Source organism: Rana temporaria, chromosome 9 (assembly GCF_905171775.1).
Source record: "Rana temporaria chromosome 9, aRanTem1.1, whole genome shotgun sequence".
Taxonomy (NCBI): Eukaryota; Metazoa; Chordata; class Amphibia; order Anura; family Ranidae; genus Rana; species Rana temporaria.
The window spans coordinates 135,013,534-135,085,622 of NC_053497.1; the positions used below are offsets into that span (position 1 = coordinate 135,013,534).

The window sequence follows — 72,089 nt, forward strand, 5'->3', positions numbered from 1 at the left end:
GAAATTATGAGCTATTGGTCATCGGGCGTCATTGGGCAAGAAGGTGGCTATAGTTTGTCCCTGAGCTGGTGGGATCGCGGATAGGGGCCAGGATGCCGAGGTGGTGGTGGTACAGCCGATGCGATAGAATACCTTCCTTCATGAACCTCAGACATAGCTGTCAGTATGTATATTAAAAAGTTGTTTTTATATATATATATATATATATATATATATATATATATATATACTGGGCTAGATTCACGTACCTGCGCTTGTTCTTACGGCGGCGCAGCGTATCGTATTTACGCTACGCCGCCGTAACTTACAGGAGCAAGTGCAGTGCGCGTAATTCAAATGTGGAAGGGGGGCGTGTTTTATGTAAATCTATGATGACCTGACGTGATTGACGTTTTGTACGGACGGCACATGCGCCGTCCGTGTACATATCCCAGTGTGCATTACTCCCAAGTATGCCACAACGTCGTATTGGTTTCGACGTCAACGTAAATTACGTCCAGCCCTATTCGTGAACGACTTACGCAAACAACGTAAAAAATTCAAATTTCGGAGTGGGAACAACGTCCATACTTAACATTGGCTGCGCCTCCTAATAGCAGGAACAACCTTACGCCGAAAAAGCCTAACGTAAACACTGTAAATAAATTGCGCCGGCTGTACGTACGTTTATGAATCGGCGTATCTAGGTAATTTGCATATTCTCCACCGAAAACAACGGAAGCGCCCCTAGCGGCCAACGTAATATTGCACACAATTATACGCCGCCGCATTCAAGTTACGTCGGCGGAGGAAGCCTATTTTTTGAGCGTATCTGCCTTTGAGAATCGGCGTAACGATTTGAAATTACGGCGGCGTATCTGGAGATACACCGCCTTAATAGCTACCTGAATCTTGCCCACTGTATATATATATATTAGGGCTGTTACTGATTAAAATGTACGTGTTCGATTAATCGTTCTTTTTTTACTATCGATTAATTGACTAATTTCGATTAATTATAACGCACATACAGATCCGAATACTTTTAGCAGATCTCCTTGCATTGCAACTCTGCATTAGTCAGTGGTAAATGTGGTATACACTATATACAATCACTCGATTGTGTATATATATATATATATATATATATATATATATATATATATATATATACAAACATCTGACCTATACTGTAATATACACATCTGCCCCCATACTGTAATATACACATCTGCCCCCATACTGTAATATACACATCTGCCCCCATACTGCAAGAATATACACATCTGCCCCCATACTGTTACTGTAACCACATACAGGACGGTTGTCCTCTCTTACCGGAATATACATCAGGCAGGCAGACCCGTCCGTAGAGTACACAAGCAGGCGGGCGGGTGATGATGATGTCAGCGCGTTGCTACTCGGCTGCGGGTGGACCAAGATGGCCGCGGCCTTTCCTATGGGTGAGACCGATTAACTCACTCCGCGGATCGTCCTCGATCAAAATTATTTTAATCGATCAAAGAAATTAACGATTAATCGAGCAATTAATCTTAATTTCCTGCAGCCCTAATATATATATATATATATATATATATATATATATATATATATATATATATATATATATATACACTGTATTTATTGGCATATAACACTCACTTTTTTATCCTAAAAATTTAGGGTAAACTGTGCCTGCGTGTTATACGGAGGGGGTTGTGGAAATTTTTTCTCCTGAAGCTTCCCTCTTAGGCCTCGTACACACGACCGAACATGTCTGCTGAAACTGGTCCGCAGACCAGTTTCAGTGGACAGATCCGACCGTGTGTACAGCCTAGCAGACAGGTTTCCAGCAGACAAAAGTTTTAAAGCAGGCTTTAAAACTTTTCGGCTGGAAACCCGTCCGTCCGACATGTCCGCTGGTTAGTACACCTAACCAGCGGACAGAAATCTCCCGCCTGCGTCGAATGGATTCGACGCATGCGTGGAAGTATTTTACTTCCTGGTTTGCGGACGTGGCGGCGTCAACGTCACCGCCACGTCACCGCGCTATCTGTCCGCGGGGATTTCGGTTTGATGGTGTATACAACCATCAGACCGAAATCTCTGAGCGGACATGTCCGATGAAAACGGTCCGTTTTCATCGGACATGTCCCCTCGTCTGTACGGGGTCTCAAAGTTAGGGTGCGTGTGATACGCCGATAAATACGGTATATATATATAAAATGGAAGTTATTTTTATTATGGTTGTTAATAAAGGGGCCATACGGCCATTTAATCCAGAAGGTGTGCAAGAATTTTGGGGGTTGGGGGTTGCAGTGGGGCAGACGGCACATCAGCCATACACCAGTCAAGTAAACAGACTAATATATACTTGCCTAGAGCTAGTGTCACAAATAAAAAATGAGAATGGCAGCACACACCGGAGGCCTGATGATGGACTATTTTTAAACTGATCTATACAGGTGACAAAATAACTGAAATATTGCATTTAAAAAAAAATCTTAAAAATGGTGCAAGGTGCTCAGGCAGCTGTGATGATGTACATAGGGCAATAGCTTCACCTATCTTCAGTACGGGGAGAAATATGTGGACCTGGTCTACCACCCTCACCTGAAGCAAATAGTTTCTGTGCAAGAGTTCCTGTTTCTATTCAGTTGATATACACTCTCACCAGCCACTTTAGTAGGTACACCTGTTTAATTGACACAATTAACACAAATTGCTAATCAGCCATTCACATGGCAGCAACTCAATGCATTTAGGCATCTAGATGTGGTGAAAACGACTCACTGAAGTTCAAACTGAGCATCAGAATGGGAAAGAAAACAACATTAGCAATGTGGGGGGTGTATAATAATAAGGGGGCGGTAATAGTAGGTGATAAATAAATTCGAAATTCTAGCTTGAAACAATATATTAACTATAAGGTCAACTATACAATAGTGATTTAAAGTGCAAGTGCTTATATATATATATATATATATATATATATATATATATATATATATATATATATATATATACACATATATATATATATATACACATATATATATTGATGTCGTCAGGAAGCTAGCAAGCTTCCCGACGACATCAATAGATGAAACGTACATCGAGGCGTTCCTGGTCACGTTCAGCTACTTCCGGATTTGGCACAGAGAGACGGTGGAACGCACGCTACATCTACCCACGAGAGTGAGACACAGTGCAGCTGGTGCTCCACGTCACATCTAATTGTAACACGCTTGATTCCTTAGTGCCAAGGTCTCGGCACTTGCACAAGTAAGCGGCCAATTGGCTTTTGTTTTTAATCTGTTTTACAATAAATAGCAGAACTTCACTATGGCTCGTTTTTATTAATTTTATTCATGGTAATTTCTTCTGTTGGAGTCCATTCCTGGCCAGTCCCATCCAGGTACCAGTACAGACCTTAGGCCACCAACTGTACTAAAGCTCCACCTGATCCTTTTTTCAAACGAAGGGTCGTGGTGGTCTGGTAAGTAGGCACTTACCTCTACCTCTCACTGGGTGTCGCCCGTTTGATATCTGTTCCGTGGTGATGGTTTCTACTTTCAAGTCAACCATTTGATGCATTGCAGTCGACAAATCTGCAGCAACTGCATGATGCTACCATGTCAACATGGACCAAAATCTTTAAGGAATTCCAACACCTTCTTGAATCTATGCCACAAAGAATTAGCGACGTTCTATAAGCAAAAAAGGGTCCAACCTGGTACTAGCAAGTTCTACCTAATAAAGTGGCTGGTGAATGTATATAGTAAGCTGAACTCCAGCAAAATTACCTTCAGTCAGACTCCTCTCCTGGACTTGCTTATTCTAATTTTGCTGCACACTGTAAACTTTTTTAAAATGTGCATTACAAGCTTGGCTTGTTTCCTGGCTGAAGCATGCCCATTTAGCCCAGGGCTATTGAATTAAAATTCATGGAGGTCAACTTCGTAAATTTTTTCCAGTGAATGTTCAAATCTTTGTGCAATAGACTTAAATTAAATCCTTCATATCACTGTACCGATCACTGACTCTTTATTACAGGGATATGCAATTAGCGGACCTCCAGCTGTTGCCAAACTATAAGTCCCATGAGGCATAGCGAAACTCTGACAGCATCAAGCATGACACCCAGAGGCAGAGGCATGATGGGACTTGTAGTTTGGCAACAGCTGGAGGTCCGCTAATTGCATATCCCTGCTTTATTAAAACAAGGAAGGGGCCAGTAAATGACACATTTACTGGCTCCTTCCCCACTCTCCATCCTAACAGATCCCCACAGCAGCCAGCCAGAGGTGGGAGGGGGAATTGCGACAGCACCGCAGAGGGGGCCAGGGAAGGACACAGGAGTCCTGTATCAGAAGAACAGGCATAGGGAGGCTATGAGAGCGACGTGTGGAGGAGCCAATGCCATCCATTTCTCTCCTTCAGCCGCTGAATGACTGCTGGAGGGATAGAAGGGTTCAGCTGCACGGGGGGGGGGGTCGGTTTGTCTACATGCCACCGCACCCACCACCCTCCTATCCAAGATAGGTTCCTTTACATGCCACCGCACCCACCACCCTCCTATCCAAGTTAACGGGGGGGGCACAGAAATGGCAACCCCTGCATGTGCACCCCTGTTGATGCGTGCTGAGCAGTATTGTCCTGCCTACATCTTCTGGCTATAAAGGAATGCTCCTGCAACCTCAGCACTAGGGAATATATACTGAATATATAAGCCCAGACCAAACAGTTTGAACATTTGTCCAAATGTGGATGCTCAAAGGGAGCGGAACATCATATATAGTAGTGGTATTCCTACAGTACAGTTTCTATATATGACAGCTTACTTCCTGTCAGTGGTAGTTAAGGAAGTGGCTGGCTATGGCACACGCCACATCTTTAGCAACCAATTAGGTCACCCGGCCTCATTAATTTACTGGCTAGGAATGCCTGGTCATTTAAACAAAGGAGTGGGTACATTGCTGACAACACTGACCAAATAGGATCACATGACATCACCTGGGAAGCTGTGCCCCTTTGCTTATATCTATTGGCTGGATGCCAATCCATAGTGAGAAACAGGAGTGGATTGTGTTAGTAGTCAGTGGAATTTCTTGCTTGTGGTGAGCTATTGGGTGCCGTTCTTCATGAATGATGTAAATCAGTATTGCTGTTGGCTATCGAGCCACTGGCCATTAGTATCAGAGCCAACCCTCGCATCGCCGGTTTCTGCTATGGAGATGAGCAGAAAAAGGTGATGTTATACGCGGACGATACCCTCCTTTTGTTGGGGGATACGGACGCCTCCCTTAGGGAGGCTATGGTAGCGATCACAGAGTTTGGACGATTTTCTGGTTTACTTATTAACTGGTCAAAGTCGGCCTTGCTTTTACTGGACGGTGATGACACGCAGGTAATTAATCCCCTGTGCCCTATTCCCATTACTTCCTCCTTTAAGTACCTAGGGGTACAGATCACAGCTAGGCCACGGGACTTCATTCATCTCAATATATCCCCCTTGTTAATACGGTTCAGGGACAAAATTAAAACTTGGAAGGCCCTGCTATTGTCGGTTGCAGGCCGGGTGAATTTAATGAAGATGATACTTATGCCACAATTGTTGTACTTCCTCCATAACACCCCCATGGTCATCCCCTTGAAAGTTTTTCACACGGTTAATAGTATCTTTCGTAGCCTCATCTGGAAAGACGGGGCTCCTAGGATCAAATTAGAGCACTTACAGAGACCTAAGGATAGCGGGGGATTGGCATTGCCAAACCCCTGGCTATACTATTTGGCGGCCCAGATGCAGCAGCTGGTCGCCATGTTTCGGCCGGCGGTGCGATCCTCTGCTCAAAAGCTCCTGGAGCACACCGTGGGCAGAAATACGATCCCTGAGGCGCTGGAGGCACAAGCCTTTGCCAAACCACATAAGAAGTACCCCACTTTTAGTCTAACTCAGAAGGTATGGAACAAGGTCAAATATGTCCAGAATGCGGAAGGCTACACGAAATACAGTCCAATATGGCAAAATGACACCTACACTGAACGGGCCAAGTTGCAATCGGGGACCAGATGGAAGCAATACGGGGTTACACACCTCACACACATATTCCGTAATGGAGTGCTACGTACGTTCCCTGCGCTGCGAGAGGAGTTTAGCTTGCCGCAGTCAATGTACTTCTCCTATCTACAGTTGAGACATGCAGTGGTGGCGCAGGGTCGCTCTTCTGAGTGGTCCCTGTCGCCTACCCCTGCTTTTGATCTTTTGGGGGATGCTGGGACGTCAAAAGGCTTTATCTCCCAGTGCTATGCCATTCTGTTGCAATATGTGATGAAGCAGCATCCCCTGAGGATAAGAGAGAGGTGGGAAGCAGATGCGGGAGAGTTGGATGGTGAACAGTGGGAGGAAATTTTTCAGGCGGTGGGCAGGTGCTCCTTGAATGTATCACAAAGGCTCACCCAGTTGTATATCCTGTTGCGTACCTATTACACCCCACACAGGCTTAATAAGATGAATCCGCAACTTTACCCTACCTGTACACGTTGTAAGAGAGACCATGGAGATTTGATTCATATGCTATGGAGATGTCCCAAACTCCACACTTATTGGGCAGGAGTTGTGAGTACCGTTAACTCAGCATTTGGTGTGGCTCTTCCACAGGACCTGAGGGCATGTCTCTTGGGGGCTCTGGAGGAGTACGAATGGGAAGAGGCGGACAGGGAAGCGATACACAGGGTGTTGTTCCAGGCGAGGAAGCTCATCATGGTTCATTGGAGAGCAGATGCTCCCCCGACCCATGCTGAATAGATTGCCAATATTGGGACAACGATGAGGATGGAGAAACGGTATATCAACACAGGGGTAATGCCCACAAGTTTGAGAAGTTATGGGCAAAGTGGCTGGATGTACCGGGTCTAGCCCCGGTGGACTTGGTGATGGATAGGTTGCTGGGTATTAATGTTGGGTGAGATATGGAATGGGAGTGGATGTCCCGAGAGCGCTGTCCAGAGTGATGGTGGGGGGGGGGGATTTACCTCCAGAATGGGGTTGCTATGTCTGTACATGTTATTTTATCTCTGATCTTTATTTCTATTTTGTTTATGTCCCCGACATGTCGAGGGGATTTTGGATGCCTTGTACCTCTGCAAAAAAACAGTATTGCTGGATGATATGATTGATCTTAGATGTATATTGTGGGATATTTTATTCTTTTTAAAAGACTTGTCAAAAAATGTGGTTACATTTTTTGTGAATCATTAGGGGTACCCCTTGTTAATTCGCACACATTTTTGTTAAAGGGAGCTTCCAGAAGCCAGGAGCCCACCCACCTGCAAACCCCTACAACCATTGGGCCAGGGTTCTGGGGAAGAAAGAGGCCCTTTTCCTCATTGACATGGGAACAAGAGGCTTGTCCCAAGTGCACACTTACATTTAAGTGCATAAAAACATTTGCCAGCATAAAATGGTAATGATTGCCAGCGATTTTCTACAGCCATGACAGCACTCCGCTCTTCCGGGACGTTGGCGGAAACAACGTCACAAGTGTGGACTGACTGGGCAGATGAACATTGCCTCTCTTCACTCAACACTAACGTTTGCATCTTTAGCTTCAGGCCATGCTCTTTCAGGGATTATGAGAAATGAGAGGAACCACAATAAATCACAGCGCAAAAAAATAAGAAACCCTGAAAAGAACTCTGAAGTGGTCCATGCAGAGTACCTGTGTCCTCCATCTTCCCCTCGTATATCACAATCCACCTGTACCCTTCTCATCTCCTATGATTTCCCTATATATGACATTTGCGTTTATGGTGTTCGTAGCTCCCCAGATACGTTTACAGGCATGATAGCTAGGATAACCAAAGCACTGGATCCATATAGCAATAAAAGTGAGTCACATACTTGTAAGCAGGGATGGGGTGCGGCGATTCACAGAGGGAGACACACGTAAAGTTCTCTGAACAAAAGCAACGTTTATTACCGTGAGGTGGAAATCGTAGCAGTCATCACAATAGAACGGCAAACAGTTCCTCTCCAGGCCTGGAGACACAAATATGCAGTACAGAGTCTGTAGTTCACAGCTACGTGGATTTCTGAGCTCCGCAGGCCCTTCCCGCGTAATGGCATACTTTCCGCACTCACAGCGGGACACCGGTTTGCCTGGTAGCAGCTGGCGTCTTCCACCTGAACAGGGTTAACACTCAGGCCTACGTAGGAACCCTGCACTATTCTTCACAGCAGGGTCTCTGCCTCAATCTGCCTACAACCACGTTCTGCCCAAAAAATGTGTCAGAGCTTCCTATATAAAGAAACCACCCCAAAATGGCCGCCCAAATCTCTCGAGATCTAGTGCGGCCTATCAGGACACCGGGCTCCTCCAAAATGGTGTTGGAGACATTCCAGAGGTCAATAGTGTTAAACATAAGTACATACATAAACATAACAACTCAACTGCAGTGTGAACACATACGATTACTTTACCACTTGCTCTTGCAGCTAGCTAGGCTGCACTACCACTGACAGCTGCTTACATACTTGTGCCCTTTCTTTCCTGGCCAGCCCCCATGCCATTTCGCTGACAATCTTTTTTTTTTTTACTTTTAGCTCCTACGGTCATCAACAAAGTTAACATTAGGCACCTGAACCTCAGCCAAATTCGTCCAACCCACCATAAACCAAACCCAGGGACGCTCGGCACGCTTGCATACATCTGAAGATCATAAGTCATTTGGCTGATGCTTACATTCGGATTAGTCTTTAAGCCTCCTGTTTACACCGGTATGTCATGCGATTTGACTCATGTTGCAGAGATTATGAAAAAAGGTTTGTGCACTACTTTTTCCAACTGCACAATGAAAGTGGCGCGATTTCAAAGCCGCACTGGTGTGAACAGAGGGCTAAAGAACTTTTACTTATGTTGAGCCAGTCTTGTGAAGCAGCAAAGGGCACCACTCGATTACAATGTACAGCTGAATACCTATATTACAAGGCCTGCTGCTGACCACAGATTGTGGGCTGCCAATGTGTTACCATACTCACATATTTAACTGTTATTTTAATAAACGTGTCTTTTTATAATGAACAAGAAGATCTGTGCGTGCTCTTTACTTGCTTGTTACTAACATGGTAAAGCATATCTGACTTGCACTACTGGCTCGGCCTGTTCTAGTGTGGGCACTTCTATGCAGAGAATTGCAGGAAGCGGTTGTATAAAATTAGATTTAGCTAGTTGTAGCTACGTTTAAAACGTCTATTTATAGTGAGCATCAGGCGGGAAAAAAAAATGAAAATCCACACATATATGCATACAGTATGTTTTACACAAAATTTAGTTGTTTTTTCAATTGCAAAGCATGTGTGTTATGGGACCTGTTCAGATACACACAGATGAAGTTAATTTACTATTGCTGGAGAGTGCAAAATCTGGTGTAGCTGTGCATGGCAGCCAATCAGCTTCTAACGTCACCTTTTTCAAGTAAGCTTTGACAAAAAAAAAAAAAACTGGAAGCCGATTGGTTTCTATGCAGAGCTGCACCAGATTTCGCACTCTCCAGTTTTAGTAAATGAACCCCATAGCATACCTCTCAAACTATTAAGACAGGAACAAGGGCCACCAATTAGCAAAAATATGTAAGGTAAGCATATGACACACCCCCTGCCATGCCCCCTTAAAAAGGAGAATTCCATAAAAAAAAAAAAAAAAAAGGTTTAATAATAATAAAAATATATATATATATATATATATATATATATATATATATATATATATATATATAATTTAAACCCACAAGTGCCTTTTTTTTACCACTACTATTAAAATTTACAAATGCAGCAATTTAGATGAATTGTTTAACACTGGGAAATACTTTTTGAAAAAGAAATGGTGCATTTTATATACAACTAAATAGATCTCATTTGTCCCTCCATTTTGTGTGGAGAAAGGAGGGGCAGAGGGACTTTGTTCCCAATCAGGGACAGTTCGGAGCTATGCCATAGTGCCTGACAAGGTTCTTTTTTTTTTTTACCAGGGAAGAGCCTGACAAGGTTCTTACATTGACTGGTAGGACATATTGGGACTCACTCGTAGTTCCCCAGCAACTGTACCTCTGTTGTCAGCACACCTGCCTGATACTAAACAACATCTCCGGTTTTAAACATGGCCTGTCTACATTCAGCAAATGGCATTGTGTTTTGCAGATCAAAGATTTGCATCGGTTTGCATACTGTACAAGGTTCTTTTGCATAGTAGCTAAAAAGACTTAAAGGAACACTAAAGGTAAACTTTAAATAACAAACATGTTATACTTACCTACACTGTGCAGCTCGTTTTGCACAGAGTGTCCCCTAACCCTGTCTTCTGGGGTCCCTTGGCGGCTATCTCGGCTCCTCCTCGCAAAAGCTTTCCACCTTCATGCAAGCTCCCTCGCATGGTGGAAAGCTTTTGCGAGTGCGCTCCCGTGATACATCGGCGGGCATAGCCGCTGACTGTATCACTCAGCGCCGCGTTATCCACTGTGATTGACAGCAGCGCCAGCCAATGGCGGCGCTGCTATCAATCCGTCCAGCCTAGCCAATCAACGGCCAGGCTGGAAACCGAAGAGAATTACGTAGACGCGCGTGGGACTTTCGAGGGGTCAGGCAAGTAAAACGGGGGTTCGGGGGGGGGCGGTACCGTCGGATGTTTTTTCACCTTAATGCATAGGATGCATTAAGGTGAAAAAACATTTTCCTTTACAACCCCTTTAAATAAGAGAAGTGTATCAGAGAAAAAAAAAAAATGTATGTGTATAATTGCTACACAATTAGGAGATACTAAAATGATGAGTGAAAGAGTAGATGACAGAGAAAAAAAAGATCTCCATTGCAACAGAGTTCCACAAATCTTCTAAGTGGCCTTCTGCACAGAGCTTGAGTTCAGCCTAAAAGGCAGCCCTAGTACTGTTAATACTTTTCTGCATTAGGATTTTTTTTCCCCCCTTTATGAAGGGGATAAAGAAAAATCACTTTACAACGGGATTCTGTGTTTTTCCTTACAATACCGGGGTAAGTCATGTGAATATCAAACACTCAAGAACAAGGCCCTCCGTAACACTCCAACTCCCTTGTGGGGGAGTGTAGCGGCTGGCCATGCTCTTGAATGGAGCCATGTTGGGATGTGGTTAGGATCTCCTAGCTGCCCTCTGGATCTCTGCATTTACAGTTGTCCCCTTTTGGGACCCTTTCATCATGGGATCACATCACAATTCCAGGCTTTGTGTTTTTAACCTTCATCTGTAGGCTTGCAACTGCCAACTTCTGTATTTATGGCCTTGAAACAAGTCAGACACTAAGGGCTCTTTCACAGGGAGCGGATCCGTATTGATCCGCCCCGTGTGTGTCCGTCTGCTCAGCGGGGATCATCCGTAAATCCCCGCTGAGCTGTCGGCGGACAGGGCGGTCCCCGCACACTAAGCAGAGACCGCCCTTTCTTTCTTTCTTTCCTCCGCTCTCCCCTATGGGGAATCGGATGACTACGGACCGTGTGTCCGTATTCATCTGATCCGTTTCGCCAGACGGAAGAAAAATAGGGTTTTCTTCCGTCTGAAAAAGCGGATCTTTGCGGAGGCGGATCTTTACGCCCGTGTGAAAGGGCCCTAAGACCGTTACACGGAAATGTATGAGAATTGTATACTGTATGGGAGTTTTGTACCCCTATGGTCTAAGCCTAAGTGCATGTTTTTGAGACATGGTCTTCGGTTTCGGAATTTATTTTTTATTTCAGGTACTTGTATAGCGCTGTCAATGTAAACTGCACCACACACACACACACAAATATTATTCTTATAAAAAAAAATAAAAAAAAATAATGAATATACATATATATTTATTATACTATACATACATACACACACACGTGTGGTGTTTTTTTTTTTTTTATTTTATTTTATTTTATTTTATTTTATATTTGGTGCCAGGAAAGTCCCATACACACCCATGATACAATTTGTTGGATTGTTCATCCAAAGTCTGTTTATTTTGTTCCGTATATCAGGGAAGGGTTGGAGGCTTTCGTATGGTATTATTACACATCCAAAACTTTTTTTTTTAGTACAGTAGGGAAGGGTCAGAATTTCTAATAAATGTGTTTTTTTTTTTATTTATGGGTCAGTGACAACTGCCCCCCATTTCTGTGGTCACAGCAACAGGAAGGTAAAATAATTATCCAGTGAGGTCACCGCAGAATTTTTTTTAACTACAATGGAGTGACACTTTTATTACAGCCTTGTGGAAGGAGACAAGCCACAATTGGAAATATGCCCACTGAAGCTGCCCAGAGATACAGGAAGCGGGCAGGCAATGCACCAGTGCCAAGGCAAAAACATTTTTTAGCGAGTCTGACCTTTAACACTTATTAAACATACCTGGGCCGTGTAATAGGTTCTAGTAACCATGATACTTCTTTTGCTGTAGACTGCTCAGGGTCATGCAATCTATTTCTAAGGGAACCCTAATGTAAAGTATCAGCTGCTCTGGAGGTGTAACTGAAGCATTGCATTGTTCGGAGTTTGTAATTACACACCGCTAGAAACTAGACAATGTAAATATGTGTCACACAGCAGCCATTAGTGATCATCACATAACTTTCTGTTGCTTTTAGTATATGTCAGCCTTACTAAAAAAAAAAAAGCAAGTTCAAAAGAAAACTATGATATACTACTGCCTATTAAGCCATTTTGTCTGAGCAGAGCCACAACATAAAGAGTTGATGACCAACTGGTCTTTCACCATTATTATTGTCATAGAGGCCTCCTATGAGTTACAAGAGACAGGCCATCGCATGACTTTCCTTTACAAATGGTGTACACTGCATTTTATTAAACACACACACACGCGATACCAGTCATTACAAAAAAAACAACAATTCGTTATTTGAACATTCGTTATTTAATTACACTTGCATATATAAAATAAATGGCATTGCACATTTTTGAGCTACCTGGCACCATCGCAGGTTTTATAGGTTAACACTTTTTGTGCCCTCAGCTACTTGTTCACTTGCATATGTTCCTGTTGAAGAATTCGAAATGGCTCAAGGGTACGGCCAATCATGCAGCAGTCTTGAGGGATTTCTCTGTCGGTGGCTTAACGATTCTCAAGTTTTGTAGTCCCTGACCTTCCAAGATTTTAAGCCTGTCTCTACCAACTTTAGACACATTAATGCAAATTACAGGAGTCATTGTTTCTTATCTAGGAGCCTGTAGGAAGTGTTGAGGAGCAGGGAGTATCTCTACACCGACTATAGGAAAAAAACCCTGCTGCAATTTTTTCGAAATAATCCACAACTTAGTATTGGAGTTTGCCCAGGCACTTAGCTTAGCTTAGGCTCCAGATCTTGTTGATCAAATCAGACCATAGGGCAAGATAGTCCAAACAAAGATCCATCAGAACAAGGACTACTTTTATATCAGTCCCACATTTGGCTAGCAAAATTCAGGCCTATTGGCAACCTGGTACAAGGACAGAATTTCAGGCATACCTTTGAAAAGGCATCTAATAAACAAACATTGACATGATGCACGGATAAGGAGAGAAACATCAATTTAAGAATAATCAGATTTAAAATAGACTCTACAAACATTCTTTCAAACTAACAAAGCTTACATTTGGACAAGGAAAAAAAAAGAAAAAAAAAAAGAAAAAAAGGACAATAAAATGAACAAAAATTCATAGAATAAGGCTTCATGAAAAGTTTTTTCCTCCTTTTGTTTTTATGACCTTACTGACAATTTTTTGGCAGTTACATCTACATTTAGTTATATCGAGACTCTTAACAGGACTAGATGTGTATTCTCATTTGGGTTAACGTCTTCAAAAGTGACCCTCTCGATAGTCTGGAAAAAACACAAAAAATAGTGAAGGCACAAGTACCATGTAAAAGATTATTTACAATTACCTTCCAATTTTCACTCTGTTCAACAGCTATGTCTGCTGTTGGCATCTGAAATATCCAAGTGTGTTAAATGCCTTGTGCTTTGTTGAGTGCTGTGGTTCCATCTGCCATCCTCTAAAAGACCCAGTAGTGACAGAGGCTTGTAAATGAAACCATGGCATTCAGCTGGGGACCAGGAGTTCTAACTAATGGTATAGAGGCCAGCAGACGGAACCAAGCATCCAACACAACTGAAGGATGCCAGTGGCAGCCATTACACATGAGCAGAGTGTAGATTGGAGTTGCTACCTGCCCGACAGGTATAAATCTTGTACAGGGTGCTTGCACCTAGATTGTATCAGACTAGTGAAAGGGTGGATTTAACAATAAAAAACAGGTTCCATTGTGTTTTATTTATAACAACTTTTACCCCCAAAAATTTTAAATAAATATATCATACTTGGTTGAGCTGTTACCACATCACAAGTAAGTTCCATCAAAGAATTTGACGGGAGTAGATGCATGTCTAACAGTCAAAGGGTGCCTGGACAATACAAAGGTTCCACAATTTTTAAACTTTGCAGCAAGTTATACCCAACAACAAACTGTCAGCTCTACTGTTAAAACATTTGCGTACACGAGTTCTAAAGCGTACATAACTCAGAACTGTATGTTCGAATTTTCCTTATAGAAAAGTACAGCAGAAAAATTTACCAACTTCATGAATTCCTTCTTAAATTTTAACCCTCATTAAAAATAGTTCCTTCATCTTGCAGATCTGAGCCAGACATTAAATATCTGATCTGCTACCGGAGTGTTGAATGTAAGACATTAAATACTGTCAATATTTCATATTTAAATGAATCAGATTACCAAGAGGCATCAATAATTTAGCCACCTAAGTGCCCCATATGGATCACTGCACACATTATAGAAGTGCAAGTAGTATTTAGTGATCATAGTGTAGATTAATAAACAAAAACAAGGATTGTACCAGCTAAAAACATGTGCCTTGGCATTAAGAACACTACAAACTTGATCCAACAATTCAGAAAACGATTCTCTTATTTTAAAGTCTTGGACTATTTGGCAACTGATCATACCCAGTGGAGGCAGACCAGCCCCTTGTGATTGCACAAAATGGGATCACCTTAACAAGAATCCCATGTAAAAAAAAAAAAAAAAAATTATAATAATTGGGGGATTTTTAGAGATCTTAAGTTTAAAAGTTTTAAACCAACAAAAACTTGCAGACGTTCTCTGCTCCTCAATCACTTTGGGAAGTCTTTTTGTTTTGTTGCTCAGAGGGTAAGTCACCGCTTGGCTAGACCAAGTTTAAGAGAAGGCTTTTAAGAGATGACACAAGAATTTCGACAACATGAACAACACTTGCAACAGGGATAGCAGCAACAAGGTTTTTCTTCATATTTTGGAGGCGCCGAGGTGTATTGTTTGTCCAGATCAACGGTGTACATGGAAGTTGGGTGACCTCCATTTTGGGACTTGTCAGAGGCGTATGGATTATATGGTCGCCTCCATGAATCTTGGGTGTGGATTTTGTTGCCCTCCCACGAAGCAGACATTGGGGGTTGGATGTTCACCCTGTCTGGTGTCGAGTAGCTGGGGTAGCTTGGTACTGCTGAGGGGTTTGTAATAACTACCCCATCGAGGTCCTCGCCAATAGCGTTCCGGACAAAGCTGCTCTTGAGTTGTGCTCGAGGTAGATTGACCCCGGCATAGGGATTTGCGATGCTGGCTCCCTTGTCCATTTTTAAAGGTGGAAGGATTCAAAAGTTTATCTTCTGTACGCAGTAAAGTGTTTCAAATTAATACCACCTAGGAAGAAATAAAATATATTAAATCACAGGTACATAATAATAATAAATAATAATAATAAAAAAAAAAACACACACACACACACACACACACCTCTAAGACCCGGTTCACACTGGGGCGACTCGTCAGGCGACGCAGCCGCCTGACAAGTCGCGTCCCATTCTAGTGAATAGAACCGTTCTAATAGGAGCGACGCAAGTCGCTCCGACTTAGAAAAAGGTTCTTGTACTACTTCGGGGGCGACCTGCATTGACTTCTATACAGAAGTCATTTTTCATGTCGCCTGGCCGAGTCGCCCCCGAAGTCGTGCCGCCCCTGTGTGAACCGGCTCTAAAAGTTCGAGGATTCAAAATTAAAAACAAACCCTAGCCAATATTTCCTATTGAAAATCTGGCATGGGAGAATATGAAATGTGCCACTTCTGTACTTTTCTTTTGAAAAACGTTAGCTGCTTGGTTGTCATACCAAGTCATTAGTTTCAATAGTGCGAGTTATATATACACAATATATATTATACAACAAGCATGCAGACCCTGCTTGAGGTCAGAGACTCTGAAAAACAGCAAAACCAAAGAGCCAGTCAGCTGATATTTTTTCTGGGGCTAAGAAGGCCGTTTCCATGCGTCATTACGAGGTCCTCCATAGTGGTTGTCCTAGTGACACAGCACATAGTAAGGAGGTTTGGGATACACATAGCATTTAAAAAAAAAAAACAGAGATCGCAAGAGAAGTCCCAACTCACTGGTCTGCTTTAAGTGCAGTCTGCTCACTTAAAGCGGAGTTCCAACCACAAGTAGAATTTTTTAAATGTATGTCCTTTCATCCTGCGTTTTTATAATATAAATCCGTTCCACTTACTATTTTACAATCCGCCGCCGATCCGCATAGATATTTAAAAAAGATAGTTTATAGAACTATGTCTACACCGTTGTCATTTTGCTTGTGGGCATTGTGAAGCTTACAAGCACTTACTTCCTGGAAGTCTTGGATGGGGAGTGATAATTGGACAGCGCACTGCATCCTGGGAAATGATGACACACATTTCCCAGGAGCATTAGGCTGCATTCACACCTGAACGCGGCGTATTGTACCATTTGCCGCGACAAATTGCGGCGTTTCTGTCCCACGATTTGCCGCGACAAAATGCGTTGTTTTTAGCCTACAATACGCCGGAGGGGTGATTGAAACATTGTCGGCTATGCCGAACGCCGAATGCCGCCTGAAAAAAAGGGTCCGGGACTTGTTTTGAGCTTCAGGCGTACGGCGTTTCGGCGTGGAGATGTGAACCATCTCCATAGCCGACAATGTTAAATCACCCCTCCAGCGTATTGCAGGCTGCAATAGCGTCGGGCGTAAAAACGCCTAGGTGTGAATGGAGCCTAAGAGGGAGATGATGTCAGAATCCTAGGTGGTTTCAAAGGCAGATACACACACAAAAAATAATATCAAAACCCACTACACCACTACCTGATCCTGCCACTTCCTGTATGCCCTCTATGACAACCGTGGTCAATTTACGTCCCTTGGTCATCCACAGCACTGCATCTCTCCCCCTCCTTCCATGCCTGTGCTTATCTCCGCCCTGCCGCTATTATACATTAAAAAATTCTCAATGCTCTATGCCAGCCCCTCGATTATAGCCTGCACACTGTACATGCATTTTAGAAAAACGAGCGTTGTAAATACGGATTTATGCGACTCTCAGCCGGTTTCCAGGGCTACTGCAGGAGAGGCTGATCGGCCATGTGATCTCCCCTTGTGACGTCAGAGGGAGATCATGGCCCCTCCTGCAGTACCCATCAGAGGTATAGAGCGGCCACGAGTCATGTGACTGGCCTGAAGATCACTCTAAAAATGCTATTTACAAAGCTAGTTTTTTTTTTTAACTGCTTGCCGACCAGCCGCCGCAGTTTTAGGGAGGCAGGTCAGCTCTGCTGGGCGAGATCACGTAGCTACAAGTCATCTCCGGCGGGCGCGATCTCCGCCGGGCACCCGCGATCGCTCGTTACAGAGCGAGGCCCGGGAGCTGTGTGTGTAAACACAGCTCCCGGGCCTGACAGGGGAGAAATGCCTGACCGTCTGTTCATACAATATATGAACAGCGATCAGTCATTTCCTCTAGTGAGTCCACCCCCCCTACAGTTAGAACACACCCAGGGAACATACTTAACTCCTTCCCTGCCAGTGGCATTTTTATAGTAACCCAATGCATTTTTATAGCACTGATCGCTATAAAAATGCCAATGGTCCCAAAAATGTGTCAAAAGTGTCTGCCATAATGTAGCAGTACCGGAAAAAAAAAAAAATATATAGCTGATCGCCGCCATTACTAGTAAAAAAAAAAATATTAATAAAAATGCCAAAAAACTACCCCCTATTTTGTAAACGCTATAACTTTTGCACAAACCAATCAATAAACGATTATTGCAAATTTTTTTTTACGAAAAATATGTAGAAGAATACGTATCGGCCTAAACTGAGGAAACAAAAATTGTGTTTTTTTATATATTTTTGGGGGATATTTATTATAGCAAAAAGTAAAAAATATAATTTTTTTTCAATATTGTTGCTCAATTTTTGGATTATAGCGCAAAAAATAAAAACCACAGAGGTGATCAAATACCACCAAAAGAAAGCTCTATTTGTGGTAAAAAAAAAGGACGCCAATTTTGTTTGGGAGCCACGTCCCACGACTGCGCAATTGTCAGTTAAAGCGACGCAGCGCCGAATCGCAAAAAGTGCTCTGGTCTTTGACCAGCAATATGGTCCGGGGCTGAAGTGGTTAAAGACATGTACAGTGTGCTATGCCAGGCTCTAATAGAGGGTCTGGCATAGACGTAGTTCTTTAGGTTCACAAACACTTTACTGCAAAACATGTGTAAAATGTTCTTAATAAAAAAAACACTTCATTCTATATTTAAATGTGATTATATATGTACGTTGTCTGCAGGCTCTACTCCTTACTTTGACGTCACTGGCACAATAACATTTGTTTTTTCCTGCACTGAAGGCCGACACCCAAATGAAATTGAGACAAGTACCCAAAAGTAGCATATCAATGTTTTATTATTATTGACTAATGGCTACAATTAGTCATTATTTTATATTTGTATAGGGTTGTAGCCATGTATTGTAAGCATGACTGGTATGTAGGGCAGAGTGACATCATTCCAAAACCTTCACGCAACTCATAATTTTATTGCAGCAAATTGCTTTGTTCCTCCCAACACTCTTACTAATATTCCTAGCTGCTTAAAATACGGTGTTGGTTTATACAAAGGGGATAGGAATAACAGAAGAAAAACAAAAAAGGCAAAGAATGCTTGCTCCAAAAAAAATAAAAAAATAAATGTATATATATATATATATATATATATATATATATATATATATATATATATATATATATATATATATATATATATATAAAAAATGTATAAATATATATATATATATATATAAAAAATGTATGTATATATATATATATATATATATATATATATATATATATATATATATATATATATATATATAAAATGTATATATATATATATATATAATGTATATATATATATATATATATATATATATATAGATATATATATATAATCAAAAAAGGAGGAGGAGTTGGAAGCATGGTATGTTCAAGGTACAAAGAGCGTTGGAGGGCAAAGGGGGTGGTTATGTGGCAGCCTCAACCACAAGTGCCGAGGCACAGCATGGTTAACTGGAAATTGTTCTGGGCCCTTGTAGATTTTGGCAAATAAAATGATTTTTCCCACTTTGGTGATGTCAGCACCTGTCCATTTGGAGTAAACGCCGCTTACTGATCTGTTCTTGTATTAGTTGCATTATTTAATTCGGTCTATGGGGCTTGTTCTCGGACATCTGAAGAGGACAACTTTCTCCAGGCAGGAACAAAATCTTCCGATACCCTGGCTGCAGCTGGCGGGATCAATTGGGCCACTCAACAACGTGTCCAGTGCACAACCGTCTTCAAAAATTTGGGACCAAGCAAAACACTAGAGCCTTGTGAAAGCATGTTCCTCCATTGTGGGGACACTCATTGTTTAGAGTTAGGACCACAGATTAAAAGGGGCCTTGGCGCGGCTCTGTGGCTCACGCATGCGTTTGCAAATGCGTGCGGACAAAACCCCTGTTTTTAACGCATACTGTTAGACAGGTTAATTTGGTTGTTCTGCAGGCTGGTCGGTAAGAAGGCTTGGTTTTTCCCTGGGCATTCCCCAGGTTTTATTGTTACTTGCGATCATAAACCCTAAAGGTGAGGAGAATGAAGGAATCTGGGAAGGAAAAATGTAAAAGGTTTGTGGAAGGATATTTAGGGTCTGTGTAGTGGTTAAGCGGGTCATACATGGATTGAAATTACGCTAATTAAGCAGAGACCAGCCATAGTCGATCTATGTATGGGCTAGCTGGTTTTACACAAGTCAATCTATTATCGGACTTGAGTACAACCAGCCTGTCAGGTTTTTCCCAAAACAATCAGTGCTGCCACCTATAGTTCGCAACACTGATCATTGTACTCACAGGCAGAACACAATAACACTGCAGGAGTTGTTTCCCCATCCACAGGTCAGCAGGTGAGAGGGTGTGTGGGGACAGGCTGGGGAGAGATACTAGTCAGTCCCTGGGAAGGCCCTGGCTAGTATCAGAGCCAGATACACACAGGTTACATACGCCACGATTGTTAGAGCGAGAGCAATAATTCTAGGACTAGACCTCCTCTGTAACAAAAAAAAATTTAAGCATCGCTTAGTATACAAAAATAAATTGTGCTAACTTTAGTGTAAAAATATATATATATATATATATATATATATATATATATATATATATATATATATATATATATATATATATATATATATATATATATATATATATATATATATATATATATATATATATATATATAATGTTTGGGGGTTTTGAGTAATTTTCTAGCAAAAAAAAAAAAGATGATTTTTACGTGTAGGAGAGAAGTGTCATAGTTGGCCTGTGTGGTGTGGGGCTAATTACCATACGTAATATACAAATCATTATTATAAGCCCTGTGATCTCATCCTCTCAGTCTGCTGCAGAGTGTGTCAGCTTGTATTTAAACTGGCCGCTCTGTATGTAACTTCTGCCAGGCTGTGCAAGCAGCCCCGTATCACCGGAACCATAAATAGGTGCCCCATATTTTGAGCAGTGATGGGGTGGGTGTTCAGCTACATACTTCCCAAATGTGTAGTCTCTGTGACCCCTGGTCGCCGAGCTACAATTCTCGAATTCGTTTTTTTTTTTGGGCAAATGGGCCTATCTTGAGGAAAGGACCTGGAGCTGCAGCTCCAATAGCCACTATGTTAATCCGGCCCTGAGTGGAACCCCAAGTTATGTGTACAGCAGGGCTGCCACAAGTCCACACTACACAATAACAAACGTAAAAGGAGACCTTTTCTGAAGAAAACATGGAATATGCCACGCTGATCAGTAGCCCTAGACGACCTCTGTAACTCAAAACATGCAACCTGTAGATTTTTTTTAACGTCGCCTATGAAGATTTTAAAGGGTAAAAGTTTGTCGGCATTCCACGAGCGGATGCAAATTTGAAGCGTGACATGTTGGGTATGAATTTATTCGGCGTAACATTATCTTTCATAATATTAAAAAAAAAAATGGGGATAACTTTACTGTTGTCTTATTTTTTAATAAAAAAAAAAAGTGTAATTTTTTTCCAAAAAAGTGCGCTTGTAAGACCGCTGCGCAAATACGGCGTGACAGAAAGTATTGCAACGATCGCCATTTTATTCTCTAGGGTGTTAGGATGAAAAATATATATAATGTTTGGGGGTTCTAATTAGAGGGAAGAAGATGGCAGTGAAAATAGTAAAAAATTACATTAGAATTGCTGTTTAACTTGTAATGCTTAACTTGTAATACCAACGGCCATCACCAGATGGCGCCAGCTTACACAAGGAAGAGCTGGGGACTTCACAAAAAAAAAAAAAAATTTTTTTTTTTTTTGCCCACCTTCCAAGCCAAGTCGCCAGGAGGCCATTTCTAGTCGCCATGGCGACCGGGATTTGTCGAGCCCTGTCGTACACCATTATAATGTTCATGTTGCCAATACATACCGGTAGTACCCAGACATTTATCACTCCATCTCACAGCGGCCATTATATTCTAGAAGAATTGGTCCCAAGCTACAGTATCTCATCAGGAGGGAAGCCCAGCTCTGCGAGTTGCTACTCTCCATGCCGACACATACACACCTTTCACGATTAGGGATAGTCTGACATGGAGCCTTGCAAGCCACAGATATGATGAACAGGTGTCATAGAATGACCAGTACAGAATACAGGGTTAGTTGTTGAAAGCTTCCAGTGTGCAATAAATCTTTGATTTTGAGGTTCTGATTTTTAACAGTTAAAAGGGGAACTCTTATTTTTAAAGGAGTGTGCAACCTATGAGGTCACTTATGCATTTTTCCTCCTGCTCCATATTTGACGACTATTACACACGTAGAGATAGAGATTATATATATATATATATATATATATATATATATATATATATATATATATATATATATATATATATATATATATATATATATATATATATATATATAAAATACCCGCACACACATCCATAAATGCTTTCCTGCTCATATCAAAGGGTCTTTGCCCTTTCTAGCCATCGGCAACACAGATATACATAGCAGGAAGATTTCATGTAACAGATCCACCTGGCAGGTAACCTATTCCATCCGTAACATAACTCGAGAGCTTGATAATGACACCGCTCTCTGGGAAAGGTGATGTACCATGGCCAGAAGGTGTATGCAAAGCGAAGCCTAGGAGATTAACCACAGGAGATTGCATGGGACAAAAAAAGAAAATAAATAGCTTTTCTGTCATACAAAAAAGTTTCACAGAGCAGACGTAAAAAAAAAAAAAATCACTGTTGTATATTTGTCGAGTAACCAGCGGTTGAAACATATCTATTTGCATATCTAGAGTCCAATGATGAAGTGAATTGTGGCTATGAAGGTATAATAATCATTGAGATCATGGTGAATAGCTGGGAGGAGACACACAACATATCTACAGTACATGTCTCACTGCTGACAAGTTCCTGGAATGTTGTCTATATCAAAATAATACAAGTGTCAGATTTACAGTAACAGTTAACATAACTAGTGGAGAGGCCAAGGTCTCTTCCTCATGACTGTTTTATGGCCACAAACAAACGCCCAGCTCATTAGACAGTGATTAGACCTCTGAAAGATAAATTATAAACTTTTGAAGTGGCTGAGCTCATCCACACTCCCTTTTCTCCCACAACTACAAAACACTCCCAATCTAGGTCTAGAGACCAGTGGCATAGCGTGGGGGGTGCGAGGGGGGCCTAGGCCCCGGGCGCAAAATTTGGGGGGGGGGGGGGGCTCGCAGTATGTGTCACTCGTCACAGAAAAAAAATAAAAAAAAATGTTCACTCCATTATGTTAATACCATGGCCTATTTGTAAAAAAATCCAAAAGCAACCCAATACAAAAATATACATCTTATTATAGCCAAACGTATAATTATGCACCATTAATGCTAGAATCCTCCTATTTATCATCTTGGCACCTACCAGCGGCATCAGCTTTACCTGTGCCCTAACATTTTTGAAAAAAAGTCATTGGTGGACAGTTTTATCCCGTCCAATGTCACCCAGCATGTATGGGACTTTAGAGACCCTGCCACCAAAATAATTGCAGGAAAAAGCAAAAAGGGGAATATAGAGCAGCCTTTTTAACACAGAGGAGCCCTCAATATAAAAATCAGGTCTCAGGGAACACCACCTAATAAATGACTATACCCACAGCTTAGTGTACCTTAGCATCGTGATCAAAGGGGAAACTGCTTCTTAGGCAGGGGCGGACTGACCATTGAGTCACTTGGGCACTGCCCGAGGGCCTCATGCCACTGGGGGGACCCATCAGGGTTGCCAGGCTTAGTAAAACCAGGGACAGTGTGTAAAAATCTGTGTTTTTTTTACATCTGTCCCTGATGTGTCCGAAACCGACATGCTTTTGATGTGAAAATCCTGAGATTTTAGCTGCCCCACCTCTGCACTGCCTCCTGGTGTGGTGGCCATCTGTAAGCCCAGGGGCCCCATAATCTTCTATTGCCTGGGGGCCCCATGAGTTTTCAGTCCGACCCTGTTTCACACAGGCACTCTGGTCAGGTCCAGGCAGACCTGATCGAACTCTCCATTTTCCTCTTTGGGCAGTCAGATGTAAACAGACTTGTGTATGTTTACACCCGGCTACCTCCAATATGACCCGATCCAGCAAAAACAAAGGGAAGGTGGATCCATTCCCTTCCATCTGGCCAGATCCAAGGGCAGTCAGGTGTAAACAGACAGCAGGTCTGTTTACATCCGACTGCTCATAGAAGACAGCAGGGTGTGTCTGTGTCCGCTCTATACAAGTGGAGCAGACACGGACCGGTCACCCAGCAGCTCCACTCAGCTTAGCAGGGGACCAGCGACAGATCACGTGCAAAGCAAAACCGGATCCAGCCCGTATGAAAGGGGCCTTGATTGATGACCAGTGGGTAAAATGTCCTGAAAACTGAAAAGATCACTGGATGCAAGTGGTAACTTACTTTCGAGGTAAAAATTGCTTAAAAGAACCCCTAGCAACCTCTGGAGGAACCCCAATGTTCTTTAGAAAGTCACAACGCAGTCTGCTGGAGCTTCTGATATCACATCAAAGATGGTGGCACCCAGCAGCAGTCTAGGACTTCAGATATTCTACACAAATAAGGCTTTTACAGTTAACATGCATAAAATCAAAGCCCATACAAAATGTATACGATGATTGAAGATGCTCTGTTGCCTAACCAAACAAGTGCAGGATGTGTAAAACAAAACAAAACAAACAAAACAAAAAAAAAACCTCTGAGCTTTGGTACTGGAAAACTGGCAGTACTCTACAGAGGCCTACACGAGACGTGGCATATGCAGTCCTACCTCCGGGCTCTGTGACAATCTGGGATTTGCCAGGAATTACAGGCAGCTCATATTTACACTAATCCATCTCAAAGGACCAACAATGCAAAAATGACAGCCTGCTTTATGTGAAGGACCCACTAATATAACTTATGTTGATAACTACGTGTAACATTAGTAGGACCGTGTTGCATTATTGTCCAATTTGAAAATATGCAGATTTGTCCAAACTGTAGAGAATCTTACAATTGAGGCTTTAAAGCGGAGGTTCACCCAAAAAACAAGTATATAACATTACATTCAGTATACCTCAAACATGTACAGTATGGTTTTTTTTTGGGGGGGGGGGGGGGGGTAAATACGGTATTAATCGGTATTTTCCTCCAGGCTTCCGGGTACTCGCTCCCGCGGGACTGGGCGTTCCTGTGCAGTGCCGCAATGCCATCTGAGACTTCGCCCATACGATTGACGTGCCTGAGAAAAACTCCCACCGGCGGATAAGGTGCGTCATGACTTTCCGAAAATAGCCGAACTGCGAGTCGGCTCTATACGGCGCCTGCGCAGTCAGCTCTACACGGCTCCTAGTTGGTGCGCAGGCGCCGTATAGAGCTGACTCGCAGTTCGGCTATTTTCGGAAAGTCATGACGCAACTTATCCGCCGGTGGGAGTTTTTCTCAGGCACGTCAATCATATGGGCGGAGTGAGTACCCAGAAGCCTGGAGGAAAATGCTGATAATACCGTTTGTACACCCCCCCCCCCCAAAAAAAAAAAAAAGGTGTAATGAATGTAATGTTATATACTTGTTTTTTGGGTGAACCTCCGCTTTAAGCCTGGTACACATGACCGGTTTCCCCAGCATGAAAACTGCCGAGAATCCAGACGGGAAAATATAGAGAACCTGCTCTCCATTATCTCATCGGGTTTCCCGGCAGAGTTTTTCCTGCCGAGAAAACCCGGTCGCCTGTATGCTTAACTGTCCCAGGTAAACCCGTGCATGCTCGATAAGAGTTTGATGCATGCGCAGTAGCATACAAGTTTAGTGTGGGGTGTAGCAAGATGGCATTTTACAAGGGGGGGGGGGGGTGGACAGTGTCAGTGTGTTTTTTTTTTTTACAATAATATTTTTTTTTCTATTTATTGCACTATATTTTTTTTAATCAGCCCTGTTGGGGGGCTTTGGTGAGATATCAGGGGTCTTAACAGACCTCTGACTTCTCCCCTTTGAGACAGGGAAAGGGACACAGATTCCCCAGTCCCTTATGGTCTGTGGCTCTTCAAATAACCGAGTACCACAACCATGCAGTGCTTAGGGGGTGCACAGACCCCCCATCCCCAAAAATGGACAGGAGAGGAGGGCTTGATTTACTGCTCCTCCCCCTACCCTTTTGTCTGCCCACCCACACTCCTATGCACTGCATTCTGTGTCTCAGGAAACGGATGTGTGGGCTGGAAATTTGAAGCTCAGCAACCGGCAGATATATCGCGGATGAAAGGTAGCGATACCCGAGCCTCACCATCCAATGTCTGTGACTAAAGTGTACCCCCTCCATCAGAGCGAGTGGGTACACTAAGGTAAAAGGGACTCCGATGTAAGGGGGGGCTTTGGGAACCCCAATTTAAGGGGGAAGGCTTAAAACATGCAAGTGGGAGGTTTGACGAGCAGAAACCTTCTTACATCAGAGTCCACAGCATTTACCCTTACATTTTTTTGCCATGCGCCACTAAAAACTGTTTGGGCTTGGCTTGAAGAAAAGGTGCCAACTGCTCTTCAGAAAGAAAAACTACATTTGTTATTTTTTTGATTTTTAAAAAGGTTTAAAAGTATTTTTTTTTACAGTTTACTATGCTTCAGTGATGACTGGAACCAGGAGCGTTCTGTACAGATTGCTCACTGTGTTCATTCAGGAAAGGAATCCACATAGGGGGGCCTGACAGCAGGTGGAAGGGGGCGCAGAGCCTAAAACTGATCCCACTGTAGCCAGAGGGTGAAGGAGGAGGAAAAGCCAGAAGTGCTGCAGGGGGATCCACAAGGCAGTACAGCCAGCCCTCCTGCTTGGCAGGTGTTTGGGCACCGGGGAAAAGAAGGTTGGCTGTACTATCTTATCAGCCATCCTGTTGATAAAAAAAATACTGTATCTACAAATGAGCTTCCTAGTGAGAGTGTCACTGATCGTCTGCTCCCTGTCATAGTGAATGACGATCAGTGACGTCACACGCCAAGCCACACCCCCCACACAGTAAGAATCACTTCCTTAGGTCACACTTAACCCCTTCAGCGCCCACTACAGATTAACCCCTTCACTGCCAGTGTCATTTTCACAGTAATCAGTGCATTTTTATAGCACTGATCGCTGTAAAAATTACAATGGTCCCAAAATGGTGTCAAAAGTGTCCGCAATAATGTCACAGTTATGAAAAAAAAAAAACGCTGATCGCCGCCATTACTAGTAAAAAAAAAAAAAATAATATTATATATATATATATATATATATATATATATATATATATATATATATATATATATATATATATATATATATATATATATATATATTTTTTAAAAGCGGTTGTATACCCGCTGTCATTTTATTTTTTTTAAACCTGAAAAGCAAAAGCCATAATCAGCTAGTATGCACCGCATACTAGCTGATTATGAAATACTTACCTTGGAACGAGGTGAGAGGAACTTACCTGGTCCACGCAGAGGGAGATGTCATCTTTCCTCGGCGTGTCTTCCGGGGTACCGCCGCTCCAGCACTGTGGGAGACTTCTCTCCGGCAAGGTCCGGTGGCTGCCGGCCCTTTAGCTGAGGATCCCCCCTGCGCATGCGCCGCTGCAATCAGCGGCGCATTGCGGGGAGGAATATCTCCTAAACCGTACAGGTTTAGGAGATATTCTTTATACCTACAGGTAAGCCTTATTATAGGCTTACCTGTAGGTAAAAGTGGTAGTACAGAGTTTACTACCGCTTTAATAAAAATGCCATAAAACGATCCCCTATTTTGTAGACGCTATAACTTTTGTGCAAACCAAACGCTTATTACGATTTTTTTTTTACAAAAAATATGTAGAAGAATACGTATTGGCCTAAATTATGGTAAAAAAAATATGTTTTTTTTTTTTAATATATTTTTGGGGGATATTTATTATAGCAAAAAGTAAAAAAAAAAAATAGACTTTTTTTCAAAATTGGCGCTCTATTTTTGTGTATAGCGCAAAAAAATAAAAACCGCAGAGGTGATCAAATACCACCAAAAGAAAGCGCCATTTGTGAAAAAAAAAAAAAAAAAAAGACATACATTTTGTTTTGGAGCCACGTCGCACGACCACGCAATTAAAGTGACGCAGTGCCGAATCGCAAAAAAGGGGCCAGGTCCTTTAGCAACAAAATGGTCCAGGGCTTAAGTGGTTAAGAGAGTGCTCCTAATCTCAGCTTGTTACCTGTATACAAGACAGAAAATCTTGTTGATTCATAGGGGGGGGGGGGGTCAAATACTTATTTCACCCATTAAAAAGCAAATCAATTTAGAACTTTTTTCTGAATATTTTTGTTGGTTTTCTGTCTCTCGCTGTTAAAATAAACCTACCATTAAAATGATAGACTGATCATTTGTCAGTGGGCAAAACGTACAAAAACAGCAGGGGGATCAAATACTTTTTTTCTTCATTGTATGACTAGTCAGTGAAATCTGTGCACGTGTATACAACTGTTCTACAGAATCATTGAATTCTGATTGCGGCTTCATGTCTGTGGGTCCATTAAAGTGGACATTGAAGTCCACAAAAAAACAAAAACACACACACACACAAGATCCATTTCTGCATGTACGATTGTACCGCATTCCAGTGCAGGAAAAAATGCAGCATGGTCTACATTTTTCCCCTGGAACTGGCCACACTGGTGTGAACTATGCCATTTGAAACCTTATAACCTAACTTTCCATGCGTTTTTGATGCAGAAAAAACGCATTGGACTGCATGTGGTGTGAACTGGCCCTAAACTAACATACAAGTTACCGTATTTATCGGCGTATACCGCGCACTTTTTTGCCCTGAAAATCAGGGCAAAATCGTGGGTGCTCGGTATATGCCGATACCCGCTTTCCCGCGCCGAGTTTGAATACTGCGCCGGCATATACCGAGCGCAGTACACTCGTGTATAGTCAGGCAGGCTCTGCTCCTCTCGCGCTCACGTCCTGGACGTACAGGACGTGAGCGCGAGAGTAGCCGAGCCTGCCCGACTATACACGAGTGCACTGCGCTCGGTATATGCCGGCGCAGTATTCAAACTTGGCACGGGAAAGCGGGGAGGACGCCGCAGAAGGACGCCGGACCCGACGAAGAGGACACCCGAAGCCGCAGACGGACGCCGGACCCGACGAGGTCGCAGACACCAAAACTGTAAGTACTAAAATGTTTTTTTACAGGAATGTCGGGTCCACTTTAGGGGTGCGCGGTATAGGCCGGAGCGCGCAATACCCCGATAAATATGGTATGTATTCTTAAATCAAACAAGGACCTTCTATTACGCTCAGCTTTCTCCAAATTCCTTTTTTCCTGCTGATGTGATCCAACTTCCTATTAAGAGGGTAGCTACGTAACGTTGGTGGTCCCTCTGGATGTAGGAATGTAGCCATCCTCTTGCTCACCCCTAAGATGGACTAGGAACTGGTAGTGTACATATATCTCCCCTCTCTCTTCTTCTTCAGGGGCATTAAGAGTGTAAGGATTGATTTTGGAGAATAGGAATACCGTTTAGTGTCATTTTTATTTCCCCTATGAGAACTACGCCAACTGGGATTTAGATTACCAAAAAAAAATAGATAGATATAGATACATACACAGGGCTTTTTTTTCAGGGGGAACTCAGTTCCACCACCTCTGGCTCAGAATCTTGGGTGGGGCTGCTCACCATAATCACTTGTAAACACAGAAGTCCGGTTTCTGTGTTTACAAGTGACAGCTCTGCACTCTGTGTGTAATGCAATCCTGGTATTTAAAGCGGGGGTTCACCCAAAAAAAAAATAATTCTAACATTACATTGAGCCGAGTTGAGAGAATGACATTAGGCTGTTTTTTTTTTTTTATTTCCTTACCGTACATACCGTTTTATCTATATTTTCACCGCGGCTTCTGGGTATGTCATCTGCGGGACTGGGCGTTCCTATTCACATGTTGATTGACATGCTTCCGACCGGCGCATACAGCGCGTCACGAGTAAGGATGAGCTCTGGCGTGTTCGCATATAACACGTGCAGAGCCTGCCAGGAAGTGTGCACGGCGCTGCGCTAATCACAGCCAGGGAAACATTTCCCGATGCTCGCCTGCAGGGATCGTGAAATGTCTCCCTGGCTGTTATTAGCGCAGCGCTGTGCACACTTCCTGGCGGGCTCTGCACGTGTTCTATGCGAACACGCCAGAGCTCATCCTTAGTTACGAGTTGCCGAAAGAAGCCGAACGTCGGTGCGCAGGCGCCGTATAGAGCCGACTCGCAGTCCGACTACTTTCGGCAACTCGTGACGCACTGTATGCGCCGGTCGGAAGCCTGTCAATCAATTAACATGTGAAATAGGAACGCCCAGTCCCGCAGATTACATACCCGGAAGCCACGGTGAAAATATAGATAAAACGGTATGTACGGCAAGGAAATAAAAAAAAAAAAAAAACAGCCTAATGTCATTCCCACAACTCGGCTCAATGTAATGTTAGAATTTTTTTTTTTGGGTGAACCCCTACTTTAATGCCCTTTTAAGACCCTCCTACTGTTCATGAAATTTGACTGACCACACCCACTATTAGATGTGATTTGGATGGTGTGTGTAAGGTAAGGGGGGGTTTTGGGGGGCCGTAGTTGAATTCCAGCACCTATTGTTTGAGAAAAAAAAAAAAAAAAAAAAAGGTGCGTGTATTAAAAAAAAAAAAAAGGTGCGTGTATTAAAAAAAAAAAAAAGGTGCGTGTATTAAAAAAAAAAAAATCACAAAAACAAATCGATATTGGCAATTACCACCATGGGGACGATTATCAAAGCAGTCAGACTGGGCTTAAAGTCAAACTAGAATGGTGAATGGCAAGGTCTGCCAACAGCTCCAATAATTTGATGAGGTTCTAATGGGCAGGGGGGCAGAGAAAAAAAAAAAAGGGGGGGGGGGAGGCGCGACATTAAATTGTGATCAATTACAAAAAACACCCAATCAATTAACATACACAGACCTTTACTTCCACATACAACTAATGTATCCCCCCCCCCACAATCTGACAACAGGTGTGGCCTAGAAAGTTCTTGATACATCCATATGGGTACAGCCCAAAGTCTCTGAAAGATTAATGACTTTACAGCCAATAAAACGAGTCTTTGGACCGATCATAGTACAAAAAAAATAAAAAGGAGAAAATGATTTCATGCCGGGACAAAGGTCACCGAGCGCCAATGTCCTGTAGGATAAAGACCTCATAGTACACCTCCAGGACCGTGAGAGCCCACCAAAGTCACCTTGCTCATTGTTTACCTGGGGAGCCAAGGGTCAGCTTCCGTCGTTGCCTGGAACTAAGCTAAACCCAACATTCCCAAATAGGGAAACCTTCGAACAGCCAGAATGTCAGGTGTAACTGCTCAGCTCAGGTGGGTTCAAAGTGGACTTACCTGTACTGTGATCATTCCAGGACTAGTCTAGATCCATAAGCAGCAGACTCTGGGTGGAGGGGGATCCTGGATCCGGGTGGAAAGGGGATCCTGGATCTGGGTGGAGGGGGAGGATACTGGATCTGGGTGGAAAGGGGATCCTGGATCCGGGTGGAAAGGGGATCCTGGATCTGGGTGGAAAGGGGATCCTGGACTTGGGTGGAAAGAGGATACTGGTTCTGGGTGGGGGGATACTGGTTCTGAGTGGAGGGGGATCCTGGATCCAGGTGGAAAGAGGATCCTGGATCCGGTTGGAGAAGACGAGGAGACCTGGAAGGAGCGTCCCTGTGAATGTGGAGAGAAGTGTGCTTGGAAAGTGTTGCACCTGCTGAGTTTTCTCCGTCAGGGGGAGGGGAGCCAGTATCAGGCTGGGTGTGACATACAGGTTTCACATAGCTGACTCTACAGTGCCAGGGCCACTTATTGACAATTCAAATGAGCCTGCAAGCCCCACCTGGGTGGAGGGAGGAGGCGATGGGCGCTCCTCTGATAACCATCACAGCTCATCCACCAGGAAACAAACCAGGATTTCAGGATCTCAGCTAAAAACTGTCTGCGTTGCCCAGAGAAATAAATCAGAATAAACTTGCCTGGAAAATGACGTCTGTAGAATTATGACGGCCATAGATGTGGCAATTTCAATCAGATTTTAATCACCAAGACGATCAAAAGGAACTGAAAAGCAACCACTTAATAAATGATATTAATATTGAAAATGTCGGCATTTTTATAGACTTAAAATAATAATTCCGAACACATGTGCCCTGTACACACGAGCGGGATTTCCGTCGGAAAAAAAAGTTGGATGGTTTTTCCGACAGAATTTCACTCAAGCTTGGCTTGCATACACACGGTCACACAAACGTTCTCTGAACTTTCAAGCGTTATGAACACGGTGACGTACAACACTACGACGAGGTGAAAAAAAGAAGTTGGCGTGGCAAAGGGTGTGTCCTATGCCTGCATACTTTTGCTAATAGATGTCCCTCATTCCCATCTCAAAAAGTTTGGAGGTATGAGTTTGGGGATGATCCTTCCTGTTCCAACATGACAAGGAAGCAAGGTCCATAAAGACATGGATGAGTGAGTTTGGGGTGGAGGAACTTGACTGGCCCGCACAGAGTCCTGACCTCAACCCAACAGAACACCTTTGGGATGAAATAGAGCCAGGCCTTCTCATCCAACATCAGTGCCTGACCTCACAAATGCTCTTCTGGAAGAATGGTCAAACATTCCCATAGACACACTCCTAAACATTGTGGAGTTAAAGCTGTTATAGCTGCAAAGGGAGGGCCAACTCAATATTGAACCCTACAGGCTAAGACTGGGATTCCATTAAAGTTCATGTGTGTGTAAAGGCAGGCGTCCCAATACTTTTGGTAATATAGTGTATATACAGCCCCCCCCCCCCCCCCCCCCCCCAACCCTCTGTATGCTGTCAGTAGGTAAGGCTCCATTCACACTAATGCTTTTTTTTATGCATTTTGAAGAAATGAAGGTAATTTTTTTAACATGGGTTCCTATGGAACATGTTCACATCAATGCTTTTTTGTGCCTCTACGTTTTTGGAAAGGGTCGGGGACTTTTTTCCCAGCAAAAAGCAGCGTTTTGCATGTAATAGAATTCAATGGACCTGCATCCAAAACGCATTTTGCCGCGATTTGCATTTTTTTAAATTAATTTTTTAACCTGTTTATAGCTGGTTGTTAAAGGAAATGTAAAAAAAATAAAATTACTGGCTAAAAAAAAAACGCAAAACGCAAATCACGGTAAAATCGCGGTAAAAACGCACGTCAAAAAACGCAGCAAGCATCGCAAAAAGCATTGCAAAAACGCTCAAAAGCAACATGCATAGGTGTGAATCGAGCCTAAGAGCTGGTCTGCACCTTCAGCTTACCACACACATTACCATCTGATTGTACAATCTACTTTAGATCTGCCAACAACTACGCAGTACAAGGGTGTGCCTGATTGGATACAGATTGAATGGATTTAGGTAGGTCATCATCTTACAGTTTAGGCACATCTAAAGTTGATGGTATTGTCAGATTATAACATGCACTGTAAGCATTGTAGTGTGAGCTCCTTTTTCCTTATTACTTGTTGTGTTTGTTTTTGTTTTGTTTGTGTTTGTTACAAAATAAGTACTCCATATATTAAGAATACCTTGCTTGCATCAAACTGACCAGGACTTAGGCTGCATTCACACCTGAGCGTAGCTTATTTGGTCGTTTTTTCCGGCGTTTTGACGTGCGTATCCATGCGTATTTGCGCGTTTGCATACAGCGTCGTCCAACGTTTATATATATATATATATATATATATATATATATATATATATATATATATTAGCAGAGAATCTAGAGAATAAAATGGCGATTGTTGCGATATTTTATGTCACATGGTATTTGTGCAGCGGTGTTTTAAAACGCAACTTTTTGGGAAAAAGACTTTCATGAATTAAAAAAAAATAAATGAAAAAGTAAAGTTAGTCCAATTTGTATAATGTGAAAGATGATGTTACGCCGAGTAAATAGATACCAAACATGTCACGCTTTATAATTGCACACACTCGTGGAATGGCGACAAACTACGGGAAACTAAAAATCTCCATAGGCGACGCTTTAATTTTTTTTTTTTACGGTTACCAGGTTAGAGTTACAGAGAAGGTCCAGTGCTAGAATTATTGCTCTCGCTCTGACGATCGTGGCGATACCTCACATGTGTGATTTGAACACTGTTTACATATGCGGGTGCAACTTCCGTATGTGTTTTCTTTGCTGCGCGGGGACGGGGGTGCTTTAAATTTTTAATTTTTTTCTTATTTATTTTATTTACATTTACATTTACATTTTGTTTTCTTTTTTTTTTTTTATAATATAAAATTGTGTTAAAAAATTAAATAAAATGTGTTCACTTTTATGGCTGTCACAAGGAATGTAAACATCCCTTGTGACAGTAATAGGTACCACCTTTTACTGTCACAAGGGATGTTTACATTCCTTGTGACAGCCATAAAAGTGAACACATTTTATTTATTTATTTTTAACACAATTTATATTATAAAAAAAAAAAAAAATAAGAAAAAAAAAATGTAAGGTGTCCCTGCGAGCTCGCGCAGCAAAGAAAACACATACGGAAGTAGGTAGGTACTCTTTATGGAGGGATGGGGGGTCTAAAAGACCCCCCATCCCTCCTTTGCACTTCAAAGTATTCAGATCGCTGAAAATAGCGATTCTGAATACTGTGTATTTTTTTTTTAAACCGGACCCATTGGCAGCCAAGTAAACCGGAAGTGACGTTGTGACGTCGCTTCCGTGTTTACATTCAGGAGACTTTAATGCACTGGAAGCGACTGATCGTGGACCGGGTCTCCCGGTGGGACAGGAGGCCCGGTCAGAGGTCCTCCGGTATAACAACCAAACGGCTGGATAGCCAATCATCTGCTCTAAACAACGGTACTGGGATTATGGTATGATCGCGGTATAACCCCCAAAAGCTGAACGCTCGGTGGGAAGGGGATAAAAAAATAAATCTGATTCCCCCCATCCACGCATTCAATGTGGATGGGATGGGTTGAATCCTTCCTGCTGAGCTATTGTATTCTCACAGCAGGGAACTTTCCCCGTCGGCAGAATACAATGATCAGTGTTGCTGGTGGCACAGGTCGTTCAGGAAAAACCCAACAGACTGGTTGTACACAAGCTGACCAATAGACTGACCACAGCTAGCCCATACATGGATCGAAATTCCCTCCTGAACCTCCTGCGTAGCCGGCTTCACAAGGCACAAAATTAGGAATACAGTGGGATGAAGATCTGTTTGATGCGTTTCCAGTGCATTTTCACCTCCTTTTTTCTTCACCTTAAGGGCCAATTCAAACCATAGAAACGCAGTCCGGATGCATTTCTGCATGCGCATTTCCGTTATATATTTTTTAATGCATTTTTGATGCTTTGCGGTACATTATTTTCCCTTTTTTTTTTTTCCACCCTTAATGGGGACATGTTCATTCTGATGCACCCCCCCCCTCTGTTTTGTTCACACCTATGCAGATTGCAGTTTGCATTTTTTAATAAACGCTTTTGAGCCATTGAAGTCTATGGAACCAAAAACCAGAAAAAAGTCCCTGGCCCTTTCCATAAAACGCATAGATGTGAACTACATTCATAGGACCCATGTTAAATGGACTGTAGTGTGTTTCTGCAAAACTGAAAACACGCTAAAAGTGCATAAGTATATATATATGGCCTAGGGGCCAGTTTACACCATAGAAACGCAGTCCGGATGAGTTCCAGGTGCATTTCTGCATGCGCATTTCCGGTGAATTTTTCATGCTTTGCATGAAATGGGGCTTAAATGGGGCCATGTGTGTTCCAGTGCACCCCCCCCCCCTTTTTTTTCCTTCACGTTAAGGGCCAGTTCACACTTTTTTGGTGCATTTTTGATGCGGTCCAGTGATTTTTTCCTCATGTTTTTTCTTAACCTTAAATAAGGACATGTGTGCTCCAGTGCGTTTTTGCTGCATTTAGGTGCGTTTTTGCAGTACAGCTCAGTGCAAAAAAAATGAAGAATGTTCTACTTTTTTTTCTGGAACTGACTGCACCGATGTATTTGGAATGTGACGTGAACTGGTCCTGAGGGATTGTTTTTTTTACCTGGAGCTGTCTTCTACTAATTGTTACAGTACTAAAGCAGGCCATAGACGAGTAGAAAAACACACGATCCCTCGAAAAAAACAATCTGTTTGATTTAACATGCGGGACTGTCCCAGGCAATACGGGACACGTGGTCACCCTACATGCAGGACGCTGGACGCATGGATTCCCATGGAGGTTTTTTTTTTTTTGAAGCACGTGATTAGGGCCAGAGGCTCCAATAGGCTTCAAAAAAGGGTGGGCTTTGGGGCGAAGAGCACTGCGAACTGAGCCCACCCGGTACAATTGCGAATGAATATTTGCTATTTTCACACAGATTCTCCTCCCGGCCAATCAGGAAGTGTGTCTGAGACCTGTTTGCTGATTGGCCGAAAAGAGAAGCATTCAGATTGGCCGCCGAGGAGGAAGGAGACGGAAGCCGGCGTGATGCCCGCGGAGGAGAGCAGGGGAAAGGGAAGCCGTCCGTGATGCCCGTAGCTTGTCACCCGGGTGAAGCGTTGCCCTGCCCGGGTGGCTGTGGGTGCAAAAAGAATTACAACCAGCCGCCACTGGCAAAAACGCATCAAAAGCGTGGAATTAAAAATGCAAAATGTGCCTGAAACCCACCTTCCTCCGAGGCTGCATTCACACTATTGCTTCTTGTGAATACGTGCTAAATTGCGCAATTTTCAGAAACGTGCAAAAACCATGTTGTGATTGCGGTGCAATTCATTGTTACTGACACCCCAAATGCGGCAGGCAGTCTCCCAGTTTTTCACGTGACAAATGCAGCTGTTAAAAAAAAAAAAAACGCACACTGCTTGAAGCTGACGTAGGTGCATGGGCTACTCTGCCGCATTTGTCATGCATATGGAAACCCAGTGAAATGAATGTGTAGGGTGACAATGTGCAAAATAAAATCACAAGAATGCACATGTGTGCAACGGCTGGTGTCATGCGTCATACTGTAACGGGGGGCCTAAGTCAGTATTGTAGCACAGACATTGGCAGTAGCGGAGCTCATGTTTTCCCCAGACAGGGGCTGATCCAGACAGCGGTGTAAATAGGTCAGATTTAAAACTACATTAAAGTTATCGTTTTTTTTTTTTTATGTGTTTTCTTTTTGCGGAACTGCGGAATTTTAATCCTGTCACAAAACACGCCCAGACTTGTGTTGTGATCTGCAATGTGCTGTTTTATTTTTTTATTTTTTTAAAGCAGGCGAATGGTTCTGCTTTTGTTTCTGTCGCCCTCAAGAGTGCATGGATGTCATCAGAACACTACAGAATAAAACAGAACAATCCAGATTAAGGCTAAAGCAGCCAATAGATGAGTCCCAAAAAAAAGATCCAATCCCCCATCCACACATTCGATTTCTCCCCGTGATATTGGGACCGATACCAAGCATTTGTGCGAGTACTGCACAAATGCTCCCGATGTCTGACCCGATACTTGGCCGGTGGCGAGCGGACTCAGTGGGCGGAGAGGGTGGGCTGCGTCAGTAGGCAGATCGGGCCACCTCAGTGGGCGTAGCGGATTCAGTGGGCGGGGAGGGTGGGTGGTGTTCAGTAAGCGGATCGGGCCACCTCAGTGGGCAGGCGGCCTCAGTGGGCAGAGCCGTTACTGTCAGCTTGGACATCCTGATGCCCATCTTGGCACACCCTGCTATGCATACTAGCTCATTATGCCTTTCTCTTGCAGGCTTACTTCCTCTTTAAGCACTTAAAAAAATGTTCCTGTAAAAAAAAAAACTGCAAGAAAAAGGCATAGCATACTAGCTCATTATGTGGCACTTACTTAAAATCGAAGCACCCGAAGCGCTCCTCGTTCTCCTCCTCCGCCATGTCCCCTCAGAGTGTCTTCCTTGTATCGCCATATCACATGCGCCGTAGACATAGGTGCAGTGTTTTCTGCAAATATTTTCTGCATAGGTAGACATAGGTGCAGTGTTTTCTGCAAATATTTTATGCATATGTAGACACAGGTGCAGTGTTTTCTGCAAATATCTCCTTAACCGTTTAGGTTAAGGAGATATTTCTTGCACCTACAGATAAGCCTTAATCTAAGCTTACCTGTAGGTGCAAGTTGTCTGGTTGGGTTTATAACCACTTTAAGGAATGAGTAGGTAATTGCAGGTGAAAAAAAAAATGCGTTTTCATGAGTTCAAGTGCATACAGCCATTCACTTCTATGGTCAGCTGTATGTGCCATGTTAATAAGCCATTGGGTCCACTTATCTAGCAGTGAAACTCACTTTCCGCACACATTCACTGGTGGAAAAAAGTAGCTGTTAATTAAAACACCTGGAGGATTCTCCACCAGTGAATGCTTGGCAAAAGCCCCTTTCACTGCAGATCAGGGACTCACTGGATCAGCATGCCAGCCAGTCAACTAGCATTTTCAGGAGGAGTGCAGTGGCAGCACATTTCTCTGCGTTCAGATTTCCTTGGACATTCCTATGTATTAATATGTAACTTCTGAAGAAGATAAGACAGTGTGTCACTCCCGGTGGAGACACATTAACCTGATTTCCCTCTGTGGTATCTTTTGGCAGTCATGAAAATATGACACTGTGATCATTCAAGACGTCAAACATTAGAAGCTGAAACAACAGGATCCACCACGCAGAAAGGTGCTTGGATCTATAATAAATACTTTCTGAAGAACTGCTCCAACTGTATTTATTAACTCCTAGCAGACAATTTTAGAAGGGGGAAAAGTTTACATTTTTGTCACATTTTTTCTGTGTCTGACTCCAATGGGGCTATTTAACTCACTTCCTGTCCCAGTGACAACCATACCAAGTAGGGATTGTGGTCCTACTGTGGCAGAATGGCTCAGATATTCTAACCCTTCCCTACTCTACTCTGTTTGTGTCCCTGTCATAACATTTTTCCATTTCTTCCTGTGTAACAGAAAGTGAGTAGAAATTTCCTTAATAGGTACACAAATGGTAAGTAAAACACAGAAGCTCTAACCCACAGACTCTATATTTATACAACTTTGGTCTCACGTTAAAAATATGTGCTACAGCACCTACAGTAATTGTAATGCATCTGCACTTACCGTTTTCTCACAAATACCTGTTGATCCTGCAAGCGAAGTCCACCGACTTCCTGTGATGGTGTGGCAACAATGCTGCACTGTTCCTGAATTCAGAGCAGTTGTCTTTCTCAATGAGCTTGTGCCTGCTTGCACTACAGTCTCATGAATAAATGGTGCAGGGGGTGTGGTTACAGCATCATCATTGCTGGTTCACAAGCTTGTAGTTTGTCAGAGAGCATTTGGCCACACCCAGTCCTGCAAGCTGCTTTCTGAATGGACAGGACTGCCCCTGTTGCTGAGACCCTCCCACTGTGATCTGCAGTGTCTGGGAGGGGGAGCGTGTGAGACCCAAATGAAGAAGGATTTGGCCCAGTCAGGGAAGATAAAAGAAGTCCCATTTACATTTTCAGTCTTGTGCTATACATAGTAACTGGATTTGAAACTTGTCTAGCTTGTCATACAGGATCCTTTAGTTGTACTTTACATTAACCATGTAACCCTGGGCAGCCCTTTAAAGCTTAAGCTTGGGGACAGCTTGGTATGTGCGCTGGGAGCGTACAGCTAGTGCAATCTCAGCACACAACTGTTGACACCAGGCCTGGACTGGCCACAGGGCATACCGGGCATATGCCGGTGGGCCGCGTCGGCCTGCGGGCAGCAGGTCACGTCTCTGTAACGTAGGGGGGGTCTGTATGGCCTGTATTGTAGAGGGGGGTCTGTATTGTAGAGGGGGTCTATAATGTAGGGGGGTCTGTACTGTAGAGGGGTCTGCACTGTAGGGAGGGGGTCTGCACTGTAGGGAGGGGGTTTGCACTGTAGGGAGGTCTGTGTAACATGCAGGGCGTCCAGAACTGTTAGGGGGTGTCTGTGTAACAAACTGTGGGGGCTGTGTAATGTAAAGGGGTCCAGAGGTGCAGGGTGTTGTGTAATGTAAAGGGGTCCAGAGGTGCAAGGTGCTGTGTAATGTAAAGGGGCCCAGAGGTGCAGGGTGATGTGTAATGTAAAGGGGTCCAGAGGTGCAGGGTGCTGTGTAATGTAAAGGGGTCCAGAGGTGCAGGGGGCTGTGTAATGTAAAGGGGTCCAGAGGTGCAGGGTTCTGTGTAATGTAAAGGGGCTCAGGGGTGCAGGGTGCTGTGTAATGTAAAGGGGTCCAGAGGTACAGGGTTCTGTGTAATGTAAAGGGGTCCAGAGGTGCAGGGTGCTGTGTAATGTAAAGGGGTCCAGAGGTGCAGGGGGCTGTGTAATGTAAAGGGGTCCAGAGGTGCAGGGTGCTGTGTAATGTAAAGGGGCTCAGGGGTGCAGGGTGCTGTGTAATGTAAAGGGGTCCAGAGGTACAGGGTTCTGTGTAATGTAAAGGGGTCCAGAGGTGCAGGGTGCTGTGTAATGTAAAGGGGTCCAGAGGTGCAGGGTGCTGTGTAATGTAAAGGGGTCCAGAGGTGCAGGGTGCTGTATAATGTAAAGGGGTCAAGAGGTGCAGGGTGCTGTGTAATGTAAAGGGGTCCAGAGGTGCAATCTGTTATGTAATGTAAAGGGGTCCAGAGTGCTGTGTAATATAAAGGGGTCCAGAGGTACAAGTTGCTGGAACCCCACATTCCATCATTAACCGGTGCAGCGAATCAGGTTGGGTGCTCTAGACAAGACGCCCACATTAAAGAGCCCATACAGAAAACTGAGTGTGCCGACTTTAGCACAGCTGTGGATACCATTATCAGTTCAGCCGTTGGATGTATTTGCAGCTTGGCATCATTTTTAACACAAATTAATATTTACAATTTTGTGATGTAAATTATATTTTTTTTTTCAGGCTGCAGAAATTGACACATTATCTACTTGCCCTTATTTTATTAAAGTCTCTCTGTATCTTTCTATGGCCAGGTATGTCACCCTTTCCTGTTTTTGTAATGAGTAGGTCTTGGCTGTCAGTTACAAGAGCCTCATGGTGTGTCCAGAAAGAGATCTTGGCGGGTTCCTGGAATTTCCATAAATTCTTGTGATGTAGATCCTAGGTTGTCACTAGGAGGGACACAAAGAAAGAATCCTGGAATGTAGTCACACAAGAAATGCTGATTCCGCCCATCGGCCTACATATACATACTTGAGAACTGAGTCAGGGTATCATGCTGATGTTCAGGAATCCTACGTACATCTCAGGAGTTCCGACCTCATTGGCTGCCTACCTGTTCTGGGTTCTTACTGGAACTGTGAGTCTCAGCTCTGGATGTTTGGCACTTACTGTACCGTAAGGACAAACAGAAAGTAAAAGTTTCCCAAAAAGGAACCATCACCAGATGACAGAAAACATACCTGTCAGTACTCTGGTCACCGGATCCCCAATTGGTTTGTTCAGGCTCTGTTGGACGACCTGCCTCCGGGTCCTTCTCAAACCGACTCCCCAATCGAACAGCACCCAGCCTGGGATCCTTTCAGTAGAACCGGGAACCCAGTAAGTCACTGGGGTCCCCTTGTACCTCCGGATGAGGGTTTGTGTGGCCTGCAGTTTTGGCCAGGTGGGCCACGCCGGGGGGGTCCTTGGATGTGCGCACCCTGAAGGTGGATGCCGCACCTGGAATGGGACCCCGCGAAGCTTTTAGAATACATGACACCTGTCACAGATATACTCCTCTCCAGCACGCCCCGCAAGGGAAAAAGCTTCTCTGATTGGCTGCTAGAGAAACTTACTCTGCCAGAACCCCTCTGGTGCCAACTGCCAGCCAGGGATGGCATTGCATCCCTGGACCACAGACTGACCCAGTGGACTTTTCTGGTATGACAGAAGTCCCAAATTTCAAACAAATAGTGAATGGGAGCAAGGTAACTCTCCCATTTCCCACTAACTTTAGCGTAGTGCCCATACTGAAAGTAAGGGGGCGCTTCAGATATATGCAGTGTATGTGTTATGTGTGTGCGGAATGATTGTATGATATATACGTTATTTCTGAAAATCATTTCATACCAGCCCCATAGGATTATTATACCAGCCCAACAGCAGAAAGTCATTATTTTCTTGTTCATAAAAGGGAAAACCATGCATTTTAAATCACATTTGAAGAGTGCTCAGCCTCCCAGCCTTTTCAGTGCCCAGCAGTCCAGCCTGTTCAGTGCCCAGCATCCCAGCCTGTTCAGTGCCCAGCATCCCAGCCTGTTCAGTGCCCAGCACCCCAGCCTGTTCAGTGCCCAGCACCCCAGCCTGTTCAGTGCCCAGCAGCCCAACCTGTTTAGTGCCCAGCAGCCCAGCCTGTTTAGTGCCCAGCAGCCCAGCCTGTTCAGTGCCCAGCAGTCCAGCCCGTTCAGTGCCCAGCAGCCCAGCCTGTTCAGTGCCCAGCAGCCCAGCCTTACCTGTGATCAGTGCATAGCGAGCGAGGAGAGGAGACAGATTATACAGAGTGGGGATCTCCTGTTTACCCCGCATGGCCGCTGTTCTCAGACGAAGTCCCGCCTCATTTGACAGAAGTCACCAGTGTGCTGCCTATCATAAGAGACGGGACTTTGCCCGACAGCCGAGTAGCGGGAGATCCCTGCTATGTATAGACCAGTGACGCTTGCCACTTCCCTGTCTGAGACAGTCCAGCACACCCCCCTCTGCACCAGCTCGCTGTGCACCTGCCCAGGATCATCCCTGAATCTGGGGACAAAAGGGGGGACAGATGGGCTTCAGGGACAGTTTCCTCAATCTGTGGACTGTCCCCGGAAACCAGGGACATCTGGTCACCCTACCATATATACATATGGCTGATGGAAAAGTACCCTATTAAAATGATTTATCATTACAGGCATTGATATAGCACTGATAATTTACACAGAGCTTTACATACTAGTCATTCGTATCAGTCACTGCTGACAAGAAGCTTACAATCTAACATAGAATAAAAAATATATACCATGAAAATAGTTGATGTGATGTAGTGATTGTTCGCACCACTGAGATGTACCAATCACACGGCCGCTTTTGTGTGCTGGGGGACACGGTGCAGATGCTCCAATCCTGACTCATCACAGTATTTACTTTTTTTTCCAGAGTGACACTTTAATACATTTGTACTCACCACAGTGGTGTTGAAATGCGGTATTTCGGGTAGCAACAAGCTGCACTTGGTTACTCAATACTTTGAAAGCTCGTCCATTTTGGTGACATGCATGGAACATTCAGTATTCAGCTGCCACGTTATATAACATAACATGGTCAAAATCCACTGCATATCTTCCCGATGAATCAGCAGAGCTGTTCAGAGATCTATTTCCTCATGACTGCTAATAGAAAGATCCTTTGTTGCATAATCATGCAGTCACGTTTCTATTTTTACATAAATGATATAAAAATACATTTTTTTTTTTTTAAATATCATAGTTTTTTTTTCAATAAAAACAAATCAGGACCAGGAAACCTATTTAGGTTCATGCAGGTGGCAAAGGGGTGGTAAAAACAGATGGTCGATCTATATTTATAACGTCCCTGACAGCCTACCTGCAGATTAACTTGACATCCTATCAGGTCCGCTCACATTGCCAGGGTCGTGATTGGTTCATGGTATGGTACATGTCACATTTGGCAACTGGTGCCATTTGTCGAAGGCACCCAATGAAGTCAATGGGATGGTGCCACACCCACATGCCTAATTCTTGGTTGTGTGCGGGCAGCGTGGTATTTCAATGTAAAGTCTCCCTTAAGATCCAAAAAAGAGTAGAGTAGGTAGATGAGGGTAGAGTAAGGTAAAGTCCCCCGATGGTGTGAAAGGGCCCGGCCAAGAGCCATAAATTTAATCTTTTTTCCAAGCTGGTTTTGACAACATTTATTTAAAAATATACGTCAGGACTCCATGAGATCATCAGATGTATAAAGTGAACTTCTTAATGCACTGAGCTATCCAAACCAAGCATACAATGAGAAAATGTTGTCTGCCAGCCGATGAAAAAATATGGCAAAGCAAATAAGTAGATACAAAGATCTATCAGCAGCTGAAGTTATATGCAAATCCTTACTATTACTCTGAAAGTCTAACTTGGTCCTGACCCCTTTCCTACGGATGGTCCCATTTACCAATGGAGAATAAGAGAGAAAGTGGGAGGTGTTTGGGGCGATTGTGAAAGTACCCTGTCTGAGATTATATGTGAGAACCCCACGGGGGGGGGGGGGGGGCGCTATTAGATATGAGGGGCATCCCCATTGAAAGCAAACTGGGGCTGCCAGCTCCCGCAGCTAATCGTGCCGACTTGCATGTGATCACTGCTTAATTGACTACATGCCAGTGGGTGCAATAAGCTGCGGGAGCTGGTATCCTCCCATTGCTTTCAATGGGGATGTCTCTTGCAGCTAATAGAGGGACCCCCTCCCCCTGCTGGGGTCACACAAATATTGTCTAACATAACAGCTACCATTTTATTTTTATGCAGGGATGTGGCAACAGTATGGCCAAACCGTTGCTTTCTAAATGCCCCACTTAAACTTCTGTTTTTTTATGAAAATTGGGCCAGATCCTCAAAAGAGATACTCCGACTTAAGTGCTGTTCAGTCTGTGTGTAACTTTGGAAACGATCCTCAAAAGGCTTTTTCCAAAGTTAGACAGAAGATCCGGCATGTGTAATTGAATTACACTGCCGAATCTTAGGATGCAGTACCGCATCCGCCGCTGGGGGCATTTCGAGTCGAAATGCCGTTGCTAGTATGCAAATTAGCACTTAAGGCGATCCACAAAGCTTTCTAGCTTCCTTTTTGCGCCGTAAGTGTTATTTTGCAAGTGTAAAATTAGGGCTCGTTCTACAAAGTGTAAAGTTAGTCACACCTTGTAAAGGCCCATTCCAGCGACGGCATTTGGTATGCTTTCCCGAGGGAGAACTCCACGTCAATTTGTAAAAACAAAACCGGCATGGGTTCCCCCCCAGGAGCATACCAGGCCCTTAGGTCTGGTATGGGTTGCAAGGGGACCCCCCCTACGCCGAAAAATCGACGTAGGGGGTCCCCCTACAATCCATACCAGACCCGTATCCAAAGCACGCTACCCGGCCGGCCAGGAAGGGAGTGGGGACGAGCGAGCGCCCCCCCCCCTCCTGAGCCGTGCCAGGCCGCGTGCCCTCAACATGGGGGGGTTGGGTGCTCTGGGGCAGGGGGGCGCACTGCGGGCCCCCCCACCCCAGAGCACCCTGTCCCCATGTTGATGAGGACAGGACCTCTTCCCGACAACCCTTGCCATTGGTTGTCGGGGTCTGCGGGCGGAGGCTTATCGGAATCTGGGAGTCCCCTTTAATAAGGGGGCCCCCAGATACCGGCCCCCCACCCTAAGTGAATGGATATGGGGTACATCGTACCCCTATCCATTCACCTGGAGGCAAAAAGTAAAAGTTAATAAACACACAACACAAGGCTTTTTAAAATATTTTATTATTCTGCTCCGGACGCCCCCCCTGTCTTCGTTATTAGCTCAATTACCAGGGGGGGCTTCTTCTTCCGCTCTCCGGGGGTCTTCTCCGCTCTCCGGGGGGGGTTTCTTCTTCCGCTCTCCGGGGGGGGGCTTCTCCGGACTCCGGGGGGGGCTTCTCCGGACTCCGGGGGGCTTCTTCCATCTTCTCCCCTCTTCCGCTCTTGACTCGGCGAACCCCGGTTCTTCTGCAGCTCTCCGGTGCCTTCTTCTTCAGCGCTGGCTGCCTGCTATGTTTGTGTGTTAGCTCGATTTCAAACAGGCAGCCAGCGCGGTCTTCTGTGGCGTCAGGGTCTTCTCTTCCTTTCTTCCGATGTTGCCTCGTCGCCTGTTGTCGCTGTAATGATGGAAGCGCGCCTTGCATCACATTTATATAGGCATCACCGTCCCATCATGCTCCGGCAGGTACCCACGTGGTGGGTGCACGTGGGTAGGCACCCACCACGTGGGTACCTACCGGAGCATGATGGGACGGTGATGCCTATATAAATGGGATGCAAGGCGCGCTTCCATCATTACAGCGACAACAGGCGACGAGGCAACATCGGAAGAAAGGAAGAGAAGACCCTGACGCCACAGAAGACCGCGCTGGCTGCCTGTTTGAAATCGAGCTAACACACAAACATAGCAGGCAGCCAGCGCTGAAGAAGAAGGCACCGGAGAGCTGCAGAAGAACCGGGGTTCGCCGAGTCAAGAGCGGAAGAGGGGAGAAGATGGAAGAAGCCCCCCGGAGTCCGGAGAAGCCCCCCCCGGAGTCCGGAGAAGCCCCCCCCCGGAGAGCGGAAGAAGAAACCCCCCCCGGAGAGCGGAGAAGACCCCCGGAGAGCGGAAGAAGAAGCCCCCCCTGGTAATTGAGCTAATAACGAAGACAGGGGGGCGTCCGGAGCAGAATAATAAAATATTTTAAAAAGCCTTGTGTTGTGTGTTTATTAACTTTTACTTTTTGCCTCCAGGTGAATGGATAGGGGTACGATGTACCCCATATCCATTCACTTAGGGTGGGGGGCCGGTATCTGGGGGCCCCCTTATTAAAGGGGACTCCCAGATTCCGATAAGCCTCCGCCCGCAGACCCCGACAACCAATGGCAAGGGTTGTCGGGAAGAGGTCCTGTCCTCATCAACATGGGGACAGGGTGCTCTGGGGTGGGGGGGCCCGCAGTGCGCCCCCCTGCCCCAGAGCACCCAACCCCCCCATGTTGAGGGCACGCGGCCTGGCACGGCTCAGGAGGGGGGGGGGGCGCTCGCTCGTCCCCACTCCCTTCCTGGCCGGCCGGGGTAGCGTGCTTTGGATACGGGTCTGGTATGGATTGTAGGGGGACCCCCTACGTCAATTTTTCGGCGTGGGGGGGTCTCCTTACAACCCATAACAGACCTAAGGGCCTGGTATGCTCCTGGGGGGGGAACCCATGCCGGTTTTTTCTTTGAAAATTGGCATGGAGTTCTCCCTCAGGAATGCATGCCGCTGTCATTTTTTTTTTCCCCCGACGCAACTTTAAGCCGTCGCGATCCTCAAAACTCGGCGTAACGTAACTTCGCGCATGCGCAGTACGGCCGGCGCGGGAGCGCGCCTCATTTAAATGGGACTCGCCCCATTTGAATAGGAACGCCTTGCGCCGGCGGAATTTTAGTTACACAGCCTGAAATTTCTAGATAAGTGCTTTGTGGATCAGGCACTTAGGTAGAAACTTTAAGGCAGTGTAACTTAAATTGGATTTTTTAAGTTACGTCAGGTTTTTGTGGATCTGGCCCATTATGTTTTGTGCTCAGGATACACAGGGTTAGATGCTATTAAGTGAGCAAAGTAATTTGGTTAGCAAATAAGCAACCCCATTATTATGAATCTACATGTATAACATAAGTCTACATAACTTTGTTTTTTGCAATTACCCTTTAAGTTGTCCTTACCCCTCGTATTATCCCCCCAAAGACTTATACTTACCTTTCAGTGCTGGTGTCACACAAATATTATCCAACATAACAGCTACCATTTTATTCTCCAGTGCCTCTTCTTCAGAAAAAATAAATTATATATATATATATATATATATATATATATATATATATATATACACACACACACACAGTGTCTCACAATAGTGAGTACACCCCTCACATTTTTGTAAATATTATAATATATCTTTTCAAGTAACAACACTGAAAAAAATACACTTTGCTACAATGTAAAGTAGTGAGTGTACAGCAGGCCCGGACTGGGACAAAAAATAGGCCCAGGCATGGGGGCTTGCGGCGGTGGCGCTTCACGGCGGCGGTTAATGATGGGATTCCAGCACCTTGTACCTCTGGACCCCTTTATATTACACCCCCTACAATACAGACCCCCCTACATTACAGACCCCCCTACAATACAGAGCCCCCCTACAATACAGACCCCACTTACAATACAGAACCTCCCTACATTACAGACCCCCCTACAGTACAGACCCCCCTACATTACAGACCCCCCTACAATATAGACCCCCCTACATTACAGACCCCCCTACATTACAGACCCACCCTACAATACAGAACCCCCCTACATTTCAGACCCCCCTACAATACAGAACCCCTCTACATTTCAGACCCCCCCTCCAATACAGAACCGCCCTAGATTACAGACCCCCCTACAATACAGAACCCCCCTACATTTCAGACCGCCCTACAATACAGAACCCCTCTACATTTCAGACCCCCCCTCCAATACAGAACCGCCCTAGATTACAGACCCCCCTACAATACAGAACCTCCCTACATTTCAGACCCCCCTACAATACAGAACCCCTCTACATTTCAGACCCCCCCTCCAATACAGAACCGCCCTAGATTACAGACCCCCCTACAATACAGAACCCCCCTACATTTCAGACCGCCCTACAATACAGATACCTCCTACATTTCAGACCCCACCTACAATACAGAACCCCCCTACATTTCAGACCCCCCTACATTACAGACCCCCCTACAATACAGAACCCCCCCTACATTTCAGACCACCCCTACAATACAGAACCCCCCCTACAATACAGAAACACCCTTCAGACCCATAATGTACCTCAGATCAGCGCGGGACTGCATGTCGGGTCCCCTCCCCCTGTGTAGACATAAAGGAGGAGGGGGAGGCGGCTTCACTCTGCTCGGCTGTGTGAGACAGCCGAGCGGAGACTGATCAGATCATCAGAGCCACGGCCACTTGCCAGAGAGAAGGGGATCGTTGTGGGTCCCGGCCCCCGGATGTGCTGACGGGTGTTACTTTAGTGCAGCTCCGACTCGCAGCTGAGAGTGCACTGGGGGGAGATGTGACATGCGGCCCACAGGCCACCGTGGCACACCGGGCGTATGCCCTATGGCCAGTCCGGGCCTGGTGTACAGCTTGTATAACAGTGTACATTTGCTGTCCTCTCAAAATAACTCAACACACAGCTATTAATGTCTAAACTGCTGGCAACAAAAGTGAGTAAATGTCCAAACTGGGCCCAAAGTGTCAATATTTTATGTGGCCACATTTGCAGGCTTTCTTGTGCATCATCTTTAGAAGAGCCTCCTTCTCGGACAACAGCCATACAGAACAATTTGATGCAGGGTGCAGTGTATGGTCGGAGCACTGACAGCACCACCTCTTCAACTTCTGCAGCAATGCTGGCAGCACTCATACCTCTATTTCCCAAAGATAACCTCCCGATATTTGTGCAGGTAGTGCTGTGGTTGGCATTCGAACCAACAACCCTGGTGCTGCCAGGTGGAAGTACTAACCACTTAGGCACTGTACTGTTTGGGGGTGCTGGGTGATTTTCTAGCAAAAAATGCAGCTTTTGATATGTATGTGAAAAAAATTCACAATTGCCCGGGACAGCAGGCAGTTAAATTAGTCAAGGACTGCTTACCAGCGAGCAACTGTTAAGACAATGAACATTTTGATGAGAGGTATGTAATGTCCAATATGATGTATACAGTGTATTCAGTGCAGGACTCTGTAGGGCTGAGTGCAGAGGTCAGGAGTATGTAACGCACAGTGTTGTAGTCAGTGCAGGGTTTAGGAGCACAAGACACACAGAGCAGGGGATAGAAGTGTGTAATTCAAAGAGGGGGTCTGGAACACAAAATGAAAAGCGTTCAGACGTCAGGGGTGGGTAAAGCATGGTGTAGGGATTGAGAGATTGCAACATTTCCCCCTCAAGCAATACTCTTTTCCACTTTACTGTTTTAGCAGAAATCACCAACCCCCCCCAAAAAAAATCCAGCACTGTTTGGCAGACTCACTTCAATTCCTCGCTACCTTCTAGTACAAATCTTCCTCCCAGTACAAATTTTATCCCCCAATCCCATCTCCTAGCACAAATCGTCTCCTCCCTCCCAACACAAATTCCTCCCGCAAATCCTTCCTTCCAGCACAAATCCCATTCCCCCCTCTGACACAAATCCCCCCTTTAAAATCATTCCTTACAGCACAAATCCTGTCCCCCAGCCGATCCCCTTCTAGTACAAAACCTCTTTCCTCCCTCCAGCACAAATCCTCTTCCGCTATAGCACAAACTCCTCCCCCACATTTTTTCCCCTTTCAGCAAACATCTCTGTGACCCACCACCCCCACCCCGAATCCCCCTGCAAAAGTCCTCTTAATTTTCTTGTACAAATCTTTTTCATCCCCCCCAAACAGTCCTCCCAGACAATCACCTTCTAACACAGTCTAATCATTCCTCCTCCCAGGATAAATTCTCCATCACAAATATTTGTTACCTGCCCCTCCCCTAGGTTATTGTGCCCCCCAGTGCAATTTTCAGACCTCAGATCAGCACAGCTCACTGCAGGGGGACATCCCTCCTTCTAGGCTCCTCCTCCTGTTGTGTCATGGTGCATATCAGAGAGGAGGCGGAGCCTCCTCAGTTTTTTTTTGGTGGAGAATGCGGGCATCGATGAGCTTCCAATCATAATAATAGAGTGGGTGAACATCTGCACCTGGGACCCAGGGCACATAGAGAAAGGAAATTACTGCTCAAGGCAAAGTGATAAACCTCTTCACCAGATCTGAAGCCACGGGTGCTGGCAATGCATATGATAATGCAAAATTAAGGAAAAATATCTGGACAGCCGCACTCCAAAAATGTTGCTTTTATTGTAAAAATACAGCATACATGTCACAGTAAACAGGATAACCCCCTACTGACGCGTTTTGCACCAAAACTTAGTGCTTAATCATAGACCCAGGGCACCCCGCAGGAGATGTGGGGCTAGTGTCCGGTACTGGTGCACCCCTGTGAGGTACATTGGTGGAGCCCAGTGCTGAAACTCATTCTGACACTGGACTCCAGCCTGGATCCGCCGGGGGGGCGGGATTTAGTTGAAATCTTAGGACGGTGCTGCGGAATCCGGGAGTGTTTTCCCTTTACATTTCCACTCACTTCCTGCACAAAAAAAAACAAGAGATGAAGGTGGGATTCATCATTTTTTCTCTATGGGGGGAAAAAAAACATAAAGAAAAAAAAAAACAGTTTAAACTCAGATATAGTTAAAGATTGGGCGTCTCACCCCCACCCTGCGATGATTCAATCAGAGCCTTAATACTTTCTGTCTCATTAGAAGAATGTCATTGCTTCAGGGAAATCGTTTTTTTTCTGTGTCTTTATTGGTGTTTATTGTAAACAGGCTTTTCCTTATAACTCGTAATAATAGAGAACAACAAAATCTTCCTTTGTTTTCAGGCAACAAAATGTTTCAGGTGTGTCCAATGTAACAGGCCGATCTAACAGGACAGTCTAACCGGTTACCGCTCTGGTAATTCCATCCATACATAACAATCTGAATGGACAATTTCTGTACAATTTAGCATTGTACACATAAGTAGTGTTGCTCACGAATATTCGCATTGCGAATATTCGACTCGAATATAGCATATTCGAGAAATCGCGCTATATTTCGAAATTCGCGGTGAATATTCGCAATTCCGAATATTCGATTTTTTACAATTTTTTTTTTTGAATCAGATCACATCCTAGATATCTCCATCGACGTCTAAAAGCATTGCTGGTATCATTAGAGACCCTGGGCCGAGTAGCTGAAGCGTTCATTGAATTTTCCAGAAAGATCGCAATGCGATTATTCGGCAAACGCAATATCGCGCGATTTCTTTCCTCGCCCCGATCTTCCGCATCAGAGCGATTTTTACAGTTTCATTTTTAAAACAGATCACATCCTAGTGATCTCCATAGACGTCTGAAAGCATTGCTGGTATGATTAGAGCCATTGGGCCGAGTAGCTGAAGCGATCATTTTATATTGCCGAATATTCGCAATGCGAATATTCGGCAGTAGGAATATTGCGCGATTATTTGCTCCGCCCTTTTGCATCAGAGCCAATCAGAGTTCTCCTTCCACACTCGTCACAGGTTAGCAACCAATAGGAACCTGCCTGCATGGACATTATATAAGCTCACTCCCAGCACCATTTCATTGCAGATTCAGAAGCTGGCTATAGAGTGTGGAGGCTGTTTCTGTGTTCCTGGTTTCCTGTGTCTTTGTTCTTGATTGATTTAGATCATCACCAGCATTGCTATTTAGTGATTCCAGTGGATCTTTTCCAGTATATCAACTGCTTTTTTCAAAGCAATAGACCCAAGAGCTTTTTTCAAAGCTACGTTTTGTGCTGTTTTGTGCTGTTTTTTTCATTTGTGTTACTGTTTGATCCTGCAATCCTCCCTGTTCAGTTATATTTGCAAGAGATTTCAGAACACGTTTTGCTGAGCTTTATAAAAGAGCTTTTCTAAAAGCTAAGTTTTGTTCATCTTGTGTTACTGTTAGATCTTGCAGGTTCGCTGTTCAGTGATATTTGATAGGCATCTCAGTTCAAATTTTGTTTAGTTTTCCCTAAAGAGCTTTTATAAAAGCTAAGTTTTGTGTTCAGTTTAGTTAAATTTTGTGTAGTAAGTGTACACACTGTTAGTGTACATTTATTTCATCTAGCTTAGCTTAGTGTGTGTTTAGTGTCTGTGTTTTGTGTTTAAAAAAAAAAAAGTTAGTGTTTGTTTAGTGCTTTTTTTTTTTTTCTTTAATTTTGTAGTCCTTGTCTGGTGTACTACTTTTCTTATAGTTTAGTAGCTGTCTGTGTACGTCTTTGTCTGCGTGCCTGTCTTGTAAAAAAAACACAAAAACACATTTTGTTCACATTTTCCCCCCCAATAAAGTTTAACCCCCCCACACACATATCAGCAATAATGAGCGGCATCCGTGGCCGTGGCAGCAGGGGTAGGGGAGTTACTCCCAGTGCTGGATCGCTGCCAGCACGGGGTACCTCTCGTGCCCCTACTAGTGGTAGAGGATCGGGTGCAAGGGGAGTACGCCTGATCCGGGAGTTCTTCCCATCGGGCAGCCGCCCGATATTGCCATCTCAGGCTCAAGTAGTGGTGGACTACATGGGGCACAGCAGTGCCACTGAGTCGTCGGTCCCGACTCACAGTAGTACCACCATTACACCGTTGCCTGTACTACCCCCCCCCAGCCCCCAAGAGTCCAGCATCTTACTGTTCGACAGCGACAGTGATAGGGATCTCTTGGGGGAGGCCATGCATCAGGCAGACCTCCAGCTCTGTCCTGATGGTCAGGACCTTTTTGAAGGGATGGATGAGGAGGATGGGATACCTGCTGGCAGTATCCCAGAGACATCCCTTCAAACTGGTGCTGCTGTTTTGGTGCAGGAAACAGCAGCACCTAGTCAGACCCAGGCGTGGGTGAGGGGACAGCGGAGCCAGGCTAGAGGCTCCATGTCACGTGGTTCCCTCAGACCAACACATCTCAGCCCTTGGTCTGACATCTCTGGGGTCGAAGAGGGTGACCCATCATGGTTGCCATCTGACGCGTCGGCTCACTACGTCAGTGACGACGGGGAAGGTAGGCACCCTGGTGAAACGGTGCGCCAGGTCACCACCAGGGAGACCATCGTCAGGGTCTCCACTGGTGATGGCAGCAGGAGGTGTCAGGAGGAGGAGCAGCAGCAGCAGCAGCAGCAGCAGGCAGCTCCACCTGTGCGCACCGAATCCCAGCAGGTGCAAGTAAGCGTCACCCCATCTGACAGGAGGGCGGTGCTGAAGTCACCTGTCTGGAATTTCTTTACCCTGGTGGCAGACAACCCTACCGTGGCCATCTGCCGGATTTGTAAAGTGAGGGTGAAGAGAGGGAAGTGTTTGGCTCGGGTGGGTACCACAGCCCTGAACCAGCACCTGAGGATAAACCACTGGGCGTTGTATGACGAGATGAAGCGTGGTGGTGGTAGCAGCGCCACCACCACAAGTGAGCAGGGTACAGCAGCCCCTGCCACATCTTCATCTGTTTCCAGCAGGTCATGCCCCCCCGCTCCCTCTAGTAGAGGTACTGGTACCGGCAGCCAGACCTCTACTTCCACAGCACCCTCCACGTCTGTGTCCCGCACTGCCGTCCGGCGCCAGGCGTCGATTTCAGACGCCTTTGACCGCACCACTCCCTTCCCCCCTGGAGACCGACGTGTGCGTTCCCTCAATGGGCTCCTGGCAAGGGTTATTGCCCAACATCTGCTGCCCTTCAACATAGTTGACAGCAACCCCTTCAGGCAGATGTTGGAGCAGGCCCAACCCCAATGGCGTGTCCCCAGCCGCCATTTCTTTGCCAGGACTGGTGTCCCTGCCCTACACCAGCACATTGTGCAGAATGTAACCCTGTCGCTGGATCACGCTGTCAGCGACAGGGTTCATCTGACAATGGATGGCTGGACCAGCAGGCATGGGCAGGGACGCTACATCAGCTTCACGGCCCATTGGGTTTCCCTCCGAGGCGTCGGTGAGGGATCGTCGGCAACCGATCTTGTGGTGCCGCCCCGGGGTGTCCAGGGGAGAACTGCTGGTCTCCCTCAAGCCACTGTCTCCGCAGCTGCTGAGCCTCCCAGCAAGCGCCCCCGTAGCTACTCAAGTGTGGGGCACGTGCGCTGTCAGGCCGTGCTCCAGCTTGTTAGTTTAGGGGACCGGAGACACACTGCAGAAGAAGTGCTGAAAGCACTTCAAGCTCAGGTCCAGAAGTGGCTGACACCCCGAAGGCTCCAGCCAGGTATGGTTGTCTGCGATAACGGCAGCAACCTACTCGCCGCCCTCCATGCTGGCAGTCTGACGCACGTGCCCTGTCTGGCACATGTCCTCAACCTGGTGGTGCAGAAGTTCCTGCGCACTTATCCAGGGTTGAGTGACATTGTGGCAAAGGCGCGTAGGATTGCCAGCCACTTCAGGCGCTCCCCAACCGCTACCGCGTCCCTGTCCAAATTGCAGCGGAAGTACAATCTGCCCCTTCACAGGCTGATTGTGGACAGTGTGACGCGGTGGAACTCCACCCTCCACATGCTGAAGAGGTTGTGGGAGCAGCAAAGGGCGGTGAGGGAGTACCTGATGGAACTAGGCACTGAGAGGGCTTCACCACAACTCCCTTTCATCGCCTGTGCGGAGTGGGGGCAGATAAACCAGGTCTGCCAAGTGTTGTCCTCCTTCGAGCAGGCGACCAAGATGGTCAGCAGTGAGCAAATTGGCCTCAATAGCGTGCTGCCAATACTGTTCATGCTGGAGAGGACACTAGATCGCCTGCTCGAGGCTGGGGAGAGTGCCTTGGTGGAGCAGGAGGAGTCAGCAATGCTCCACCGAGACCAGGGCCAGGACCAGGAGGAGGAGGAGGAGGAGGAGGATGATGATGAAGAGGAGGAGGAGGTGGTTGCTGGTGTCGTCCCGGAGTCAGGGCCTGGTCAGGAGGGAGAGCCGGTGTTGGGGGCACCGATAGTCCGGGGGTTGGGCAGGTCTGAGTTTGACCAGCAGCGCCTCAGGGAAGAAGAGTCGCACCTCATTCACCTGGCCAGCATTGAGGAGTCACAGCGGGCTGTGCTCTTCCCCATGGCTGCCCACATGCTGAGATGCCTCAGGAGGGACCCCCGGGTTAAGACCATCAAGACGAGGGATGATTTCTGGATGGCCACCCTTTTGGATCCCAGGTGCAAGGGGAAACTGGAGCAGTTCATCCCAGCCAGCCGGAGGCAGCACCGGATGGAGGAACTGCAGGCAGCCATTGTCAGACGGTTGGAGCAGGCAACTCCCCGGCCTCCAGTTGTCCCCCCTCATCTCACCCAGCAGGTGGCTGCACCCAGCTGCAGCCGAGCAGGGGACCTAATGGAAGAGATGAGGATGTTCTTCCAAACCGAGCGACCCAGTACCACCACCAGCAGCAGCAGCAGCAGTCACCACCAGCGGCTGGCCCACATGGTGGCAGACTACATGGCGTCCGTCGGTGCTTCTGACAGTATGAGCACCGACGACCCCATGGAGTACTGGGTTGCCAGATTGGACACCTGCCGCGAGCTCGCTCAGTATGCGCTGGAGTTATTGTCTTGCCCCCCCTCCAGCGTACTATCTGAGCGGACATTCAGCGCGGCAGGTGGGGTGGTCACGGACAAGAGGACCCGTCTGTCCACAGACTCCGTGGACAGACTCACATTCATAAAGATGAATGAGTCCTGGATCGGCGGTGACTTTCTGGCACCCGTCGTCGGTTCAGGGCGCTGAAGGGTCCCTTGCCATGCATTCCCTGATGAAGCCCCGGACCTGATGTATTTACAGTGCTGAATATAACTATTTCAACATCAGAGAAAATCAATGTTAATATTTGGTACAGTAGGCTTTCTTTGCAATTACAGCGGTCAAACATTTCTTGTAGTTTTACACCAGCTTTGCACACACTGGAGGAGGGATTTTGGCCCACTCCTCCACACAGATCTTCTCTACATCAGTCATGTTTCTGGGCTATCGCTGAGAAACACGGAGTTTGAGCTCCCTCCAAAGATTCTCTATTGGGTTTAGGTCTGGAGACTGGCTAGGCCACGCCAGAACCTTGATATGCTCCTTACAGAGCCAATCCTTGGTTATCCTGGCTGTGTGCTTTGGGTCATTCTCATGTTGGAAGACCCAGCCTCGACCCATCTTCAAAGCTCTAACTCAGGGAAGGAGGTTGTTGCCCAAAATCTTGCAATACATGGCCCCGGTCATCCTCTCCTTAATACAGTGCAGTCACCCTGTCCCATGTGCAGAAAAACACCACCAAAGCATGATGCTACCACCCCCATGCTTCACATTAGGGATGGCGTTCTTGGCATGGTACTCATCATTATTCTTCCTCCGAACACGGTTAGTGAAATTATGATCAAAAAATTATATTATAGTCTCATCTGACCACATGATTTTCTCCCATGACTCCTTTGGATCAGTCAAGACAATTATGTCAGCAGTTATTTCACACCCTATATACTCTTATTAAGACTGCTGTACATCATGGCACCTCCTGCCCATGTGATATGACTCTGTATCAAGTACTACTGTTAATACTACTACTACTGCTTCTGCTGCCCAGTCAAGACACCTATGTCAGCAGTTATTTCACACCCTATATACTCTTATTAAGACTGCTGTACATCATGGCACCTCCTGCCCATGTGATATGACTCTGTATCAAGTACTACTGTTAATACTACTGCTGCTGCTTCTGCTGCCCAGTCAAGACACCTATGTCAGCAGTTATTTCACACCCTATATACTCTTATTAAGACTGCTGTACATCATGGCACCTCCTGCCCATGTGATATGACTCTGTATCAACTACTACTGTTAATACTGCTACTGCTGCTTCTGCTGCCCAGTCAAGACACCTATGTCAGCAGTTATTTCACACCCTATATACTCTTATTAAGACTGCTGTACATCATGGCACCTCCTGCCCATGTGATATGACTCTGTATCAAGTACTACTGTTAATACTACTACTACTGCTTCTGCTGCCCAGTCAAGACACCTATGTCAGCAGTTATTTCACACCCTATATACTCTTATTAAGACTGCTGTACATCATGGCACCTCCTGCCCATGTGATATGACTCTGTATCAAGTACTACTGTTAATACTACTGCTGCTGCTTCTGCTGCCCAGTCAAGACACCTATGTCAGCAGTTATTTCACACCCTATATACTCTTATTAAGACTGCTGTACATCATGGCACCTCCTGCCCATGTGATATGACTCTGTATCAACTACTACTGTTAATACTGCTACTGCTGCTTCTGCTGCCCAGTCAAGACACCTATGTCAGCAGTTATTTCACACCCTATATACTCTTATTAAGACTGCTGTACATCATGGCACCTCCTGCCCATGTGATATGACTCTGTATCAACTACTACTGTTAATACTACTACTGCTGCTTCAGCTGCTGCTGCCGCCCAGTCAATACACCTATGTCAGCAGTTGTTTAACACTCTATATACTCTTATTCCTACTGCTGTTCATCATGGCACCTCCTGCCCATGTGATATGACTCTGTATCAAGTACTACTGTTAATACTACTACTACTGCTTCTGCTGCCCAGTCAAGACACCTATGTCAGCAGTTATTTCACACCCTATATACTCTTATTAAGACTGCTGTACATCATGGCACCTCCTGCCCATGTGATATGACTCTGTATCAAGTACTACTGTTAATACTACTGCTGCTGCTTCTGCTGCCCAGTCAAGACACCTATGTCAGCAGTTATTTCACACCCTATATACTCTTATTAAGACTGCTGTACATCATGGCACCTCCTGCCCATGTGATATGACTCTGTATCAACTACTACTGTTAATACTGCTACTGCTGCTTCTGCTGCCCAGTCAAGACACCTATGTCAGCAGTTATTTCACACCCTATATACTCTTATTAAGACTGCTGTACATCATGGCACCTCCTGCCCATGTGATATGACTCTGTATCAAGTACTACTGTTAATACTACTACTACTGCTTCTGCTGCCCAGTCAAGACACCTATGTCAGCAGTTATTTCACACCCTATATACTCTTATTAAGACTGCTGTACATCATGGCACCTCCTGCCCATGTGATATGACTCTGTATCAAGTACTACTGTTAATACTACTGCTGCTGCTTCTGCTGCCCAGTCAAGACACCTATGTCAGCAGTTATTTCACACCCTATATACTCTTATTAAGACTGCTGTACATCATGGCACCTCCTGCCCATGTGATATGACTCTGTATCAACTACTACTGTTAATACTGCTACTGCTGCTTCTGCTGCCCAGTCAAGACACCTATGTCAGCAGTTATTTCACACCCTATATACTCTTATTAAGACTGCTGTACATCATGGCACCTCCTGCCCATGTGATATGACTCTGTATCAACTACTACTGTTAATACTACTACTGCTGCTTCAGCTGCTGCTGCCGCCCAGTCAATACACCTATGTCAGCAGTTGTTTAACACTCTATATACTCTTATTCCTACTGCTGTTCATCATGGCACCTCCTGCCCATGTGATATGACTCTGTATCAAGTACTACTGTTAATACTACTACTACTGCTTCTGCTGCCCAGTCAAGACACCTATGTCAGCAGTTATTTCACACCCTATATACTCTTATTAAGACTGCTGTACATCATGGCACCTCCTGCCCATGTGATATGACTCTGTATCAAGTACTACTGTTAATACTACTGCTGCTGCTTCTGCTGCCCAGTCAAGACACCTATGTCAGCAGTTATTTCACACCCTATATACTCTTATTAAGACTGCTGTACATCATGGCACCTCCTGCCCATGTGATATGACTCTGTATCAACTACTACTGTTAATACTGCTACTGCTGCTTCTGCTGCCCAGTCAAGACACCTATGTCAGCAGTTATTTCACACCCTATATACTCTTATTAAGACTGCTGTACATCATGGCACCTCCTGCCCATGTGATATGACTCTGTATCAACTACTACTGTTAATACTACTACTGCTGCTTCTGCTGCCCAGTCAAGACACCTATGTCAGCAGTTATTTCACACCCTATATACTCTTATTAAGACTGCTGTTCATCATGGCACCTCTTGCCCGAGTGATTTGACACTGTATTGTCAATGTCTACTACTACTATTACAGCTCAGTCAAGACACCTGTGTCCCAATTTTTTGGTACACTATTGACTATTATGACCACTACTAATGCTGTAAAGTATTCCCCAAGTGTTTTTATGCTATGTATTACTATTACCACTACTGCTTGTAAATCGTGCCTGTGTGATACTTAGTGGGAATGCTTTAATAAGCATTCCTAGTATGGATACCCGTAAATGTATTAATCTTAATTAGTGTGAATGCTTTAATAAACATTTCCAGTATTGATATCCGTAAATTTAGTAATCTTATTATTCCTTACGTTTTTTGGTTCTGCGTAACTTCGGCATACTTTCAGCTATTGAGACCATTCAACTGTAAAAATGTTCGTCTCTTTCAGCAAATGATGGGACTTGTTCAAGTTTTTTCCTACTTTTTACACTTTTATAAATTTTTAGCTTTTAAGACCCTTTTTTTAACATTGAAGTCAATGAGAACATCCTTTTCCCCTTTGAATTCACATGCCCTGCCAAAAGTTTCAGCTACTTCATACTTTCACTTACAGACACTGAAAAAACTGTAAAGCGGTCACAAAATATTTAGCTATCCGGCTATGACTTTTCAGATAGTTAGCGTTTACAATTTTTTGGTGAAAACGCAATTTACGTTTTGCGAATTTTTCACAAAAATGCGATAGGTTATAATGTAATCCTATGGAGGGGATTTAGAGTCTGTCATGTGACCTTAACATTCTAGATCTTTGTAATTAAAAATATCTTTACAAAAAGGGGAAACAAATTGGTCTCACGCCCACAAGATCTACTTTTCATACACAATTTTTATATCAAAACGTAGCTATGCTTGTCTGGTTTATGGCAATGTGATCAAGTCTGCGATACGTATTTTAGTTTTAGTTATTGGAGCAACAGCCAGAAATTATGTCTCATAGACTCTCATGTTAAATTATCTAAAAAATGTTGCTGCAGAACTCACAAAGACGCTCTTTTCTAAATCGCAGACATGGCCACATTTTTAAGTTTATCTACATAAATTTCATATCGATGCGTTTACAAGGGCCGTGTATTTCAAACGGTGTAGTCGTTGTATCAATTGCATGTACGTTTGAGGATTTATTAAGCTTTGTTTGGAGGCTTAAATCATGTATTAGATCTGTGAATTAAAAGCGTTTGTAATGTTATTTCTTTCTATAAATCACTTTCCTGACCTCAGTGCAATATTCCTCCTCACTGACCTGGGGGGGAGGGGAAACCTATTGAGGGGGGAGGGGCGACCAGGAAGTCAGCATACGCTATACTTTGCAGATAGAGAAAGAAGCTGTGTGTCCTAAAGATAGTGTAGTGGTTATGGTGAATGTCTTTGGCAAGGGGCTCACCAATTAAGCTATTCAGCATTCCCACTCGCATTTTCCTCAGGAAATGCATTGTCTAGTTATATTATATTTTAATACTCCTGCTGCTGCCTCCATGCTGAGTAAAGCTTCATGACCTCTCTGGCACAGCGGATCCACCAACAGCCTCCGCTACAAGCTACCAGACCGGATCTAAACAGCAAGTGTAACTATAACAATGAACCTTATGTTAAACACTGTTTTGCGGCATTTATACTGCAACCATTGGGCTGTCTGCAAGAGCTCATCTGCATTCTCTCTCTTTCTTGCTCTCCCTCTCTCTCTCTTTGTATATATATATATATTGTTGCTTTTGTTATGTTCATTTTTCAACTGTTTATTTTGTGTTCGTCGTGTCTGTGTCGTGTGCTTTAGTTTGTCCTAGGTTACTGTTAAATAAAATAATAGTATAAAATGTTTTTGCTTATTATGAAGTTAAATGTGTTGATGTTGATTTGTTTGATGTTAAGTTAGATGTGTTGAAAAACCTACAAATCTATCTCAAAAAGAAATGAAACATTTCCAAAAAATAATATTTATTAATAAAAACATAATTTCAGATATAACTCTGATTGAGCTTCTGAAGGCGCTCCAGCTTCTCTATATTTTTTAATTGCTGCTGCTCCAGCAGCACATTTTGCTGAATAAGGTAGCGGATCTGGCGCTGATTTGCCTGGATCCTCTGGTGGGTTGTCTTTATGAGCGCGGTCTGCCTCCTCATCTTTCCTGATACTGTTAGGATATAATAAAAAAAAAAATTGGATTTAAAATAACGTTACCAAATAAATAAAATTTTTTTTTTGCTTATTAATCAATCATTATCATGTGTATACACTTGTTATGTGTCTAACACATCCCGGGAGTGCAGAATTATTAGGCAAATGAGTATTTGGACCACATCATCCTCTTTATGCATGTTGTCTTACTCCAAGTTGTATAGGCTCGAAAGCCTACTACAGATTAGGCATATTAGGTAATGTACAACTCTGTAATGAGAAGGTGTGTGGTCTAATGACATCAACACTCTATATCAGGTGTGCATAATTATTAGTCAATTTCCTTTTCTTTGTCAAAATGGGCCAAAAGAAGGATTTGACAGACTCTGAAAAGTCCAAAATAGAGAGATATCTAGCAGAGGGATGCAGCACTCTTAAAGTTGCAAAGCTTCTGAAGCGTGATCATCAAACAAAAGAAGCGTGTGGAAAAACAAAGGTGCAAAATAACTGCCCATGAACTGAGAAAAGTTAAGCGTGCAGCTGCCAAGATGCCACTTGCCACAAGATTGGCCATATTTCAGAGCTGCAACATCACTGGGGTGCCCAAAAGCACAAGGTGTGCAATACCCAGAGACATGGCCAAGGTAAGAAAGGCTGAAAGACGATGACCACTGAACAAGACACACAAGCTGCAACGTCAAGACTGTGCCAATAAATATCTCAAGAAAGATTTTTCTAAGGTTTTATGGACTGCTGAAATGAGAGTGAGTCTTGATGGGCCAGATGGAAGAGCCCGTGGCTGGATTGGTAAAGTGCAGGGAGCTCCAGTCCGACTCAGACGCCAGCAAGGTGGTGGTGGAGTACTGGTTTGGGCTGGTATCATCAAAGATGAGCTTGTGGGGCCTTTTCGGATTGAGGATGGAGTCAAGCTGAACTCCCAGTCCTACTGCCAGATTATGGAAGAGACCTTCTTCAAGCAGTGGTACAGGAAAAAGTCACCATCCTTCAAGAAAAACATGATTTTCATGCAGGACAATGCTCCATCACACGTGTCAAAGTACTCCACAGCGTGGCTGGCAAGAAAGGGTATTAAATAAAAAAAAGTAATGACATGGCCTCCTTGTTCACCTGATCTGAACCCCATTGAGAACCTGTGGTCCATCATCAAATGTGGGATTTACAAGGAGGGAAAACAGTACACCTCTCTGAACAGTGTCTGGGAGGCTGTGGTTGCTGCTGCACGCAATGTTGATGGTGAACAGATCAAAACACTGACAGAATCCATGGATGTCAGGCTTTCGAGTGTCCTTGCAAAGAAAGGTGGCTATATTGGTCACTGATTTGTTTTTGTTTTGTTTTTAAATGTCAGAAATGTGTATTTGTGAATGTTGAGATGTTATATTGGTTTCACTTTTAAAAATAAATCATTGAAATGGGTATATATTTATTTTTTGGTTAAGTTGCCTAAAAATTCTGCACAGTAATAGTAGTCACCTGCACACACAGATATCCCCCGAAAATAACTAACACTAAAAACAAACTAAAAACTACTTCCAAAAAAATTCAGCTTTGATATTAATGAGTTTTTGGGGTTCATTGAGAACATGGTTGTTGTTCAATAATAAAATGAATCCTCAAAAATACTACTTGCTTAATAATTATGCACTACCTGTATACTTCTAGCATCAATACCATATTATGGTTCTACAATCTGACAGGTGCGCTTTATATGTTGTCCATTTTTATATCTACATTTTATTGTTGAAATGTTATTAATCATTGTGCACATATTTACCTTCCTGAACGAGGCTCACAGGACCGCTCTCTTCCTCCTGCTCTTCTGCTTGAGAAGTTGGGGTGGTGGGGGGGGGAAGCTCCTCAGCTTGCTCCTCAGCAGGAGCTGGGGTTGGGGAGTGGGAGGGCCCTGGCTGCTCCTCTTCATCCATCTCCTCCTCTGCCGCATCCTCCTCTGCCGCATCCTCCTCCTCCTCCTCATCGGCCTGGCGCCTTCTGCGCTTGGCGCGGATAACTGGCATTGGAGCTCCTATAATAACACAATGTTCATATATTATAAAAATGTTTTCTAATGACGTATGCAAATTCTGTGTACTCTGCTGTATTGTATATGAATACAAATTGATTTATATAGACAGTTAACCAATGGGACAATGTTATATTAAAGGGTCTTGTGGGCACTACAGGGGACTGAGCGTGAGCTGGGATGCAACCATGTTAAAATGAGCTGTTTTTGTCTACTTTGTTTTGTTCAGACCATCTCATGTTAAAAAAAGGGCCTGATGGAGCACACGGGATTACTATAACAACCCCACTCCTAACACAGGAATTTAGTGGTAATCTATATATATAAAACTCAACGTGTGTGTGTGCATAAATGTATGTATGTATGTATGTATGTATGTATGTTCCAGCATCACGTACAAACGGCTAAAGATATTTATATGAAACTTGGCACACAGGTTACTTATATGTCAGCCACAAACATAGGATAGGTGGTTTAAACCTTACCCACCCCCACTTGCCATGGTCGGGGTTTTTCTTTAAAGTCCCATGCAAAGCAATGGGAAAATTATGTTCCCACATAACTTCTGTGTTCCTGTCTGCTGCCCCATGTCTTTTTTCAACAGTACTATGAATACCTTGGCCGGTGGTGATATATGTTAGCACAACATGGCATCTTGGTTAACAACATCTGACCTTACATGAATTACATATGACCTTACATAACTGTCACCAAAGGAGCTGCGGTGGCTCCACGCGATTGCCACTGCACTGACAACTGATTCACCTCTGCAGCTAGGGGTTCGGATCCCGCTCTCGGCTACCTGTGAATTGAGTTTGGTGGTCTCAGCCCCGCCCCTGGTGGGTGTGCTATGCGAGGTTGGGTTGGGAGGACCCCCTCACACCCGCCATTGCCAACCGGGGCATGGAGAAAGGTGGCAGATTGCCTCTGGGGGAGGACTCCCAACTCCTGCAGGCCGGCTCCTCTCTCTTTCGAGTTCACGCACAAAATACACTTTTTTAAAAAAAAACATAACTGTCAACAATAACTTACCTGGATGATATTTAGCCCGAAGACGTCTGACATGAACCATTTGGCGCCTCTTCAGGTCAGACCACTTCTTAACAATGGCCTTGTGGTCATGTTGGCCGCCAAAGTCAGCGATTAGGGCGCTGACCACAGCCCTTTTCTCTGGCTGCCTCCGCAGCTCATCGTATCCTGTTTCCAGGAACTTCTGCAAGATGAAGAACAAAGTATATTGTAATACTTCTGTTGACAGCCTTATGGATATATGACGTAAATGTATGCTATTCAACAATTGGAAGCATTCTCGCCTTATTAATCAATGACAGGGGTAACATGAAAGATTTTATATCCTGCCATTTCGGTCGCCACCTTTTTTGCATAAATATAGCAGCCATTATCATTTGCATAATTATGAATATATTATTAACAACACAGGATACACGTATAGGGGAGATATGCGTTGCTAACTCTTTTCCCTGTCAGGAGCCTAACGCCCCGGGGGGTCAGAGACGGGACCTTTTTCGGAGGACCACTGACGTATATGTACCCGTCGCAGTTTTTTGTGATGTCACTCTTTAGGTGTGTGCACATTTTTCACTGCATCCGGGTGGAGTTTTTGGGTTGTGTTTTGCACGCCACAGGCTTTTCAACAGGAAAAAAACAGCTGGAGGCAGAATGGTTGCAAAACACTACGTGTTTGTTACTTAACTCTGGGTTTCAAGACCAGTCCACCTCCAGCTGTTGCAAAACTACTACTCCCATCAGCCACGGTCTGTCAGTGCATGCTAAGAATTTTACTTTTGCTGCATCTAGGGTGCCACAGTTTAGAGACCCGTGCATAAAGGCCTGAAAAATGGGGGCCTGCAGAACTTACAATACTAGAAGTGCCAGCATTCCCAGGCATGCTGGAAGTTGTAGTTCTGCAACATCTAAAGGGCAATATGTATTCGAACGTCCTTGGGCCTTGAGGACACTGAAGTCAGGACGTTCGCATACGTCCTATGTCCAAAAATTTTTTAAATTCATTATGCTAAATAACAAGGAAAAGTGCCTAAATACACATTTGCCAACCAGGGTGTCTGCAGCTGTCCAGGCATGCTGGGACTTGTAGTTTTGTAAAAGCAGGAGACACATTTTTTGTGAAATACTAATATATGATCATATATACTAACTTTTAAACTAGACTAAAATGCTGGGCTGGGCTGGGACTTGTAGTTTTGTAAAAGCAGGAGACACATTTTTGGTTAAATACTAATATCTGATCATATATACTAACTTTTAAACTAGACTTAAATGCAGTTGAAGATGATGAAATAACAGTGGTCAAAATACTTACACAAATCAGCAACTTTTCCTCAGACTTAGTGAAATTGCTTCCAACCATGTTGCTGTGTGATTGCGCTGCGATCATAAGTTGGAAACTGGCAAGGCTCCAGGAAATGGTCGCGTGTTGTTCGCGTGTTGATTGCGCTGCTTGGACCGAGATGGGTCCATATGGCTTCGGCTGTATGGACCACAGTAACTCTTTTCCCTGTCAGGAGCCTAGGAGCCTAACGCCCCGGGGGGTCAGAGACGGGACCTTTTCGGAGGACCACTGACGTATGCAACCGTCGCAGTTTTTTGTGATGTCACTCTTTAGGTGTGTGCAAATTTTTCCTTGCACCGGGTGGAGTTTTTGGGTTGTGTTTTGCACGCCACAGGCTTTTCAACAGAAAATAACCAGCTGGAGGCAGAATGGTTGCAAAACACTACGGGTTTGTTACCTAACTCTGGGTTTCAAGACCAGTCCACCTCCAGCTGTTGCAAAACTACTACTCCCATCAGCCACGGTCTGTCAGTGCATGCTAAGAATTTTACTTTTGCTGCATCTAGGGTGCCACAGTTTAGAGACCCGTGCATAAAGGCCTGAAAAATGTGGGCCTGCAGAACTTACAATACTAGAAGTGCCAGCATTCCCAGGCATGCTGGAAGTTGTAGTTCTGCAACATCTAAAGGGCAATATGTATTCGAACGTCCTTGGGCCTTGAGGACACTGAAGTCAGGACGTTCGCATACGTCCTATGTCCAATAAAATGTTAAATTCATTATGCTAAATAACAAGGAAAAGTGCCTAAATACACATTTGCCAACCAGGGTGTCTGCAGCTGTCCAGGCATGCTGGGACTTGTAGTTTTGTAAAAGCAGGAGACACATTTTTTGTGAAATACTAATATCTGATCATATATACTAACTTTTAAACTAGACTAAAATGCAGTTGAAGATGATGAAATAACAGTGGTCAAAATACTTACACAAATCAGCAACTTTTCCTCAGACTTAGTGAAATTGCTTCCAACCATGTTGCTGTGTGATTGCGCTGCGATCATAAGTTGGAAACTGGCAAGGCTCCAGGAAATGGTCGCGTGTTGTTCGCGCAATTGCGCATGCGCGATCGAAAAATCGCAATCGCAATATGTATTTTGGTTAAAATATCATACATATTCGATTTCAGAGTGCTGCTACAGCAGTTTTCGAAATATCTGCAATAAATTTCGCATTCGCATGTTGCGATATTTCGATAAAATATCAGGAATATTCTGAGCCAATCAGAGCGCTCCTCCAGCATATCTCGAAATTGCGCAATAAATATCGCATTCGCATGTTGCGATATTTCGATAAAATATCAGGAATATTCTGAGCCAATCAGAGCGCTCCTCCAGCATATCTCGAAATTGCGCAATAAATATCGCATTCGCATGTTGCGATATTTCGATAAAATATCACGAATATTCTGAGCCAATCAGAGCGCTCCTCCAGCATATCTCGAAATTGCGCAATAAATATCGCATTCGCATGTTGCGATATTTCGATAAAATATCACGAATATTCTGAGCCAATCAGAGCGCTCCTCCAGCATATCTCGAAATTGCGCAATAAATATCGCATTCGCATGTTGCGATATTTCGATAAAATATCACGAATATTCTAAGCCAATCAGAGCGCTCCTACCGCAGTTATTAAAAAAATCGCAATTATTTTCGCATTCGCAATAGCGAAAAATCGCATTCAATTAATTTCGATAAAATATCACGAATATTCGAATTTAGCGAATATATCTCGAATATTCGAATATATATTCGAGATATATCGCGAAATCGAATATGGCATATTCTGCTCAACACTACACATAAGTGTGTGCAGCCTATTGCATTAGGGCAAGGGTGTCCAAACTTTTTTCAAAGAGGGCCAGATTTGATGAAGCGAACATGCGTGAGGGCCGACCATTTTGCCTGACATTCTTTGGACCATGAAAATTTGGTCTAAGTGTGTTCGTCCGAGCAACTAATGCACTGCCCAACAAGAATTCTCTTGCCTTTGTAGCTGTGTGTGCTGAAGAGATGAGCTCAGGTGTGATATTTGGATATATGTATATCCAGGGCTTTTTTTCTCAGAGAGTAGGTGCAGGAACCCTTAACTCCGCCCCTACCCACCTCCGACCAACAATAGAACCCCTTGCAAAAATAGATCCTCTCCAGCAACAATAGATTCCCCAGTAGCCAACATCAATAGACCCTCCAGCAGCCAGCAACAAAGACCCCTCCCTCCACAGTCCATACCTCCTAGCAACGACTGACCCCCCAGCAAAAATAGATCCACCACGAGCAACAGAAGAACTCCACAGCAGCCAGCATTAATAGATTCTCCAGCACACCCCAGCACCTCTTTCCATTACATACATTCAGTTTGGGAGGTGCCGGAACTGCTTTCCCCCCGCGTTCCTGCTGAAAAAAAGCCCTGTGTATATCTTTTGTGGCCCCAACGAATCCCCAAGCTCCACTGAAGACTAAGGATGAGCTTGGGCGTGTTATTTTTATAAACCATATTTATCTGTGAAGCAAAATATGGGTCAGTGCCCATCAATGCAGCCTAATCAGTGCTCATATGCAGCCTCACCATTGCCATGAATGCAGCCTCACCATTACAATGAATGCAGCCTTATTATTGCCATGAATGCAGCCTCACCATTGCCATCAATGCAGCCTTATTATTGCCATGAATGCAGCCTCACCATTGCCATCAGAGCAGCCTGATCGATGCCCATCTGCAGTCTCGGAGGGGACAGGGAGGGGGCGGGATGGGCACCAACAGATTACATACAATTACGTCCAATGACAGCCTAGGAGATGGGACTTCCTATTACAGAGTAAACAGGGGATTCTCCTTTATGTAATCTGACGGCGCTTGTCCCGCTCCCTCCCTGCCCCCTCCGAGGCAGCGCCGATAAATCCGGTATATATATTTTGTGGCACTGAGGGCCACAAAAGATTTATATATCCAAATTACAAGGGGGGCCACATTAAACAGTAATGCGGGCCGCAATTGGCCCGCGTGCCGGACTTTGGACATGCCTGCATTAGGGTGTGCACCCCCAACGCTCAAACAAACATGTCTTTCTATACAGCTTCAGTTGCACGGGACATTGAATGAATGGGAGGTGATCTGTGCTGAGCAGCTTCTTGTTCATTCAAAAACTGAAGCATAGGAAACACAGTTTCCTATGCTTCCGCTATGAATGGACACAGTGAGTGAGTGTGTCCATTCAGAAAAAGAAGGCACCGGTAAATTACATTTACCAGTCCGTTCCCCAGCTTTCCATCCTCTAACATCCCCCGCAGCAGCCAGTGGCAGAGGAGAGGAGGGAAGCCAGTAGACATGTGCATGACCAACAAAATTGATAAATTTCATTCCGTTATGACTCGTTAATCTAATTATTTTGTTTAGTTAAATTCGATTGATTGGTTCAATTCGTTTTTGAAATTCGTATTCGGAATTCATAATCTGAATTTTAAAATTTCTTCAAAGCCACCGATTTTTTTCGATTAGAAACTATCAAATCGATAAATTTTCTTATTGGTCGAAACAAAAATTTTATATTGTTTTAGATTCGAATGCAGCAAAGTGAACAAACAAAAGAAAGATCTTCATCAAATGATTACAAAGGGGCAGATCCACAAAGATATTACGCCGGAGTATCTCCTGATACGCCGCGTAATTTCAAATTTTGCGCGTCGTATCTTTGTTTTGTATCCTCAAAACAAGATACGACGGCATCTCGGCTAGATCCGACCAGCGTACGTCTTAGTACGCCATCGGATCTAAACTGCAATTTTTCGGCGGCCGCTAGGTGGCGTTTCCGTCGAATTCCGCGTTGAGTATGCAAATTAGCTAGTTACGGCGATCCACGAACATACGTCTGGCCGGCGCATTGTTTTTACGTCGTTTGCGTTCGGCTTTTTCCGGCGTATAGTTAAAGCTGCTATTCTGAGGCGTACTCAATATTAAGTATGGCCTTCGTTCCCGCGTCCAATTTTGAATTTTTTACGTTGTTTGCGTAAGTCGTTCGCGAATAAGAATTTGCGTAGAATGATGTCACCGTCGTAAGCATTGGCTGGTTTAGGTTTAATTTCGAGCATGCGCACTGGGATACCCCCACGGACGGCACATGTGCAGTTAAAAAAAAACGTTGTTTACGTCGGGTCACAACGTATTTACATAAAACACACCCCCATTACATCCATTTGAATTTTGCGCCCTTACGCCGCCAGAGATACACTACGCCGCCGTAACTTACGGCGCAAATTCTTTGAGGATTCAAAATAAAATAAATAAGTTACGGCGGCGTAGTGTATCTTAGATACGCTGCGCCCGGCGCAGAGGTGCGTGAATCTGCCCCAATGACTCTTTAACCACTTCAATACAGAGCTTTTATACACCCTTCCTTCCCAGAATTTTTAGCTTTCAGCGCTCTCACACTTTGAATGACAATTACTCTGTCATGCTACACTGTACCCAAACAAACTTTTTATAATTTTTTTTCTCACAAACTGAGCTTTCTTTTGGTGGTATTTAATCACACCTGGGTTTTTTATTTTTTGCACTTTAAGCGGGAAAAGAGAGACATCTTTGAAAAAAAAAATATATTTTTTTTAGTTTCTATTGTAAAATGTTGCACCCTAACAAGCCAGAAAAGTACAAATACCCCCAAATGACCCCTTTTTTGAAAGCAGACATTCCAAGGTATTTAGTAAGAGGCATGGTGAGTTTTTTTAAGTTGTAATTTTTTCCCACAATTCTTGGGAAAATTATAATTATTATTATTATTATTTTTGGAAAGCTAACACCCCAATGTATAATCTATGAGGCATAATAAGTCTTTTGAATGGTTATTTTTTTACCAGAAGTTTTTGGAATATGTGGAATAAAATGGGCTTGGCCCCTTAGTTTCAGTGAAGGGAACTCTTAAGGCATCAGCATACCAAGACATTTTGCACAATTTCATGTTCCCAACTTTGTGTGAACAGTTTGGGGACGGCCCCTTCCTGTTCCAACATGACTGCACACCAGTGCACAAAGCAAGGTCCGTAAAGACATGGATGAGTGAGTTTGGGGTGGAGGAACTTGACTGGGCTGCACAGAGTCCTGACCTCAACCCGCTAGAAAACCTTTGGGATGAATTTGGGAGCCAGGCCTTCTCGTCCACATCAGTGTCTGACCTCACAAATGCACTTCTGGAAGAATGGTCAAACATTCCCATAGACACACTCCTAAACCTTGTGACCAACCTTCCCGGGAAGAGTTAAAGCTGCAAAGGGTGGGCCAATGCAATATTGAACCCTACGGAAAAGTAGTAGTTCATGTGCGTGTAAAGGCAGGTGTCCCAATACTTTTGGTAATATAGTGTATACACATCTCCTTCACAGAGAATGCTGTTAATATCCTAAAGTGAAGATATTAAGGATTTAGGATGAGCTCCGGCGTGTTCGCACAGTCCACGTGCAGAGCCCGCCAGGAAGTCGGCACTGCGCTGCGCTAATCACAGGTAGGGAGACATTTCACGATCTCTACAGCTGGGCATCGGGAGATGTCTCCCTGCCTGTGATTAGCGCAGCGCGGTGCAGACTTCCTGGTGGGCTCTGCACGTGGACTATGGGAACACGCCGGAGCTCATCCTTACCCGGGATTCTCTAATTTAGAGAGATTTCCTCTCGCTTCCTGTTTTGGCTATAGGACAGGAAGTGAAGGGAAATCTCTGCAATGGGACACAGATGACAAATAAACCTGAAGGGTTATACATTTTGCCTTTAGTTCTACTGTAAAACTAGGACAGGTCATGTGGGGGGTGTATATACATACAGGGAGACCTTCACAACAACCTGTTAAATTTAGGTGGGGGCCTATTTGGGGGGCAGGAGACAGAGGTTTGTGGTGTCTCTGGCATGTGTGGTATGTAGTTATAGCAGATTGTCAGGTCCCGCTCTCTCTATGGACCTCAAGCATCTCAGCGCCACACCTATGGCTCACAATGCCTCCATTGTCCCCTTAGGCCCGCTTACTCACATCCTTCCTTCTGAACGCTCTCAGTTTATTGGACTCCAGTCAAATGTCTAAATACACATTTGAAGCACATATAAAGAAAATAGTTTCTAGCTGACAAAACAGTTGTAAAGTTCTATAGAT

General features: G+C 44.5%; 1 protein-coding gene and 1 long non-coding RNA gene across 2 annotated transcripts; both read right to left on the reverse strand.

Moving 5' to 3' along the window:
- Nucleotides 1-15,238: 15,238 nt before the first annotated feature.
- Nucleotides 15,239-15,658, reverse strand: CYSRT1 (cysteine rich tail 1). The gene has a single exon (XM_040325274.1). The coding sequence runs from the start codon at nucleotides 15,656-15,658 to the stop codon at nucleotides 15,239-15,241; it is 420 nt and encodes a 139-aa protein (XP_040181208.1).
- A 5-nt stretch (nucleotides 15,659-15,663) lies between these two features.
- Nucleotides 15,664-31,913, reverse strand: LOC120914105. The gene is made up of 2 exons (XR_005743615.1): nucleotides 31,374-31,913; nucleotides 15,664-15,725 (listed from the first exon to the last, which is right to left on the reverse strand). It is a non-coding gene; the product is annotated as an uncharacterized LOC120914105 (long non-coding RNA).
- Nucleotides 31,914-72,089: the final 40,176 nt, after the last annotated feature.

Excerpts from the sequence above, each read along its gene's own strand:
- CYSRT1 (XM_040325274.1), bottom strand. The coding sequence starts at position 15,658 with ATGGACAAGGGAGCCAGCATCGCAAATCCCTATGCCGGGGTCAATCTA.